Genomic DNA, 70679 nt, shown 5'->3' with positions numbered 1-70679 from the left:
CCATCGTTGTTTTTGTTCAGGGAACACTAATTTCCGAAAAAGTTTATTTCTAAGCATTTTTTTCAGTTAAACAGTTATGCAATTAAACAGTTATACAATCAACCTATTACAGTGAGGAAAACGTAAGTGTTATGTAAATTTATTAAAGCAAACAAAGGAACAAGCATAAGAGAACGCCTTCCGATGTCAGTTGAACAATCAAAAATGTCCAACAGTTTCTAGTGTACTGGCAAATCTGTATATCAACATTCGTTATATTTGAGATAATACTGTTAATTGTTAAAAAACTGACTCTTTTTCAAAAGCGTTTCAAAAGCGAAAAAGACTCAATTTCCGTATGAACAACATACTTTTTCCAGGACCCACCAAATCACCAAACATTTCCAAAAAATCTATTTGAGATACCCAATTTGTCTCCTGACATTTTATATCGAAAAGATTGCTGTTGCAAACTTCACATACACTGGACAAACTGCAAGCAACGTTTTTATTTCATTTAGAAAAATACCTCGACTAAATGAAATTTCAATTTTCAAGAGGAAACAAGCAAATAAACTTCTGAAGAAAAAAAGAGTTATTTCTCTAATTCCCGAAAATCTTGACATAGAGATAGGAAATTTTTTATACGCACAAATTTTTCTGAATGCAGAAAACACTGGACAAGAACACACGAAAATGCGTTAAACACGCAAAGTTAAGATGAACGCTCAAAATGAACGCACGAATGTCCGGTGAACGCTTGAGTTTGAACACAAACAAGTCTGCTGAACACACGAAACTCTAAAGATAAAAGAACAAAAGTCTATTGGACGCACAAGAGTTTGAACTTGAACGCACTAAAGTCTAGTGAACGCACGAAAGTTTGGTTAACGCACGAAAGTCTGATGGACGCACGAAAGTCTGGACATGAACGCACGAAAGTCTGGTGAACGCACGAAAGTCTGGATATGAACGCACGAAAGTCTGGACCTGAACGCACGAAAGTCTGGTGAACGCACGAAAGTCCGGTGAACGCACAAAAGTCTAGACAAAAAAGCATGAAAGTCTAGTGAACACACGAATGTGCGAACCTGAACGCACGAAAATCTGTTAGTACGAAATTGTGGTGAACGCACAGATGTCTTGACATGAACGTACGGAATTCTGCACAGGACCTTAGGAAAATCTGGTGAACTCGAGACATTCTGACGCAAGAAAATCTGAACATGAACGCCAGAATGACTGGTGAGGGGATAAAAATTAGGACAAGAATTCACTAATTTCCGTTACGCGCTGGACATTGTTGTGAGTACACATGACATTTTTATCGAATTAACAAAATTCGCCAAGTGAACGAAAATGTGATGAAAGCACAATTGTCTTGACATGAACGCAAGAAATTCTGGACATGACTGCACCAAAGTATGGCAAACAGTTGAAAATCCGGTGAACCCAGGAAAGTCTGAAAATGAACCCCAAAACTATGAACATTTTGTTGTTTCAGTCATCATGTACACTGGACAATCTGCATGCCAGCTGTTTAATTCAATTACAAAGGTTCCTCGAACCAATGAATTTCAAATTTTTTGAAAGAGGAAACAAGCAAAAGATTTTTCCTCTGGACAAAAGCCTCGCAAACGCACAAAGCCGTTTTAGGCGCACAATTTTTGTGAACGCACAAAACTCTGGACAGGGTTAAACTCACGAAGTTGTGGTAAACGCACGCAAATCCGTTAAACAAAAGAACTTTTTGTGAACGCACAAAGGTCTGGACATGAACGCACAAAATTCCGTTACACAAACGATATGTTGGTGAAAACAGGAAAGTCTGATCATAAACGCAAGCAAGTGTATTGAACTCAAAAAAATCCGGTGCATGCAGAAAGGTCTGAACAAGAACCCACGAAAGTTTGATGAACGCACGAGAAATCTGGACATAAGAATTTTCTGTCTGTGACGGCCTCAACTTAATTGCATCCGTCTGGGTCCTGAGCCTGGGAGTTATTGACTCTTGTCGCAGCTGCATCTAAAGCAAAATCTGAGTTCGAGTCAAAGTCGATAAAAGGGTTCATTGTCGAGCCAAACCTGAGGACAGTGCTTTCAGCTACAACTCGAAGAAAAGTAAAAACAATCGAGCCAAATTCTTATCTTGCTAAATGTCGAAACGGGCTGCTTTTTCTTAAATTGAGGCCTCAAACAGGTCTTGACATGACTGCAAAAAGAGATGGTTAACTGGAACTATCAAAACCCAGACGCATGAGCAAAGTTATATCTGTTCAATTTTTAATCACTCTGCCATGCAAAAGAGATAGTTTTGCTCATGCGTGGCTGTTTTGATGGTTCCAGGTAACCATCTCTTTTCAGTCATGTCAAGACTTAATTGAAACCTCGAGTTATATGAAGACAGTCCGTTTCGACATTGGGCATGATAAGAATTTTCAAGAGCGGCTAGCGGGGCATGACTTAACGAGATGCCCGGGTTGAATGTCCTACCTAAAATCCTCCCCTTTCGTTGTAAGTGTGTGTGTGGGGGGGGGGGTAATTTGTCCCCTCACTCTTACACCATTTTACCCCCGTTAGGAGCCTAATGCAGTCTAAAAAGACGTAAGAGTTTTGAGCTGCATTCTCCTTTAAAAAAAGTCATCCCATTGCAGCCCCACTCTTACATCATTCTGGGCGGAAAAAATCGTCCCGGGTGTCACTTTTGGTCTGCACTCCTCAACCTGGGCGACAATCTTTTTTAACTGCAATTTTGTTTCACAGGAATCATGAAAAATAACCACAGCCCTAAGAGACTTTACTGCAAGTCAAAGACGGTACTGTTACGTCCAGTTGCTATCGCTTTATCTCAGTAAGATTTCAGTCCTAATATATTGTCACTTCTTGCACTAAACTTTCTAAATGCAACCCGGGACGAGAAAACACCATTTATCCATCCCCAATTAACAGGGATCAGGGTGTGATGTTTATCCCACTCCTAATTACCTTAAACTCTTTTCTCCACTCTTTTTCACTCTTTTTCGGGATTAAGGTCAATCTTTTTCAATCTTTTTCACTCTTTTTCAGGAATTAGGGTGTGATGCGTATTCCACTCCTAACTATCTTACGCTATTTTCTCCACTCTTTTTCACTCTTTTTCGCTCTCAACCTAATTGTTGTGCTAAACTAATTAAATAGAATTGTTATGGTTTTCACGTTGTTGGTTCCCAACGCCTCATTTTCTCACCTAGACCAGAGGAGTTGAGCATCGCATGATCCAGCTCATCTTTGAAAGATTGTTTTGTTGATAATTTTCTTGAAAAACTAAATCGAATTATTCTTCCAATCAAAGTAGAAATTTGTATTTTAGGTTAAATAATTTAATTTTCTGTTTCTTTGTGCCCGTTTTCTCTGCTTAGGAGCATATGAGCCGGTTCAAAAACCGGATGCCAAGTTGGTCTGAGAAGCTCGTTCTGGGGACGTCACGAACAAGGTACTTGGACCCCAGAACCGTGTTGTCTAGTGTTCACTCCTACAGAGGTGCCACCCTGAAAGGTTATTGTCTTAGTGTTGTTATTGTTGCCGGGTTTAATGATAATCGAATTACTCCCCAACATTTCGTCAATGATTGGCAGTGTCTCTTAGATATAGTTTATGTGAATTTCAATCTCTCAACTGTAATTGTGCCAAAAAACCATTCCTTCAGTTAATCAAACACATATAAATAAGAAGTTATTTGCTCTAAATAACGCTCTGCTGTTTGTGCTTTTTTATTTTTATACTTTTGTTGTCACGCTTACTTTGAAAAATATCTATGACTTTACTTTCTTCTCTAGAGATGGTGTACATTTCTCATACTATGGCAATCAGTCATTTGCTCGAATGGTTCATTTCTTGATTTGTACTTTTGCTCCTTACTAACTTCAGTTTCCTCACCCGCAATGTCCCACGACCAGGGGTGTGACATTTCGCGTAATCGTTTTTATGATCAAAGTGGATCCGGTCATTGTAAAACTCTTCTAAGGAATGCTAGCGTTTTCTGCAATGGATGTGGCTGGATTCACCTAAAGGGCAGTGGTTTGAGATGCTCCGCTGACAGCCCTCCGGATTTCAATGTCCGAGATGTTTTTCAAAAACAGCACATTGCGATCACAACGTCCCAACTACAACCCTGCACCCGACCTCCACGCCGAAAACAAACACCATACAACCTCTTCACCGCCACGAGAAGCCCAAGTTGTTGCTGATGGTGCCAATGACGAACCCATAGTCGCAACGGCCCCCCAAAACGTAGCGGAAAAAAAACATTTATAAAACGTTCTGGTATACACTGCCAGGAAATGCCGATAAGATTGACAGAACTCATAAAAAGATCTCTCACTGACGAGCAAACTTCATAATACTGAACAAAAACAGAGCTGGGCAAAAATTCTTTGATTGCTTTGATAAAATTCTGAAACAGTTTGCAGAAAGGAGCATCTATGAAGCGTTTTCCTTTAAGATTGCTGCTATCTTTCCCACCTGGTTCTCCCTTGCGGGAACTCGACCAGCGACGGGTCAGTCACCAAGACCCATGCCCAACTTCTACAGTTATGGTTCCAAGGCCGCCTCGACGAGCTTCTTCTGGAAGCTAGAGCTCTGCAATATAAACATTGAAAGACCACTTAAAAACGGCGAAAAAGTGATTAAGCGGAACAAGTCAACAAATTCATGGAGACAAGAAAAGTTTTGAAGGCCATTAAGTGTCTCACTGGCGAATTACCATCCGAGATATTATCATCAAACGATACAATTAAGGGAAAAGCTGTATATGGGTTCCCCAAAAAGAAACAACCGACACCTTCCCAAGTCAAATTAATTTAAAGAGTTGACGAGAACACGCTTGAGTCAACCCCGTACCACCCTGCAATCTTCGAAAACATAGGCGCATCGGCAGTTGAAAAGGCAGCCCTGAAAACACATGGCAGCATCGGACCGTCCGGTTTCGACGGAAACGGTTGGAGACGAATTTTCACTTGTTTCAAAGAAAATTGCACAAACAGAGCGAAAACGGTCGCCAAAATTACTATAATGAAAAAATATCTGAAAAATCTCTCAAAGCGTACAACGCATGCAGACTAATCCCCTTAAACAAAAACCCCGGAGTTCGACCTATTGGCGTAGGAGAAGTTCTTCGTCGCATCATAGGCAAACGCATCATCAAACGACCTAGGCTTCTTAGGCGGCAATACACAACTTTGCTTAGGCCAAAAATGCTGGATCAACACGCAATTCACTCTCTGCGCTTGCAGTATAAAAAACATGAAAAAGAAGCTGTTATCCTGATAGACGCAAAAAAAAACCTTTAACTGCCTCAAACGTAACTTGACAGTTGAAAAGATCAAGAGATTTTGCCCCGCTTTGAGTTGCGTTGTTCAGAACTTATATTCAGCCCCGCTGGATTTACATGTCATAGCTAAAACCTTGCTGTCTCTAGAGGGCACAACTAAAAGTGACCCCATTGCTATGGCTATCTACGGAGTAGCCACCCTCCCCTTGCCAAGCTTGTCCAGAATAAGCTCGCGTTGCAAAAATGATTTTGGTAGTTAAGTTGGCTAGAGCGTACTTCGCAGTGTCAATTAATAGTAAAAGAAGCTTCAAAGATCAAAGATATCAGGTTATTTGAGGGGACGGTTGTTGAAATTTTTGACGGCTGCAGCGTTCTAGGATCTGCAATAGGCAATGAGAGGGCCCATGAGACCTTTAAGCTAACAACAGCTGGAAAATATGCTGTGGAAAAAATTAGGGCGAGTAGCAAAAACATCCCCTCAAAATGCTTACGAATGCTTCACAAGAGGCGTGAAACAATAAATAAATTTCGTGTCCAAGACAGCGCCAAACTCACTGAAGTCCTACCGTCGTTCTTTGACTTTTTCTCAATCCGCACGGTGATAATATTTGTTACCAATTCTGGAGACCTGATTTAACATTAAGGAGCCAGTAGATTACGAAACGGAGTGCGCCGCTTCGCTGACCGCATGCGCTCCTCTTGCAAATGAGCATAGAACAGATGCACATCTCATTCAAGAACGCAAAAAGTACAACCGACGAACCGCACGCCTCAATAATATTCAATCGCGTGAGAAGGATTTTATAGAAATCCTTCAGACCAGGCAACGCCATGTAATAGAAATGGCTTCGGAAAAAAGAAGATTTGAACTGGCTCCCAGCTCTACCGCGCAAACAATATGGATTTACACTAACGCCCGAAATTAGAGACGGGCTATGCATTAGATATAATATTGAGGCCAATACAACGCCCATTAATTGTCCATGTGGTGAAAAGTTTACCCTATCGCATGCTCTCCAAAGTGCAAAGGTCGAAGGGGGTGGACCCCCATAGGACAATCGCTTTAAATTCTAGTCGCGCGTTTTTATCAGTGCTTGTAGTTTTGTGCATAAAGGACTCGCCTTGAAGCAACTGAAGAGCCGGCTCAACTTCGACAACATAGCAAACGTCATGCATGACTTTGCAAATCTTTCTCGGATCCCGTTGTGTCTCATCTGTGTATAGGTTCAGCCGTTATTTCTTTGACGTGAAGAATTTTAACCCACTTGCCAAGTCAAACCCGAAAAACTCCCCAGAAGCGTACAAATATTATGAGTCGTTGAAGTGCCTGAATTATGAGCAACGAATACTTGACGCCAAGAAGAGTAACTTCGTTCCGCTTCTGTTTTCCTGCATGGGGGCGCAGGACCGTCCGCAACGCGCACTATAGAACAACTAGCTGGCAAAATGACTGAAAAGAAAGACGAATCATTCTTGGACGCAATAACGTACATGCAGACGAGAAGAAGTTTTGATCTTTTGTGCAGCGCTTTACTATGCCTCAGAGTGTGCCGTGGTTCTGAACGGCCGATAATTACACTATTCCACCCTTAACTATGAGGATTAATAGGGAGTAATTTTCTTTGTTTTCACACTCTTTGCACCCTTTTCCCTATTACTTTTGGGCAATACTTCATTGCACATAAAAACAGAATTTCATTGCACTCAAAAAAGTAGTCATATTAAAATAGCTTTAGCACACTTTTGAGACACTTTGCGAAAAGACAAACTTTAAAAGGCTAAATGTTTAAGATCACAGCTTCTCTCCCTCAAATTTTTCATTCACGCCGACTGTGATAACTGACAACAGCGGCTCTGTGATCGACGTTCTTAACTTCACCAGCTCTAATTGAAGTAAAGGCCCACAAATAACGGGAAGGAAAATTCTACCAAAACTTTATTACTTTAAGTAAACCAGCATCTTCATGGGAACAAGTCAGATATCGAAGCGATGAAAAGCTTGATAAGAAAACTCGGTCATGGATCCCTTCTCCAAACGACAAAATCAATTTTAAAACATTACTGGAGCAGCTCTTTGAAAAGAACCCTGAAACCTTTCAAGCCAATAACAAGCATTATATTACGGTCGAGTCTTCAACTCAGTTCAAATGAAGCCATCATAACTACATTTGACCCGTACATTTGAGCTCATAACCTCAAAAACGTCAACGTTACACTCCAGAGAAAAAAGCCAATTCTATTTTTATACAAAAAGAACTTCAAGTCAATGTTTCCAAAACTCTATTGCAACAGTTCAAGAACCAAAAAAAAACTCTTTTTGTACATTTGGCAGCATACAACTTATTTAAGTTCATACCCCTCATAAGTTCATAATAAAAATCATGGAAGTAAGACCCATTGCTGTTGATAATGGCTGTTCTATTGCGAGGAGTATCAAAAAGAGAGCGGAAATTATTGGGAGGCAATATTCTGCTGCGCCAAAAAAAATTGTGGGTTTGAATGCGTTTTTCGTCCAACCCCGTCTATTTCCGATGCATTTGACAACGGAGCCGTGCTCATAAGAGATGTGAAAAAAAAGATTTATTTGCCTCATTCGGCTACTAGTTCATTGAAATTAAACGAGTGTCTAAAAATTCATGTAGAGCACCATAAGATCTCTTCGTGGTTGGCATTTGCCTGCATTACCGAGCCAAAGAAAAAAAGCCAATTCTATTTTTTTTTTAAAAAATAACTTCAAGTGAAGGTTTCCAAAACCCTATTCGAGCAACAGTTCAACAACTAAAAAACTTCTTGTTGTACGTTTGGCGGCATACAACGTATTTAAATTCATACCCAATAAAAAAATCATGCTAGTTCATTGACGTAAAACGAGTGTCTAAAATTTCATGCAATGCACCATAAGATCTCCGTGGTTGGCATTTGCCTGTGTGATATCCCTGACCGTAGAGATACGTTTCGTGTCACAAATCCACTTTGAATTTGTAGAGTGGATTCGAGGTGCGAATCCAAGTTTCACTAAGTTGTGGGATTACCACTTTTAGATTTACTTTGCAATCGTGATGATTCGACAGACCAAATTATTGAGTGTGGAATTCCTCCTCGAATCCGATAGGATCGCTCTTAGTGTAAAACAGAGTAGATTAAAGCAACTGAATTCAATGATAAGATTCTAGAGAATGAATAAATAATCAAAAGTAGAAGATATGAACAAACTGAAAAGTTGACTTATTAGTCGGTGGTAAATTAATTATATGTGAAATATGACTTTTAGCCTGACAAGGGCAAACTTAAATTAATTTAGTACTAAGAAATCAAACATGAACTTAATATGGTACAACCGTACCATATATCCTCTGCTCGAGAGAAATTTATAAACTGCAATAGTGTAAAAATTTGGAATATTAGTAACATATGTACTTGTTAGTATAAATAGTAAAAAATGTGAGTAACTGCAAATGTAAGATGAAATGGCAATGGACATGAGGGGCTTATGCTTGAAGAATAAAATCAATGTAAACTCTCAACATTTACTTGAAATCACAAACATAACACATAAACTAAGGCACAATCGAAGTGCGAATCCCCGAAAATAATAGCATACAGAATATTGATACATAAGCAGCATCAAATTTAACTGAAGAAAATGAGACACAAACGCAAATAAATAGTGAACATTAACACAAAATGAGCGCACAAGTAGTAAGAATCCATATTTAAATTAAGAATGGACAATTAAATAATTCAGAATTAACACAAGCAACAATTTAATAAATTGAACATAATCGTTTGTTGTTTAAATTTGATTTTCGGCGTCAAAGACGCTCATGCTTATATCTCAAGTAAAATCCTCATAGTCATAGCTCTCGGGTGACCATGTTCCAACTGGAGGGGGTGCAGGAGGACTCACTACTTGTAATTCATAATATGTCGCTGGTGCAGAAGGTTGAGCTGCCTCTTCTTGGATTATTTTCGCAATTACTGGATTTTCAGACTTTTGTTTCTTAGATGCAGGGGCAGCAGAGTCATTGCTTACTGAGCACACAGAACTTTCGAAACCGAAATAGTTGGGGCGCGTCGAGTTCTTTTATTTCTGGATGTTGAAGGTGAAGCGGCGGAAGATGTTACTGAGGACGCAGCAACAGAAGAAGCATTTGATGTGTTGAGGGTTGCAGAAGTATTTCTGGAACGTTTGCCTCCTGCTTGTGGCTTTTTAGGTTTACGAGATGCCATGGCCTTAGAAATATTGCTATTAGCAGACGAGACTCCCGAGGCCGCGTCTGATTGGGTCGGGCGGTGACGAATTTTGATTTCCCCGCGGAATTTCTTTTTGAGCTTTTTGGTGTGCTGCGAAATCTTTTCCTCCGTGGTTTTCTCATAGCGGAGAGGACGTCGTTTTGCATACTCCCAAAGGTCTGCGTTGCGTTCAGCGCGAGTGCCAAATTTGGCGATGTCACTATTTCGTACGCAAACTTCGGGTACTTCAGGTTCTTTAATAACTGTAGTAATATCAGATGTTATAGTACAGTACGACTGTACTACCCGGTGCCAAAGTTTCCCATAATCCATGAAGGTCCCGTTTTGATCGCTTCGTTACTTTGCGTGCCAATTTGAGATCAAGTGATTGTTCGGTCCGAGGATTTGGGTTATTCAGTTTCGGATGCACAATGAAACGTGAAATGGACTTATTGTGATCCCCATTGTAGCGGCGTCCCGCATCCACATGTGCTTTCTGCATTGCCTCTTCTATGAGGATATCACTACGATCACTTGTTACCCAACCGTTTTGTCAAGTTAGTCTTCTACTGGGATGGTATCGGCATCTAAATAGTGGTGAAGAATATTTTCATATGAAAGATTAGATGACTTTGGTACTGTACTTATATTGCTTTGTGGTGTGTTTGGCTTTCTTCCAAAATGTGCTTGGAAAGGTGTTACATTTGTTGTCTTTTGCTTGCAAATACGTAATTGATAGACTATTGACTTTATTGCTTCTTTAATTGTAAATGATTTATTTCTATTATCTAATTTCATGCAGCTTAAGCGTCTTTTAATTGTTTGTATCAAACGCTCTACTAATCCTATAGCTCTATGATCATTAGCAGGGGCAGTGAGTATGTTAATGTTATGTTGTTTACAGAAAGTTTTTACTTTGTTACTGATTAAGCAACGTGCTTGATCTAGTCTAATTTTTCGGGGGACATCGTGTATGTGAATATAGTCATCTAAGAATTTAAAAACGTTTGGTTCATTAGCTTCTTTCAAATACTTCTACAGTGGGGAATTTTGAAAAGCGATCAATACATGCAAGAAAATAAATATCTTGATCTTTTTCTTTTGTAATGGGTCCTCCAAAATCAATTTGTATTTCTCCATTAGGCTCTGTACATGTCTGCAATGGTTTCCATTTAGACGCCGGAAGAACGGGCTTAAGATTCTTACCAATATCAGTACAAGGCTTGCACTGAGCCGCCTTGTTGAGGATTTCTCGGTGCATATACGGCCAGAACGCGTACTGCCCGAGTGTTATCATTCCCCAACTACCAGGGTGTGTTAGATGAAAGCTTTCCAAAACTGCGTCCTGAATAGGATGGGGAATTGCCACCCGTTCATCTATACAGACACAACCCGAGCGGACATGTAGATCTCTCCAATAAAAGAACATGTATGGATTCACTTCCTTAAATCTTTGGGGGTTGTTCTGGAGGATGTAATCACGCACCTCTTTAAAGACGGCATCTTTGCTTGTTAGAACAGCCAAGAAGCCTTTAGTAAATAACTGTGTTAAGTTATTTTCAAAGACTTCTTCTTTCGACAAGTCCAAGTTTGGTGAATTTTGACCCTCGTTAGATGATCTCGTCGTGTTCACTGCTGAATTTGGGGTAGATTGAAACGTGACTCGGCTGTGTGTAGGAGGAGTTTGTGGGTTGGATGTTTTGTTGCTCATTGTGTGAGTGGAAATTGTATAGATATTTGATGCGTTTGTAGAAATTTCTGAATGAGTAGGGGTTGAAGTTGAGTTTACAGTATTATTTGAACTAGATTGGAATGGTGCTGCGTTTGAAGAATTCTTAAGAAGCAACTGAGTTGTATTACGATTTAGAGCAGAAAGCAAATTGGAATAGTTTGTTAAGCGAGGATGCGAGGCACGTGTGGAATGTGTGTGAGTGACGCTGTTAAAGTGCTGTGATTGGCAGTTTTGTGGTGTGGTATTTACAAAAATTGCAGCAATAGCGTCACGAAAACGGGTAATTGTTGCTACCGCAAATTCCTCATCATATTTGTTTATAACTTTTGCTTCTTGATTTGGTTGACGGGAAATGTAATCTACCAGCCCCATTTTTGCACCCGGTATATGTTCGATGTTAAATTCAAAACGTAAAAGACGAGCTATCCATCGTGTTAATCTACTATTGTAGGATTTATTTGATCGATGTTCTTTCATAATTGAAAGTAGTGCTCGATGATCAGTAATGATTGTGAATGATTTGCCAAACAAATAATATTTAAAAAATTCTACAGACCACACAACCCCTAACAATTCAAGTTCATTAACACTATAACGTTCCTCGTTTGAGTTGAGGAAACGAGACGCGAATGCAACTGTATGCCAGCCTGTAGGTGAGCGTTGTTCTAAAGCTGCTCCTAGTCCCGCTCTAGAAGCATCGCATTTGATTCGCGTTTCCAAGTGCGGATTATAATGTGTATTTTCTGTTGCATCTGCGAGTTTATTTTTAATTGCTTGAAAGTGAGTTTCATGTTCAGCTTTCCAAACAAATTTTGTATTCTTTTTTAGTAATGGTCGAAGAGGGTGGCACAATTGTGATAGATTAGGAATGAATTTTCCTAAGTAATGAACAGAACCTAAAAATGATCGTGATTGTTTTAGGTTTTTAGGTGCTGATAGAGAAGCGGTTGCCGCTGTTTTTGACTCAAGTGGTGCAATTCCTGATTGACTAAATTTATGTCCTAGCCATTCAATTTCTGTTTTTGCGAAACGACCTTTAGGTAAGTTTATTCGTAAATTATCCTCATCTAATTTCTTTAAGCACTTATAGACTAAGATTAAGTGGTCTTCTTTAGAACCTCAGCTAACCACTATAATGTCATCCAGAAAACAATAGGTATTTTGGAGTCCGACTAAAGTATAATCCATTACTTTCTGGAATGCAGCTGGCATATCAGTTAATCCGTAGAAACCGGTAATAAAGCGATATGTTCCAGTTCTCTCACCGCTAATGATATTGAAGTTACAATGTCGAGCCGTTTCCGGGTCTAATTTGAGTTGACTGTATGCGTACTTCAAATCCAAGGTTGAAAAATATGCTGTTTCTTGTGATGCGGATGTGTTCAAATTTTGTTGAATAGTGTCAATTAATTTATCAATATTTGGCATTTGGTATTTATTTTTATGGATAGATTTACTTAAAATTTTAGAATCTAGAGCTAGTTTAACTGTTTTATCTCGTTTTACTGTAATTACTATAGGTGAAACAAAATTTTTATCTAAACAACTGTTTAATTTTATGATGTGTTTTTCGTCAAGTAGTTTTTTAAGTTCTATATTAACTAGTGGTTGTAAGTTAATTGGGACTCGTCGTCTTTTTTGATGTGTAGGTGAAAATTCTTTGTGAAATGTTGATTTTACTGAATGTTTTAAAGATTTACCGATTCGGGTGACGAGATCTGGAAAATCAAATGCAATCTGTTTCTTGATTAGGCATTGGTTTTGATCAATATTTGCAACTTATTTCAACTAACTTAGAGAAAAACCTAGCTTTGGAAAAAGATCTCGTCCAATGATGGGTCTGTGACCGTCTTCCACCACTGTTAGATCAACGCCCGTGGCTATCCAATCATTACATTTGATTGATGTATATTGATCACGCCAACAATCTTGATTATATCATTAGAGAAAATTTTCAAATCATGTATTTCTGGTGACTGTACCCAATAGCTTTCATTGCACTCGGACACTACTGTGTCTGCTATACTTTTATTTACAATAGAACACACGCTTCCCGAATCCAACAATGCCTTTGTTTTTGTATTCCCGACAAAAATTTCTAAATGTACTGGTTCCACCTCACGAACGTTATTTTGAATTGAAATCGCCGCTACACAATTATCATCGTAATTATCGTAGTCCGAGTCATAGTTCGCGTCGTAGATGCTCTGCTGCTGTAGAAGTCTATTTATATTATTGACTTGGTCGGCCGCTGTTGCTGACGTACCTACTGTAGCCGCCTCTGAAATTGAGTCATCTACATAATTTACTTTGGGTTTGGGTTTAATTGGCTCTTTGGATTTTCGACAAACTTTTGCAAAGTGGTTAGCGATTCCGCAGTTTTTACAGTTCTTGCCACGGGCAGGACATTTTTGTCTATGAGATGGGGATCAACCATAGCCACAATTTGGACAAATTGTTGGCTTGACAAACTGGTTTGTCGACGCTCGTTATCTATTCCACGATCCCTGAACATTATTTATCGTCTGACTTGTAATTTCATTTGTAGTTGTCGAAGCTGGAGATCCAGATATTTTTAGTTGATTTTGCATTCCCATTTCAATGTTCATAGCAATTTCAAGAGCTTTTTTAGCCGTTCGTGTTTCTTTTAACAGTTCCCTTTGGATTTCGCCATCTTGCATATTAGCTATGAAGACGTCACGAATGATCGACTCCTCGTGACTTCCTAAATCGCAATTCAAAGATAATTTCCAAAGGCAACCGTAAAATTTTTCCACAGGCTCTCCCTTCATTTGCTTTCTAGTGAGAAAAGTGTAACGATCAAATGTGATGTTTCGTTGTTTAGTAAAGACTCTATCAAGACTTTCCCAGAGAGCCTTTGTTGTTACTCGATCAATCTGGATATTTGGTTCTTGGGAACCAAATATTCGTCTACCCTCCATCCCCAAACTGAGATACGTTAAGAAGACGGCTTTGTTATCACAATATTTCCAGGGTTTTTCACCACATAGTATACCTATGAGTTCTTTTTTCTGACAATGGTTTAACCACGAGTTCTTCAACTGCTCATTACGGATTCGTCGATCTCGTTCGCTTTGAGCTGTGCTGTTTTCAACGTCAGCCTCATATATGGGCTCTGGAGGTAGAACAATTTTGTCTGGCGGATCTTCAAGAAGAATATCAATCGAAATGCTTTCTTTAGCCATGATAGCTAATTTCAGCATGATCTGCCATCGATCCCATCGCAATGGAGGTTCAAGTGTTGGTTTTCCCCAAAAGGGTTCGATTCCAAGGAGTGCACGTTCTTTAGTTGCTGACTGCGCCATGTATGTGATATCCCTGACCGTAGAGATACGTTTCGTGTCACAAATCCACTTAGAATTTGTAGAGTGGATTCGAGGTGCGAATCCAAGTTTTACTAAGTTGTGGGATTACCACTTTTAGATTTACTTTGCAATCGTGATGCGATTACAGACAAAACTATTGAGTGTGGAATTCCTCCTCAAATCCGATAGGATCGCTCTAAGTGTAAAACAGAGTAGATTAAAGCAACGGAATTCAATGATGAGATTCTAGAGAATAAATAAATAATCAAAAGTAGAAGATATGAACAAAACTGAAAAGTTGACTTATTAGTCGGCGGTAAATTAATTATATGTGAAATATGACTTTTAGCCTGACAAGGGCAAACCTAAACTAATTTAGTACTAAATAATCAAACATGAACTTAATATGGTCCAACCGTACCACAGCCTGCATTACCGAACAGGCAACCAATAGCGTAATTCTATTGTCGCAGCCATGTATAGTGTAGCAAAACACTCCTTAATTTACCTCGTTCGAAACCTGAAATTGGTATGCGGACTGCGATAGAGCAGTACGACGGTTGGAACTGCTGAAATTTGTAATTCTTGAACTTGCAATTCTCTGATGAGGCTAGACAAAACCATATCCAAACCGCCAACAAATTTTTTTTAAATAGGTCCAGAAAACGCAAAGAACAGCCGACAAGTTGTCCAAAGTAGGTCCCAAAAACGCTGAAAAAGAAGTTAATTAAAATTTTGTGCCCCCAACTCAGTACGTTATGCACCCCCCAGTTACAGAACGTGTCATTACACAGTAAATTATTGTGTAATAATGCGGCACGTGCGTCTGGGCTGTGTAAATAATATGCAACCACTAAGCTGAGGGCACAAACGGAAAAGATCCAAAATTTTTGCAAGGCCAATTAAAATATTTAGGAATATACTTACAGGGGATGACAAAACATGCACATGAGATACACCAAATAGGTGATTTTGATGCAAAGATGGCGGATTACTGCTATTAAGGCAGCGAAATCTCTCAAAAGGGAAGGGGCAGGAATTCCAATTCAACCGGAACCCAAACACAACATAGAGGTGTGATTCCAGTGAAGCGGGTGCCCCAAATAACACATGAAAAGGGGTCATTTGAGATTCGCTAAAAGAGTGATTTTGATGCAACGATAGCAACTGATGTACGACCGCACTGGTCATTTCCCAAGAATTTGGCTTCTACGCAGCGGGAACACTCCATTGGAAACATGGGACCAACAACATTCAACAAAAACTTCCGAAAGGAGAAACGCAGACGGGTTTTCGACTTCGAGGTTTGCTGAACCGACAACCAACCCTCGTACAACAATAGGATTCGTCAGGCTTCTGCTCATCACCAGCGGAATTGAGACCAACCCCGGGTCACCGTGGCCGTGCGTCATCTGCTTGAAGAACGCCACGATTCATGCATCCAGTGTGTACAATGCCAGAAATGGACCCATTTTGCATGTGCCAACATCGACCCAAAGAATTCCCCTAACACATGGATCTGCTGGACATGTAGTGGCAAGAACAAGTCCTGCTTGAACACGGACTCCCCGAATATCCTGCAATTCAATTGCAATGGTCTTCGAAGCAAAGTGGATGAATGCGTTGATTATATGCAGAAGAAGCCATGCAAAATTGGCCTGTTCCAAGAGACGTTCCTGAAGCCGGAGAGTAAACTCAAAGTCCCAAATTACTCCATCATCGGGAAAGATCGTATCAAGGACAAACGCAGCGGTGATGCCATTTTCGTCCACAAGGACATTGCCTACGAAGAAGTAGCAATCGACCCTGAAGATGGAAACACCGAAGTTGTGGCAATCAAAATAAAGCTGGTAAATAAGATTCTGGTTGCAAATGTATATATTCCGCCCAGCTCAAGTTTCTCTAATGGTTTCCAACCCAACCTCGAACCCCTGCTGCGACCCGACAGCATCATATGCGGGGACTTAAACTGCCATAGTAGTCTCTGGAACTGAGATTGAAGAGGACGAGCGTGGAACCCTGCTTTCAGACCAGGTTGAATCGGCCGACATGGTCATCCTCAATAATTCTGGACCCACGAGAGAACCGAAGAGAGGAAGATGCAGCTCTCCAGATGTCACCATGGCCCATGCAATCCTGGCAGTGAGCACCAGCTGGCACGGGGAATCTGCCCTCAGCTCGGACCACAACCCCATTGTTGTTAACATCTGCACTGAAACCCTGAGCGTTGCGTCGGACAAGAGAACATTTGTGAATTTCAACAAAACCGATTGGATGTCATACAGGGATTTCATTGAAGACGGGATCAAATTGCTGCCAGCAGAAAATGTTCAAAATATGGAGCAAGCATTGAAAAGATTGCTACAGAAGGCGATGAAGAAGCACATCCCGAGAGGCAGAATTCCAAGAATCCTACCGGGTTTTCCACGAGAAGCAGCATAGCTTGCCATGGAAAGGGACCAGCTGAGAAAGGGACCACAACACTCAGTTATCTGGTGAACCAACATCGGCGAGAAAGTTGGACAAAGCACCTGGACGAATGTGACCTCCGGAAAGGGTGTGAAAAGCTTTGGAACACCATTAAAGGTCTCGCCAAGAAAGAGGAAAGGCACAACAACATCGCCCTGAAGTTCAGTGCTGATAGCAAGGCCACCTTTGGTGCCAAAGTTTGTGCCAATAGGTTCAACCAGATGTAATTTCCCGCCGATCCATGCAAAATGGAGAAAGGGCATCACGCAGTCATGCGGAAGCTCTTCAATGCTAGCAGTGTGTTCCGACTGTTGAATGTAAAGTGCAGCAGGCGATAGCGCGGACAAAGAACTCAAAAGCCTTTGGTCCCGACCAAATTGCTTTCCTGATGCTGAAAGAGCTTGGCCCTTTAGCAGTCGCGTACATCAAGATGTTCAACTGCAGCTTCGCGAATGCGACCATACCCAGCATCTGGAAGAAACCAAGAGTGATTCCTCTCCTTAATGACGGAAAGTCCCCGAAAGAGGCCCAGAGCTACCGGCCAGTCTCACTACTGTCGCCAATGATCAAGCTGATGGAAACGGCACTACCTCCGACATTAATGGATGGCGCTGTCTATGCCGAACATCAGCATGGTTTCAGAAAAGGAAGATCGATGACCTCAGCTCTCTGTGAGATTGACGGGCATATCCGCGCAGGTCTCAACAAGAAGACACCGGTGGATCAAACCATAATGGTTGCTCGCGATCTCCGTGCGACTTTTGATACGGTCAATATCGACAAGCTGCTTTGCAAAGTCTATAAGCTAGAGATCGACCCCGTAGTGAAAAGATGGCTGAAGAGATACCTTCACAGAGGACAAGCAATAATAGAGTTTAGAGACACTCAGTCTAAAGCGCGTAAAGTCACAACCGGTGTGCCGCAAGGCGGTGTATTGTCGCCATCTCTTTTCAACATCTACAAGGCCACCGCACCGTTGCGCTCCGAAGACATCAAATTCGTGGACGACTGCACTGTGCTCGCATCTGGCTCAACAATAACGGATCTCAAATTCAAAATCAACCACTACCTGGTTTTAAGACAAGAAACTTGAGCTATCACCAGGCAAACCCTCGGCAACCCTATTCACGACATCAAGAAAGGAAGTCAGCCGCATCCTCAATATCCGTGTGGGAGGCTCCCAAGTCCCAAAAGAAAAGCACGCCAAAGTGCTTGGACTAACCTTCGGCCCGATGTACCGGTTTGGCAAGCATGCCAATGTGATTATAGAGAAGGTCAGGAAAAGAAACAACATGTTGTCAGCCCTAGCCGGAAGCACCTGGGGAAAGTATAAGGAAGGAGCTTCTAGTCGCTACTTACAAAGTTACTGGTCGCGCAGTCATGAATTATGCAGCACCCGTGTGGTCGCCTGGGTGGGCAGAATCTCACTGGCTATAACTTTAGCGTTGTCAGAATGCAGCCCTCAGAAATGCGACAGGATGCCTGAAGATGACTATGCAGGACGACCTACATAGAGAATCCAAAGTCATGCCAGTCAAACAGCATTGTCAACTACTATCAAAGCAGTATTTACTTATGTCTCAATCAACGCACCATCCTAACCATGGCCTTATGTTTCAACAAGGAGAAAAGAGATGAAAAGAACTTTAGCCGCGAAGCACTCGGAGGAAGTAATTGATACAACAGAACTTGACCACCCAAAGTGGATGAAACGCGGCAACCTTATTCTCCACACAGGAAGCGTACGACAGATGATCAAAGCCGAAAAACAACAAACTGCTCAATGACATCCCTCCTCCGATTGCAGAGGAAGAACGAAATCTTGCGCGCGAAAAGAGGATAAAAATAAGCACAACTCAGAGCGGGCTTCTCAAGAATGCTAAACTTGTACCAAAATCGCCTCGATCCAAATGTGAAAGATGAGTGTCCAGATTGCAAGGAAAGCCCGCACGACACTCGACATCTTTTCAATTGCAAGAAGAAGCCAACGAGTCTAGACGTAACGGCCCTGTGGACAGATCCGGTCGCTGCTGCAGCGTTCCTTGGAATCTAGAAGCCAATGCGTTCTCCCTGAGCTACAACAACAACATCCGCATTGATCCATTGTTTTGGTATCAGTAATTTAGGGCGTAACGATTTAAGCTATTTACGATTAATTTGATGTCTGTATGATCCTTTTATGAATATCAAGAAAAGATATAAATGATAAATTATGCTTATTGTTACTAAAAATCATATTTGACTTAGTATGACCACTTAAATCTTTCTACGTTGAACAAACCAGTTCAAAAACAGTTTTTTTTCTGAATCTTAAAAACACCTTTTCTCTCCTTACTAAATCGCTCTGCTTTCCCTTTCTAAATTACTTTTAAAAAAGTTTGATTCTGCCTTCGTCATAATCAACGATAAAATAGAGTGTAATGCATGGTGAAAGCAACTTTGCAAAAGCGGCGCATGATGCAACTCTTATAGTTGGCTCCAAGTACATCCTAGTAATTTGAAGCGGGTGGCCAACCGCCCTTTCAATCTTCAGTTGCCCATGATATCAGCCATTGTATCAATTGATTTAGGCTCAAGCAGAGCAGCCACTTACTCAAGATATGTCACTTTTGAAAGTCCTCGGTATAGATCATATCGAGGAACCTCGCGCTGCAAGCGACACGGCCAACCGAACGCCTTGTCGGGCTACTAACTCTTGGCAAATGATTTTGAGATTTCTTTTGTCTAAGTTCGAAGAGCAGATTAGGTACCATTTCATTAAGAGGATTGTTATTGGCGAGCAAACTTCATTGCACTCAAAAACAAAGTAGTCATATTAAAATAGCTTTAGCACACTTTTGAGACACTTTGCGAAAAGACAAACTTTAAAAGGCTAAATGTTTAAGATCACAGCTTCTCTTCCTCGAATTTTTCATTCACGTCGACTCAGAAGGACCTTGGAATCATTGTAACGGAAAATCTCTCCTGGAACGACCACGCAGAGGAGAGGTGTGAGAAAGCTACTGCTGCATTCTTCCAAATTAAGAAAAACCTAAGCTTGAAAACCAGTCAGTTCTTAAAACTAAGTGCCTACTGCGGGTATGTCATGTCCATTCTCTCATATGGAAGTGAAGTCTTTCTTCTAAACAATGCTGCTACGAAAATGATTGAATCTGTACAAAGAAGAGCAACAGCGTGGATACTTTCCGACTCTAAAAGTAGCTACAAAAAGCGATTAGAGACTCTAAAGATTCTACCGGTATCCTTATATTTCGAGATGCATGATCTACTACTCTCTTCCATTGTTACGGGAAAAGTAGATATCAACTGGCAGAAGTACATAACGTTCTCAGATTCGCGAACCAGGTCGTCTACTAAAACCCTCAAAATTAATGCAAATGAAAATCTCAAGACTCGGCAAGAGGCGGACTTTTGGTATAGGGCATCAACCCTTGCAAACCTGCTTAGTACCAGTATTGACTTATTTCACGACACAGAAACTCTGAAAACCCGATTATCGGACATCTACTGGGAATATTTTCTGGAATACTACAACGAACTGACTTCTTGCACTTGGCATATCAGATGTGGATGTCCTATTGGTACTTGTTCTGTACAGAAACGACTTAAAACTACTCAAACTGTGACTGATTGAATTGATATGGGTCTAAAGAACCCCTGAGTTTACTCTAAAGTCTATATTATTATTATTATTATAACTGACAACAGCGGCTATGTGATCGAAGTTCTTAACTTCACGAGCTCTATTTGAAGTGAAGGCCCACAAATAACGGGAAGTCAAATTCTACCAAAACATTATTACTTTAAGTAAACCAGCAACTTCTTGGGAACAAGTCAGATATCGAAGCGATGAAAAGCTTGATAAGAAAACTCGGTCATGGATCCCTTCTCCAAACGACAAAATCAATTTTAAAACATTACTCGAGCAGCTCCATGAAAAGAACCCTGAAACCTCTCAAGCCGAAAAAAAAGCATTATATTACGGTCGAGTCTTGAACTCAGTTCAAATGAAGCCCTCATAACTACATTTGACCCGTACATTTGAGCTCATAACCTCAAAAACGTCAAATTTACACGCCAGAGAAAAAGCCAATTCTATTTTTATACAAAAAGAACTTCAAGTCAATGTTTCCAAAACTCTATTGCAACAGTTCAACAACCAAAAAACTCTTTTTGTACATTTGGCGGCATGCAACGTATTTAAATTCATACCCCTCAATAAAAATCATGGAAGTAAGACCCATTGCCGTTGATAATGGCTGTTCTATTGCGAGGAGTATCAAAAAGCGAGCGGAAATTATTGGGAGGCAATATTCTGCTGCGCCAAAAAAAATTGTGGGTTTGAATGCGTTTTTCGTCCAACCCCGTCTATCTCCGATGCATTTGACAACGGAGCCGTGCTCATAAGAGATGTGAAAAAAAGGATTTATTTGCCTCATTCGGCTACTAGTTCATTGAGATTAAACGAGTGTCTAAAAATTCATGTAGAGCACCATAAGATCTCTTCGTGGTAGGCATTTGCCTGCATTACCGAGCAGGCAACACACAGCGTAATCTTATTGCTGCAGCCATGTATAGTGTAGCCATACACCCCTTGATTTACCTCATTCGAAACCTGAACGGAACCTGAAATTGGTATGCGGACTGCGACAGAACAGCACGAAGGTTGGGAACTGTGCTGAAATTCTGGCTGACTTATCAGATTTTTTAAAACATTTTGTGCACCTGGTTATTTGCCAATTCTGCAACCTATTGTAAAAGAGCGCCATGAAATTTTCTGAGAAACTGTCTGAGATTAATCTCTTGACTTGTTTCGGGAGCAGTCTCCATCAGTAAAGGTTCGCGTGAACCGTTTTTAGCAACGAATTTGACAAAATCTGATATAACTAAAACAATTGGGGAAAATTGTGTCTACAGCAAAAAGATGCGTTTTCTGGCTTTGTCAACTCCTATTATTCAGAATGATTTCTCGGTTGAGGAGAAATAAAATCAAGAGCTTTTTGCTGCCATTGTTCTTCGAATCGCGCGTCAACCCTGTCGAACGCCAATTTTGCTCGCAACCGACCAGGTAGGATGGACCTATTAGGGAGTAAATGGAAACCCGACTAAGCTGCGTTACTGGCTGCGGCCGAGCCAATTGGGAATGAGGACCTCACTGATGGATCACCAATAGCGAATGCAACGCTTGAATCAAGGTGAGGGGAACTCATAAAAAAGCTATACTACGCACATATGGCAATGTTGTGTAGTCGGATCAGAATCTAGAAGAAAATGGGAGACTTGAACTGGTTCTCTGGATGTCACGGTCGTGGTATGGTTTCAAACTGACAAGATTGATTGTTTGAAGTTGGTTGACCGTTTGTATACTCCGGACAATGTTGAAGCAGAAGACAACTATCGACTGACATTTTTGGGGAAAATGCACACCAACCAATGTTCCCCACTGTGGAAAGGGCTAACACCCAAACCGCCGCACAACAATATTACAGACATGTTCGCGTACGTCGAAGTTAGCTATCACTTAAGTTTTTAGAAGGCGAAGATTTTCAGAATGCTATTACCACTGATGACAACGTTGAACTTGACAAAACAGATGCCTTGAGGGAGTGTAGTTTCAGCAGAACTTCCCTCCACCCGAAATTTTTTATCCTGAAATGTTTCCGTTTTTGTTCTTTTTGTTTAGTTAGTGTTTTTCTGCAGTGCCGTCTGCATTATTCAGTATGAGGCACACAGCGACAAAAATCTGACAAAGACTACACATACTCAGACACATTAATATACACTAGTACAGGAGAATTTTCGACTTGTACGCAGAGCATTTATCTGTCGCGGTGACTGCCCTGGTTCTACACGTGTATTAGGTTGATAATACCTGTAGTGTTGTTGAGCGAGAAGAAAGACACATAATCAGTAATATTAATCCAACGCTTTGAAGAGGCTACTAGAGACTAGCATATTGCTGTAAAATAAGAATACGGTAATTTGGGGTAATTATATATACGCTGTGTTGTTTCATATTGTGGGCTCACTGTTCGGTCCAATATTTGGATCATACCCACTTTTTTTACTCGTCCTTCTTGATCATGAACGGAATCTTATAGCTTCCATAATTGTTTCACCTTAAATTTTTTTTTGGCATTTTCCAGTTGATGATGTACAGAATGAAAAATTCGGAGAAGGACAATCTGGTGAAGCAGTTTCAGAGCATCACACAGGTCGACTCAAAAGAAGCGCGTGAAATTCTAAGAAAAAATAATTGGAAACTAGATGAAGCTATGGATAACTTTTTTACTAACCAACACAGAAGAATATCATCCTCATCAGCTACAAGTCAGAGGGTTCGTTAGATTGTTCTCATTTGTTTAATATTAAGTTGGGTTATTTTTGCCATGTCCAAAAACATGATTAAACCATAGAGAGTGTTCAACATTCCGAAAAAACCAGGAAAAATTTTAAAGCTCTCAGTACAGCGCCTCGAGGGAAAAATTAGTTGGTCCTTGTTATATATTATTACTCCAGCTTTCTATCGAAAAGAGCATAATTCAGTTAATGGTGGGCTTTGTTTTAGTGCAACTGAAGTTTCTTTTGTTTAACTATTTTTTTCTTGTTCCGTACTGAGTACCTTTTATCTATTCTGAAGCCTACAAAAATTAGTCAGTCGTTTGATAGGTCGACAGACGTGCGATTGAAAATGTCTTCAAACACTACGCTAATCCTCAAAGTCCCGACTTCATGCTTGCAGAGGAAATCATCAGATTTTGTGGTGACCTCAGCCTAGATCCTACATCTCTCCCAGTTTTGGTGCTGGCCTGGAAATTTAAGTCAAAACGTCAGTGCGTGTTTACGAAACAGGAATTTGTAGAAGGCATGTACGAATTGAGCTGTGACAGTCTTGACAAACTGAAGTCTTACATACCTCACATGATGTCGGAGGTGGAAAGCAGTAAAAGCGAAGGCTTCAAGTAAGTGCTCTTCTAGCCATAGCAAATATTAGGTTGCAAAGGAGCGGAAATCGTATGCTTTAATTTGTTTAATTGCTCTCAAACGAAGTATGAAGCAATTATTGTTGTATGTGTCTTCTAGTTCTCGTTGTTTTTTGTGTAATTTAAACAGTTCTCTCATACACACTTTCAAGCATTTGAGCTCAGTTTACTTCTAAAATTCAAATCAAAGGTGCCCCAGACTTTTTAAAAGCTTTTCCTAATGGCCTATATAAGCATAACATCATTTTATTGAAACCTATTAATAATTAAACGTAGCCCCCCCCCCAATGAATTGAACCCGTGCAATTGAATGTCTTCCGTGCAATTGAACCCCCTAACCTGTTGGCTGAAGCAGGCTACTATAGAATCATGTCGCGAATGTCGATCGAGAAGAGCAACTCGTCCGACATTAATCGGCTATGCTTTTAGTGCTATTGGCGTGATGCAATTTTATTTAGGCAATTGTACAAATTCACGTTTGGGTACGCAAAGGAAGAGGGCAAAAAGAATCTGGATATTGACACCGCAACTGCCTACTGGAGCTTGCTTTTGGAAAAGAAGTTCATTTTTCTCAGCCTTTGGAAAGAATTTTTATCTGGTGCTGGTATGTTTACTTTATTTCTTTCCTTCTTCATTGTTCATTTTAGTTGAATGTTGCTTAGTATGCATTTGAAACGCTATGGATCAAGAGTAATAAAATGTGATTTTGCACATATTTTATATAACATTGTATAACAAAAAAAAAACTTAAATATGCACATTGTATCGTCCCGTTATTACTACAGAAAGGCTTTGCCCTGATTCATTTCTCTCAAACGTAGTTTGTAGCAATTATATTAGTTCTGCTGCCTTATTTTATGCGAATTTTTACTCGACTGATTTTCGTATGACCCTTTTGACCTCAAAAACGAGATAAACAGGTAACGCCCGGAGGGCATCAATTTCTCTTAGAGCCTTATGGCTCACTAGTCTCTAAGTGTGCGATTCAACAGAGAAGTTTAAGAAACATATGTGATATGAGGGTGGTGCTTAGAGTTTGGCCCCTCCCCTTTACCGGAAAATCTACAATGAAATATTTAACTGGAACCCAATCCTCTTTACCATTAGCAAAAATAAGGTAGGCTTCAGAATTTCCGATGTTATGGAATATGCTTTAAGATGGGCCCTTATACGTTTAATACGCTTGCTATTACGCTTGATGATGGTCCCGTAGAATGAATGCGCAATGATTTGCATAATGATACTGCCGCATTTACTCGCAAGATCCAAAATTGAAAACTACGCTTCAATAAAAAACCTTTTCTAGAAGGCTCGATCTGTGGATCAGGTGCAAATTCGACGACCTGTTCGATGAGGCAAAGGCACTTCAGGAGCGTTTAAGGAAATTAAATAGAAAACGAGAAGTGGATTTGAAGCCTTTGACAAACAAATGGAGTCTAGTAAGATATCGAATGCTTTAAGATGTCTTCCAGACGATGCAAAGGGCGGTGTGCTTTCAACATCCGATAAATTGATTATCAAAGAAAGAAATTGCACCTTGCTCGATCTTCTACAAAAATAGCAACCATGTAGTCAGAAAGCTGAGCTCAAATACGTAGTTACCGATCTGAAAAATCTGGATTTGCCGTTTCTTCCTTCTATTTTTGAAACAAATAAAGGCTCTGAAATAACAGCGCCTTAATGAAAACAAAAGGCAGCGATGGCCCCTCTGGTCTTGATGCGGGGGAATGGAGATGGCTTTGACATCATACAAATCCTACTCAATCGATCTCTGCACAGCAGTGTCCAAACTTGCTACCAGAATAGCCACCGAGTAACTAATTTCTTGAATTCTGATAACGCTTGTCGTCTGACTGCACTCGATAAATGCCCGAGGGTTCAACCAGTTGGCATTGGCGAGGGCTTCAGACGAATCATAGGCAGGGGTACAGTGAAGTGCGTTTTTAACGAGATCTCCAACTAGTTGGGGGAAACGTACAGATGTGCCCTGGACATAAGAGTGGCATCGAACATGCTATCCATGCACACCGCCGACGCTTTCATAGAAGATCGTACTGAAGCAATCGTTCTGGTTGATTCCAGAAATGCGTTTTATAGATTGAATAGAGATCTGGCTTCAAAACATCAGAAAGCTATGTGCTTCATTTGATACACTAGTCATAAACTCTTATAAGACCCCATCAGACCTTTTATTGATAAAATAGTAATCAACTCTCAAGAAGGAACCACACAAGGTGATCCAAAAGCCATGGCAATGTAGGGATTGGCTGTACTTCCTCTCATTGTTACGCTTGAAAATCAAAATCTGACTCATGAATGGTACGCAGATGAAAATAATGTGGCCGGTAGCCTTGAATCACTACAAATCGTGCTAAATAAGCTCAATGAACATAGCGGTGCATTTGGTTATAATGTGACCAAATGTCAGTTCATTACAAAACCGGAGTTTGTTCAGAAGGCAAACAAATTTTTTTGGGATTAGATGTTGATGTAATTGAACGTTAATTTTATTTACAGGAGGAGATGGTCCGTCAGCATCAAAAGCCACACAGAGATTGGCTTCCAGGATCAGCGATAAGGCAGAAGATTCATATTTGGACGTGATCACGTACATAAGGACAAAAATATTTTCGCGCTCTTGCGTAGCTCCATACTCTGCCTCTGTGGCGCTCCATGTGCGCGCTGCAGTAGAAGCGTCAATAGGAACCATTGTAGAGGAAGGAAGGCTGTTGTCCTAATCAATTCAATCTTTTCCTCATCCTGATTCAAAAGCACTACGCATTATGTTTTGATTGCTATATATCATCTATTTTGATTATACTTCTGATGCTTTAATTTCTCTATCTTTTGCATCTGATGCTTTGTTTTTTTACTCCTATCAGGATTTTGAAATATTTATAGGAGTTGAGTTGCTGCCACCGAGTTAACCGACTATCCTTTTTAGGGGAGGGACTTTCTTTTAACTGACCTCTTCTTTAGTTCTTAACTCATGTTATTTGAGAAATAGGTAAAAAAAACTGCATCAAAAATCTTTCAAATGAAAACCATTTTGGGGAAAGTTTTTAGCCGTTTTGTTAAAAAGAAAACTTGTATTTTTCGATGTAAAATATAAAACGAACGTCAATTTTGTTTCACCCATGTTAATGTCATTTTTCATTTTGAAGCGTCCTAGTTTTTACTGTAGGATAAGATACTTGATGTCAATTTTTTGTCAGTTAATGTAAAATTAAGCTTTGTGATGGGGAGGAGTATAACCTTCTCAATCCCTAACATTTGCTCAAGTCGGGTATTAGGGATTGCTTAAATAGTTACAACTGCTACTGTTATTTTGTTTAAGAAAAATTAAACTTGCTGATTAATTATCAGTTAATGTAAAATTAAGCTTTGTGATGGGGAGGAATATAACCTTCTCAATCCCTAACATTTGCTCAAGTCGGGTATTAGGGATTGCATAAATAGTTACAACTGCTACTGTTATTTTGTTTTAAGAAAAATTAAACTTGCTGATTAATTGTCAGTTAATGTAAAATTAAGCTTTGTGATGGGGAGGAGTATAACCTTCTCAATCCCTAACATTTGCTCAAATCGGGTATTAGGAATTGCATAAATAGTTACAACTGCTACTGTTATTTTGTTTTAAGAAAAATTAAACTTGCTGATTAATTGTCAGTTAATGTAAAATTAAGCTTTGTGATGGGGAGGAGTATAACCTTCTCAATCCCTAACATTTGCTCAAATCGGGTATTAGGGATTGCATAAATAGTTACAACTGCTACTGTTATTTTGTTTTAAGAAAAATTAAACTTGCTGATTAATTGTGCACCTAAATAAAAGTCGGGTATTAGGGATTGCAGGGTCGATTGAATTCACATATTACAAGATATAAATAGTTACAACTGCTACTGTTATTTTGTTTTAAGAAAAATTAAACTTGCTGATTAATTGTGCACCTAAATGAAAACTTCGTAAACATCTATCAAGAGATTGAAGTGGCTGGAATTCGAGCAAATATTTAATAATTGCAGATGATTTGATAATAAAAATAGATTGATTATAAATTACATTAAAAAATTGCCGAGGCTTCAGATGTTAGCATTCATAATCCAAGCTTGAGCTGAAATTTCAATAGCACCTAAGCTGCCTAATCGACGTGAACAAACAGCCTTTTGAACAAATTATTTTCAGAAATATGTTCGCAGTTCCATTTTGCTCAAAATTAGCCCCATATCAAGAAATACCCTCAGCCTACGTGCTTGTAGATGCCGATAGATGATTACGCTTCAAAGAAAGTCTACATATTTGGTGCAGACATTGTTAATCTTTTCCCTCGGTCTCTTAAAACAATGATGGTTCTTCAAAGTTGTCATTTCATCATTAGAACCAACCACTTTGAAGTTTTTTTCAAATAGGAATTAAAAATCTCGTAATATGCAGAAATTTTAAAATCTATTTAAGAGTTAATTAGAGCGAATATAATTTTATTTCCGGAAACCTGCTTTAGTGACGTCGCTTTTTTGATAGAATGAATTGCATGTCAATTGAGCCTGAGGAAGGCACGGTTTTAATCGTTAATTAAGAAAAATTGCTATTTAATATGTAGATAGAATATATTTCACGAATTATAATGTTTCTTGGTTAACGTTTGGTTGTGCCACCCTCAGCAGCAATCGACAGGCTATTCGATATGTCAAGAAGGCGTTGTCAATCAGGCAGGTATCAGTTGAATTCTGATAGCTCTAATTTACTCTTAAATAAATGAAAACTTTGTGCATTTTACGATGTTTTCAGTTCCTCTTTGCAAACTCTTTTAGGTGGTTGGTTCTAATGATCAAATGATAATTTGGAAGGACATCTATTCTGTTTTCAAAGAGAATGAGGGAATGGATTGATAATGTCTCTCCCAAGTATGTAGACTTTCTTTGAAACGTAATATGTCGGCATCTACATAATGGAGCAGGTAGGCTGAGAATGTTTCTTAAAAAGGGGCCAAGGTTATCGCTCATGAAAAAAAACTTATTAAGTGAAACAGACAATAATGCGTATTTTAAAGCTTATCCTATGCACACTTAAAACTAAAATATTCCGTTTGTCAAAATATTTTTTAAAAGGGACAGAATTAAATAGTTGGTAGCAGTTATTTTAGTCCTGTTCGTATTTTCTCATGCTATTTTATACAACCGATTTATCGTTAGGGAAGTTTTTTGGTACGTTTTTGCATGAAATAACGGAACAGAGCTGGTACAGCCCAGCCCGACTTCATTAAGCAACCAACTGTGAAATGTTCTCAGGGCCCTCGTAGGCTCTAAAAATGCGGTTCATCGAAACTGCTAAGGAGACATAGCTTCATGATGTAAAAGGCTACCATGATTTTTTTGTCATCCCCGCTCTTGCCCACCGTTTAATCTTCTGATGTGGCGTTTTATGGTTTAAAGTGTAAATTTGGTGTTTTTGACGCAGTAATTGTCTTCGGAGTTGCTTAGCTCAAGATAGCTATGACTATAGCTCAACCCTTCTCAGTTGCTTTAGAGTAATTTTCATCGACGTTAAGCGGCTATGATGAAATATAATTTTTTGGTCTGCGGCTCACCTTTTAATTATAGAAAACGATTGAGTGATGAGGCTCGCCTTTTAGTAATGGAAAACTTTTTAATGCGCCTTTTTAAATTAAGCCCTCGAGCTGATGTTTTAATTTTAATGACTTTGTTGGCGCTGCTAATAAAAATTATCTTCTTTTGGTACTTGAAATCTTAGAAAAGTTTTATTATCTAACCAAACATTTCAAAGTTCGACAAACAAAAGTTGTGCGAACTTCTTTACTGTTGTTATTAATAGCCGCCCTCATCTTCTCAGCCGGCTATTATTGCGCTCGTATTTTTTTTACAATTCAAAGAATTTGAATTGTATTGGGGCGCTGTCTTTTTTACGACTCGAAGAGGAGTATTGGAGAAGTCCTTTTTTTTAATCAATTTTATTGGAGTGAATTTTGAAGCGGGAAGTGAAACGCGTGAAAAAATTCGGAGTGATTTGGTTGCTGAACAAAAGTGAAGAGCGGAGCGAAAAGAGAGTGGTTTTTTGTTCATACCGCTGTTTTTGAGAGAGCGAGAAATTGATGTGAAAAAATTTTCTATGAGCGAGCGAAATTTTTTTGTTCACGTGCGGCATTTAAAAGCAGTTTTTATGCAATTTTTCTTGTTTATGAGGTCTGATTATGATATTGTATTGGATTTGGGCTTGCTCTGATAGAAATTGAAGGTTTCAAGTAGTTAATTTGAGTTTTATGCAAATTTGGAGGTTTTTGATCAGTTTTGCTGATTTTTCGACGAAATTTAATGTATTTTGGCCTTTTGTTTTGTTTTACTGCTTTAAGTGCAATTTGCATAGAAACTTGTTACTCAAAGAATATCAGGGATATAACTTGATTACAGTTTTGTTGGTATAAAACATTTTTTTCTGAAGAAAAATGACAGAAAAATAGAGAATTTTTTAACCACTTTTTTAATTTTTTGCTTTTTTTCAATCGTAGACATTTTTTTAAGCTTGTTATGACTTGCCCATTATTTCGCGAGCATTTCATTGCTCTATTTGCTCAAAGTAACTTTATTTGGCTTTATTTTTTCTTGTAAAAATTAAAAAACACCTTAATTTTTCTCGTTTTTTTTGTTCAATTTGGTTTTAAATGTCGTTTCTATTCTTCCTCAACCTTTGATAGCATTTGGGGAGTTTTCTAGTGGAATTCAGTTGTTGTAACTCTTTTGGATGTCTCTCATTTTGATTGATATTAGTTTTGAGTTATTTTTGTTAAAGAAAATTGAGTAAACCAGAGCAAATTTTGGCCAGTTTTTTGGCAAGTTTTTTTGCCTAATTCTTCAAATTTATTGTTTTTTTGTTGGTAACTTTTTCTCAATAAGGAGAATTTTTGTAGGTGTTGATTCTATGAATTTGCACTTGAAGGCTTAGCAGGGCCGTTTTCTTTTAAACAAATTATACAAAACTCTATATCGTTAAAAAGTTTTTCTTAGTCTTTCTTTAGTTTGTTGTTTAACGTTTCTCTGCAAGTACTTGGTGGGCGATTGATCTAGCCAAATATATAACTAACTGATTTCTAAGAGTTATGGATGGGAAGCTGCATGTTATCTTTTTGTAGAGAATTTTGTTTGAATTTTTAGAGAATATATTTTTTTGATTTTGTCCTTTGTCAAGTTTCCAGTTCTCCAGTCTTTTCTTTGTGAATTGGTTACAATGTCTGTCAATTGGTAATATGCTGGTGATGCATCTGATTAGTGAGAATAGTCAGATTTCTACTTCGAGTCGTTTCCGGAATTCTTCCGGCTATTTTTTTTTAAGATCTGTTCACACATTTTCATGATTTTTGAAGTCAAATTGGAGTAGTGATTTTGGTCACGCCGAACAGGAAATGGAACGAAAAAGCGAGTGGTTTTGCGGCGTGAATTTTTCTCGCTCTAATTTTAAAGTAAAGTGCGAAAATGGTGTTTGAACAAAAATTCGGTTTCTCGGTAGTGGTTTTTTGTTCACTTTCGACAATTTCACTCTGATTTTTACTGTTTTTTCGATTTTTTGGATCGGATTTTTTTCTAAATGGTTTTCCCAATCCATTCACAGCTCATTCTAGGCCTAGTTTTTTGTTTGAATTGAATTTTCATTTCTCGATAGTGGTTTTTTTTGTTCACATGCGGGATTTTGACATTGATTTTTGTTTTTTTTTCCTCTTTTTTGATCTGATTTTTTTAAAATGGTTTTCTCAATTCACTCATAGTCCATTATAGGTCTAGTTTTTCCGGTTAGTCAATGAAAATTCTTTGAATTGTACGTCAGGACTTGTCCTGCTATGTTTTTTTACTTCGTCAAACTTTTTTTCGCTTTACCATTTTGCCGCTTTTTCGACATTTTGCGTGAAATCTTTTTGACTTCTCTAGGCTAGTTTCTCTCTTCTCTCATTCTGCTAAAAGTGAATTTGAACATCAGTTGCTAAGCAAAGCAATTCAAAATGAACAGAGTCGGTATAAAAAATTGAAGTCAGAAATAGAAACGGGATAAACCCATAAAGCCCAATTTTAGATGCCCGCTATTTCAACGTCGTTCCTATAAGTCTTAGTTACCACCTCTAATGCTTATTGGTGTTGATAGTAGCCCTTGTAGCCTCTCTCTAAGAAACAGAAGTATGTTCAACTACGAAATGCCATCAAAATAAATCGGACTTAAAAAATATTTTTGTACAAAAATCTTTTTTTTTTTCAATATATTCTATTCGTTCAATCCCAATCATGCTTATTGGAATCAACGGCGGCTATTTTCCGGCAATCTGCCCGGTATGTTTACGATTGAAATCAGAAATAATCCGAACCCAAAGGGGTCCGAGATTTCTACGCTCCTAAATTTAATTGTCACCCGCTTGTTCGAAAGTAAGTGATCCGACGTTAGTAGGTTTATGTTTCAAATTCAACATGTGACGCAGTTAGGTTGCTTCTTACATAATACAATGGCTCTCCACTGTTTGTTAATAGTCATTTTATACAATTCTTTGCGTCAATCAGACGTTTATCTGTTATAATCTAACCCCTTGTTTTTAGTTTGTCTAATTTGCTTTGAATTGTGTGATTTTTTCAAGATTTTTGTGATTTAAACAAGTTTTTGAAAGTACAGAGCGTATTCTACTCCTATTGGTTGTTACACAGCTAACTATTCTTAGATGGGAAAAAGAGGAACACAATCCCGGTTGATACATGGAACGTGACCCTGGACTTTGTCAATCAGGTGACGTCATTCGACCAATACGACACTGAGGGTGCATGGCCCACTCTCCTGGATGAATTTGTTGAGTATGCCAGGTATGCTGGTATTTCACAATTGTAGACTACAGATTGATGTTATTAAGATCAAGCATTCTTTCTGAGACGCTAAATTAGCTTTATGAAACTCGTTTCGACTATTTCGTTTCAAAACAGCCCATGATCAAAATTGAAAATTGCATCGTTAGACATATCACAACTTGATCACAAGATACTTCGAAAGATAAACAAGGGTTGTTTCAGATGGAAAGAGGCACAAGAAAGACAACCACAGAAAACAACAGATGAACAAATGCAGATAGACTGAATGACTACAGTGCTAATTAAGTGATAACGAATGAACTCTCCTTGGACAAAATGAGCTGCTATAATTTGGGTCTTGGGACTTCCTTCAGTGTTCATAAAGTCCAAAAGCTCCTCTTCTTTTTGATGCTTTTCAATCTTGTCTGTTTTTCACTGCTGAGGCGACAATTCAACCAATGAAATGGCCTGTTTGTAAACGAAGCCTCCCAAAGTCTAAAATGTTGATAGCTTACAAATTTAATTTAGAGTTACTCCTTTTTTTCAAAGATTTTAGAATTTTCCTCTCAAATAATGTGATCAGATTTACGCTGAAGTGAATTGAATTCTAAGCAATCGATTGAACGAACTAGGTGTTTTCACGTGATTCATCTAAATTTAGATTTAGTGAAATACTTCAATCACGAATATTAAAGCTTAAATAAAATTTTGTATTCGAGAACAGGAGCCTATTTTGTAAGACCTTATAAGAAATCTTATAAGTTTGCAAGAATTCGCCTGATTGGTCGTGTTGCAAGATGAAAAATTGTTGCAAGTTCATTCCGGGCAGTCTAATGGGCCCAAATTTGGCTGTTATGAGTTCTGGCATAAATCTAGTTTTGCTTTTTTTTAAGATTTAGACAAATTGAATTACCATATTAACCAAACTAGGTAAAAATACAAGATTATGCAATTTGATTAGAGTTTATTCTGCTCCTGCATTAACCCCACAAGGCACAAATTTGCCCTGGACTCAATCTTCCTTGAGTCCGAAATCTTACACTACTAGAAAAATTAGTAGCTTAATCGCTTGTATCAAGCCTGAGAATATTTACTTTATTTATTGAACTAAAAAATCATTCTTAGATGACTGAATTGGGTGGAAATGAAACGCGTGTGTTTTGACTGTTGAACGAAGTTGTAGAGTGGAGTAGAGATAGTCGTTTTTCAAATAGATTTGTTTTAGAGCAGGAAATTGAGTTGTAAAAAATTTTGAACGTGCCAAATCTTGACTCGCAGCTGTTACCAGCTAATGGATATTTTGAGGAATTTCATTTTCGCAATTGTATCAGAACGTTTTTCATTTTTATACGTAATTTTTAATAACCGCCCTCAGCCAGCTATTATTGCGCTGCAACTTTTAATTGCTCTCAAATTAAGTTTGTAGCAATCATTAATTGCTCCGAAACGAAGTTTGTAGCTATTATATTAGTCGTGCGGTTTTCTCGCTTGACATGTGCTTCGTCGGAGTCTAAAATTTTTGTTCTAAATCGGGATAAACAGGTGAAGAGCGGAGGGCAATAAGCGACTGAGCATCTCTTGAGCCTTACTCCTGTCGGAGTAAGCGATTCACCAAAACTCGTATGTCGCAAAATTCATGGTGTGAAGGGTGTTCCTAATGTGAACAGTTTGAACCCCTCTATTAACCCATCCCCAACTTAATCACTCCCCCCCCCCCCCTTCATTAGTCACCATACCAATCCCCCTTGCCACTTCCCCATCCTTCACCTGACGATTAAGACCCCCTGTCTAATGCCATCACTTAACCCTAACGAGAAAGTGATATTTTTTAATTGCCGACTTCCTTTTACAGGATGCATAGGCCAGTCTGCTGAACAAAAGCGGGTAGATTTAGTTTAGAGGGATTTTGTTTATACGATTTTTTCAGCCGCCGTCAACCTCTCAAAGGCTCTTCATTCGGTGCTCTCCTTTTTGCAAGTCAAAAACTTTGAATTGAGGTGTTGTCTTTTCTAAGGTTGTTCACATATTTTGTATTTTCTGAAGTCAAATTGAAATAAAGAATTTGGTCACGGTGAAACAAGTTGGAGCAACAAAAAGAACGAGTGATCTTTGTGACATGAAATTCTTACTCTAATTTTAGATTAGTGTGAGAAAAAAGTGTTTGAGCTGAAGTTCGTTTTCTCACAAATGGATTTATTAATTCAATCTTTTAATGTGGTTTCTCAATGAAAAGTTTCTCACAAAGTGAAACTTCGAGCACAACACCCAATTCGATCCAATCCTTCCTATTGTAAAAAGAAGTAAAAATTGCAACTTTCGGCGCACGGTCAAAATACTATAAAAAATGATATATGCTTTCCAAACCCTGAATACTAAATAGCGAAAAAGTGAGAATTTCAAGTGCATGAATTTTTTCAATTAATTTTAATGTTAGCCTAATTGTTGTGATAAAATTATTAAATAGTCTCCATTTTGCACCCCGGAGGCTATTTACTGTGTTTCAGCTCGTGATTATTGTTATTTACTGAGTGATAAGAGGCTGGACATTGTTTGGTAGCCCCAATTACAGGGGATTTCAGATTCCGGCGGAAGAATTCGTATCTTGGACAAACATTTTGATTTGAGTTTTTCTAGCTTTTGGCGTGAGGTTTCTCCGCATCTGCTGGATTTATTCATTTAGCTTAGTTATTCGAAGAACTTATTCCTCTGCACGTGTTTTTCTCAGTCAACATTTGGCGCGAGAGTTCTTCATATTTGTTCGACTGATTTATTTGTCTTCTTAGTTTTTTATCTAGATAGTAGGATTTTTATTATTCGTTTAATTAGGACTTATTCAGCGCTTACTGCATTGTTAGGGCTGTGTTTGTTTGTCCCAAACAATGACGGCTTTATCCCCCATGCGATCCGCCATGCACTGTGTGCATGGGTTTATGTAAAGAACAAGAACGCGTTATCTGCTTTCGATGTAATTCTAATTGTGTTCATGGATCGTGCCTTGGAATTGCTCAGACAGCAAATTGCATTGGAATGATATTTTGGTCTTGTCCGAGTTGTTTGCCAACTTTTACAACAAAGTTATCAGCGCTTGAGCGAATATCTTCTCTTGAAGTTAAATTAGAGAAAGTAGACTCGCTGATTTCTGAAATTCAATCACTGAAGCTGGAGATAAATTCTCTGAAGAAACCGCATTACCCGTATCTTAGAGCTGCTTTCAGAATTCTGACTGACAGTACTGCTAGCGATCGTAATTCAAAGACACGGAAAGCTGAAGGCAACGAAAGCCTGCATGCCGACATGGAGTCTCAAAACAGAAAACCAAAAGTTTTCAAGACGGGCACAAATATTAATCATCCGACGACAGTAAGTGCAATTAAAAGACCACCGAAAAAACGGCTTCTCTACATTGGTTGTTTGAGCAACTGTCTCTACGAATGATTTAAGATATTATTGCAAGAACAAGGGAGTTGATCTACTTTGTATCCGTGAAATATCCAGGGAAGAATCTCGTGTGAAATTTTCCCACTGTATTCAAATTCGATAATGATCAAGTTGAATCTCCCGATTTCTGAACCGAAAATGTTTCATTTTCACGATTTTTTTTAAATCAGAAAGCGAGGGAATGGCTGGCCTCCCTTGATACATGAGTATCTAATTTCAAATCTGTCATTCACCGTGTAAAAGTTTGTTTACATAATGCAAGATCGGTTCGCAACAAGACCTCGCAAATAAGAAATCTTACTGAAGCTAATGATTTTAACCTCATAATTTTAACAGAAACTTGGATCAAATGTCGGTAAGAACCATCCTCTGAAACTTAAATATGTGAGAAACCATACGTGCCTTTTCTTTGATGATGAGCTAAGAACGATGAAAAGATTGACAAAAAAGTTTGAGAAAGTTTACCGAAAGAATGGAAATTCCCAAGCAAAAAGCCGGATTCTTTATTAAGTTTTGGTGTATTTTGAGATGTTTACCAAAAAGAAAAGTGAATACCTTGAAAAATGGGTCGCTAGTGAAAATAAGCGTGTTAAGTATTCTATGCTGCTGCGACTCTTGGGAAAAATTAATGCTGTCCTACCACAGTCACTAGGGGAGCCTGAATGTCTAGCAAAGAAGTTAATTGCTTTCTTTAAGAAAATTGAAGCCAGTTTCACTAACTCTAACGAATGTTCTAGAATTGAATGATTCACATACATCTACCCTGGACAATTTTCAAGTTTTCACACTGAGCGATTTGCATTTACTTCTACCAAAAATTTCGAACAGTACAATATTTGCGAAAAGGAGGGGTTTGCAATCGGTGGTGTTACTGTTTATTAAAAACTATCTTTCGAATCGTTCGCAACAAGTTATCATATAGGGATTTCTTTCTGGTGATGCTAAAGTTCAGACGGGTGTGCCACAAGGATCGGTTCTTGGTCCTTTACTTTTTCGTGTTACATACTGCCTTTAGAAGATTAGCTAAAAAAACTGGGAATAAACTATCATTTCTACGCTGATGATACCGTTCTTTATTTTGTATTCGGTTCAACCCTCAGTCAATGCTTGTTTGATGATATTCTGACCTCGATTCATTGTTGGTTCAGCAATGCTAAATTGAAATTGAATGCGGATAAGATTGTTTATATGATTATTCGGAAATGTAAAATTGTCAAACATGGTCTTTTACGTCTGCCAGAGGATGGTGACTACGCTGAACAGGTAAAAGTTCTAGGTTGTTATATTGATTGTCAACCTACTCTGCAACGACAGGACAACTTTGTTTGTTCGAATTCATTTTATTATCGTAAAGTGTGGTCAATTCGTGATCAAGTTAAAACATCAGTCTTAATTGAGTTAATTAGGGTTTTTGTTTTATCACGTGTTGACTACTGTAATTACCTTTAGTATAGTCTGCCTAACTTTTTGTTAGCAAAACTACAACGTATAATGAAATCTGGGGCGCGTTTGATTTTGCGATTGTCACCTTCAACACCAACCTCGTCGTCCCTGAGGCAGCTGCACTGGTTGCCAATTAGGCAGCGCATTGTGTTCAAAATCCTGTTGTATGCGCATCGCTTTATACATCAGCCTGGCAAACTCCCACTATAATTATCGGAACTAATGAAACGAAACTCAATGGTTACGAGGTCTCAATATTTTTACAATTTACTTGTTCTCAATTTTCGCTCTAACCTTGGAAGACGCTCGTTCTCGCATGCTGTCGCTGTTGAGTGGAGTAAACTTTCATTTGTTTTGAAACTGATACCATCTGAAAGTTTTTTCAGGCAAAAACTCGAAACTTATCTGTTTTAATTTTCCTGCACTGTTGAGATTTTAAATGGTGCTTAAACGAATAATATTAATTAAAATAGGTAATCAGTAACAGTAAATTAAAAAAATTTCCGTATTTTGAGTTTTTCACGAAACAATAATTTTTCATACAATGCGCAGTGCAAATTTTATTCGTCTTCTAGTGGTGCATATATGCAATTGTTTGTAACCCTCCAAGGGCAGCTAATAGTTTTCTCAAATTGCTGTTTTTATGTGTTCAGAGATCTGCTCACTCATTCCATTTTTTTTTCCAATTCCAAGCGAAATCAAAATTGGAGTAGTGGTTTTAATAGTAATAAAAGGAGAGAAAAGGAGCGTAGCTTAGGGGCTTGAAATTTCATCAAACTACTCCAAATTAGAGTGAAAGAGTTATGATTGAGCCAGTTTGCTTTTTTTCTACTTTGATCAAGATCATTTTTTCACGTCCACTTTTTGCACCTCTAAAGGGGAAAAAATTATTTCTAAAAGAATATTGATTCAATTTCACTTAAGCCGTTAGCTATAAACTGAAACCAGTGAATAGATTCCTTTAAATATCCATAGAAGCATTTAAGGTTTTTGGTTATCAAAAATATGTCGCACAAAAAACCCATAGGCAAAATCAAAACAAAAATAATGAGTTTTGTGAGCCTGGTATTGCAGCTGTTAAAACTGTAAGCTATATCCGTAAGCAGGCGTTCACTGATATCTCTTAAAATGCTTTTTATGCATACGGGCAATGCCAATTGGAATTATCTTTAATGCGAAAATTTGAAAAGGGAACAAATTACAACCTCAAATATAGGCATATATGCAAAAAATTACGAAAGTTGTATGAAGTTTAGTAGAAAAAAAGCCTAGAAACAAGTAGTTATAAGCAATACGATTAAAACCATTTTTGTTGGTTATCAAGAAAAACATTACAAAAATGTGGAAATATTTTGAGAGACTGCGCCCTAAAACAATCCCAATAGTTCGTGATTGCATGAAGCCAAGATGAGTCCAAACCTAGCCCTGATTTTGGTGGGCGTCCTTCAAAAACAATATGTTATTCCATACGTTTGCAAAAATATCAATTAGCAGATGAATTATTAGAATAAACCCAAAAAAAATGACTCACTTTGAAGTGTAATTGGGTTAATTTTTCGAGAAACCGGCAAAAAATTAAATCCAGAAGACTCCTATAGGAAACGAAAGTGCAACTATCTTTTTTCGGGGTTTTCAAAGATTGTAACAGTGGATGTTAGGTCTCTGCTTCCGGAATACTTAAGCAAAGTGTTATAAAAAAGCGTTTTTGGAGCCATTTTTGATTTAAAAATTCTGGGGTTCGAAAACTTTTGCAAAAAGTCAACAAAAAGTGTCGGATTAAATCAGTTGACAAGATTACTTTTCCCTTAAAAGTAAAACCAATAACATTTTTGTTGACATTTTTAGCAAAATTTACTCAAATTTGGTCAAAAAATACGGAAAATGTGATTAAAAACAGGAATTCTGTCTACAATTCACAAAACGTTAAACCTCGATGACTCTCTCTAAAAACGAAAAACAAGGACATTTTTAAAATTCCATATTCTATGCTGGACGGACTTTCTATTGATATCGGTCTCGAGTCTCTACGATGAATATTTTGATCGGCCAAATTGACGAAACAAAAAAAACCATTTGAGTATGTAGTTCCTCCCCCCACAAGTGGGTCGGAACAATAAACATTATAACCAATTTTTGTTATGTTAAAGTTTAACAGAACAAAATAAGGTAATTACTTGAAAATGGCCCTAATTTTTTGAAAACCCCTCCTCCTCCTCCTCCTCCTCCTCCTCCTCCTCCTCCTCCTCCTCCTCCTCCTCCTCCTCCTCCTCCTCCTCCTCCTCCTCCTCCTCCTCCTCCTCCTCCTCCTCCTCCTCCTCCTCCTCCTCCTCCTCCTCCTCCTCCTCCTCCTCCTCCTCCTCCTCCTCCTCCTCCTCCTCCTCCTCCTCCTCCTCCTCCTCCTCCTCCTCCTCCTCCTCCTCCTCCTCCTCCTCCTCCTCCTCCTCCTCCTCCTCCTCCTCCTCCTCCTCCTCCTCCTCCTCCTCCTCCTCCTCCTCCTCCTCCTCCTCCTCCTCCTCCTCCTCCTCCTCCTCCTCCTCCTCCTCCTCCTCCTCCTCCTCCCCCTCCTCCTCCCCCTCCTCCTCCTCCTCCTCCTCCTCCTCCTCCTCCTCCTCCTCCTCCTCCTCCTCCTCCTCCTCCTCCTCCTCCTCCTCCTTTAAATATCCATAGAAGCATTTAAGGTTTTTGGTTATCAAAAATATGTTAAGGTTTTTGGTTATCAAAAATATGTCGCACAAAAAAACCCATAGGCAAAATCAAAACGAAAATAATGAGTTTTGTGAGACTGGTATTGCAGCTGTTAAAACTGTAAGCTATATCCGTAAGCAGGCGTTCACTGATATCTCTTAAAATGCTTTTTATGCATACGGGCAATGCCAATTGGAATTATCTTTAATGAGCAAATTCGAAAAGGGAACAAATTACAACCTCAAATATAGGCATATATGCAAAAATTACGAAAGTTGTATGAAGTTTAGTAGAAAAAAAGCCTAGAAACAAGTAGTTATAAGCAATACGATTAAAACCATTTTTGTTGGTTATCAAGAAAAACATTACAAAAATGTGGAAATAATTTGAGAGACTGCGCCCTAAAATAATCCCAATAGTTCGTGATTGCATGAAGCCAAGATGAGTCCAATCTTAGCCCTGATTTTGGTGGGCGTCCTTCAAGAACAATAAGTTATTCCATACGTTTGCAAAAATATCAATTAGCAGATGAATTATTAGAATAAACCCGAAAAAAATGACTCACCTTGAAGTGTAATTGGGTTAATTTTTCGAGAAACCGGCAAAAAATTAAATCCAGAAGACTCCTATAGGAAACGAAAGTGCAACTATTTTTTTTCGGGGTTTTCAAAGATTGTAACAGTGGATGTTAGGTCTCCGCTTCCGGAATAATTAAGCAAAGTGTTATAAAAAAAAGTTTTTGGAGCCATTTATGATTTAAAACTTCTGGGGTTCGAAAAATTTTTCAAAAAGTCAACAAAAAGTGTCGCATTAAATCAGTTGACAAGATTACTTTTTCCTTAAAAGTAAAACCAATAACATTTTTGTTGACATTTTTAGCAAAATTTACTCAAATGTGGTCAAAAAATACGGAAAATGTGATTAAAAACAGGAATTCTTTCTACAATTCACAAAACGTTAAACCTCGATGACTCTCTCTAAAAACGAAAAACAAGGACATTTTTAAAATTCCATATTATATGCTGGACGGACTTTACGGACTTTCTATTGATATCGGTCTCGACTCTCTACGATGAATATTTTGATCGGCCAAAATTGACGAAACAAAAAAAAAACATTTGATTATGTAGCTCCTCCCCCCACAAGTGGGTCGGAACAATAAACATTATGACCAATTTTTGTTATGTTGAAGTTTAACAGAACAAAATAAGGTAATTACTTGAAAATGGCCCTAATTTTTTGAAAACCCCTCCTCCTCCTCCTCCTCCTCCTCCTCCTCCTCCTCCTCCTCCTCCTCCTCCTCCTCCTCCTCCTCCTCCTCCTCCTCCTCCTCCTCCTCCTCCTCCTCCTCCTCCTCCTCCTCCTCCTCCTCCTCCTCCTCCTCCTCCTCCTCCTCCTCCTCCTCCTCCTCCTCCTCCTCCTCCTCCTCCTCCTCCTCCTCCTCCTCCTCCTCCTCCTCCTCCTCCTCCTCCTCCGCCTCCGCCTCCGCCTCCGCCTCCGCCTCCGACTCCGCCTCCGCCTCCTCCTCCTCCTCCTCCTTTAAATATCCATAGAAGCATTTAAGGTTTTTGGTTATCAAAAATATGTCGCACAAAAAACCCATAGGCAAAATCAAAACGAAAATAATGAGTTTTGTGAGACTGGTATTGCAGCTGTTAAAACTGTAAGCTATATCCGTAAGCAGGCGTTCACTGATATCTCTTAAAATGCTTTTTATGCATACGGGCAATGCCAATTGGAATTATCTTTATTGAGCAAATTCGAAAAGGGAACAAATTACAACCTCAAATATAGGCATATATGCAAAAATTTCGAAAGTTGTATGAAGTTTAGTAGAAAAAAAGCCTAGAAACAAGTAGTTATAAGCAATACGATTAAAACCATTTTTGTTGGTTATCAAGAAAAACATTACAAAAATGTGGAAATATTTTGAGAGACTGCGCCCTAAAACAATCCTAATAGTTCGTGATTGCATGAAGCCAAGATCAGTCCAAACCTAGCCCTGATTTTGATGGGCGTCCTTCAAAAACAATAAGTTATTCCATACGTTTGCAAAAATATCAATTAGCAGATGAATTATTAGAATAAACCCGAAAAAATGACTTACCTTGAAGTGTAATTGGGTTAATTTTTCGAGAAACCGGCAAAAAATTAAATCCAGAAGACTCCTATAGGAAACGAAAGTGCAACTATCTTTTTTCGGGGTTCTCAAAGATTGTAACAGTGGATGTTAGGTCTCTGCTTCCGGAATAATTAAGCAAAGTGTTATAAAAAAGCGTTTTTGGAGCCATTTTTGATTTAAAAATTCTGGGGTTCAAAAAATTTTGCAAAAAGTCAACAAAAAGTGTCGGATTAAATCAGTTGACAAGATTACTTTATCCTTAAAAGTAAAACCAATAACATTTTTGTTGACATTTTTAGCAAAATTTAATCAAATTTGGTCAAAAAATACGGAAAATGTGATTAAAAACAGGAATTCTGTCTACAATTCACAAAACGTTAAACCTCGATGACTCTCTCTAAAAACGAAAAACAAGGACATTTTTAAAATTCCATATTCTATGCTGGACGGACTTTCTATTGATATCGGTCTCGACTCTCTACGATGAATATTTTGATCGGCCAAAATTGACGAAACAAAGAAAACCATTTGATTATGTAGTTCCTCCCCCCACAAGTGGGTCGGAACAATAAACATTATAACCAATTTTTGTTATGTTGAAGTTTAACAGAACAAAATAAGGTAATTACTTGAAAATGGCCCTAATTTTTTGAAAACCCCTCCTCCTCCTCCTCCTCCTCCTCCTCCTCCTCCTCCTCCTCCTCCTCCTCCTCCTCCTCCTCCTCCTCCTCCTCCTCCTCCTCCTCCTCCTCCTCCTCCTCCTCCTCCTCCTCCTCCTCCTCCTCCTCCTCCTCCTCCTCCTCCTCCTCCTCCTCCTCCTCCTCCTCCTCCTCCTCCTCCTCCTCCTCCTCCTCCTCCTCCTCCTCCTCCTCCTCCTCCTCCTCCTCCTCCTCCTCCTCCTCCTCCTCCTCCTCCTCCTCCTCCTCCTCCTCCTCCTCCTCCTCCTCCTCGTCCTCCTCCTCCTCCTCCTCTTCTTCTTCTTCTTCTTCTTCTTCCTCCTCCTCCTCCTCATCCTCATCAACATCCTCATCCTCATCCTCCTCATCCTCATCCTCCTCCTCCTCCTACTCCTCCTTTAAATATCCATAGAAGCATTTAAGGTTTTTGGTTATCAAAAATATGTCGCACAAAAAAACCCCTAGGCAAAATCAAAACGAAAATAATGAGTTTTGTGAGACTGGTATTGCAGCTGTTAAAACTGTAAGCTATATCCGTAAGCAGGCGTTCACTGATATCTCTTAAAATGCTTTTTATGCATACGGGCAATGCCAATTGGAATTATCTTTAATGAGCAAATTCGAAAAGGGAACAAATTACAACCTCAAATATAGGCATATATGCAAAAATTACGAAAAATGTATGAAGTTTAGTAGAAAAAAAGCCTAGAAACAAGTAGTTATAAGCAATACGATTAAAACCATTTTTGTTGGTTATCAAGAAAAACATTACAAAAATGTGGAAATATTTTGAGAGACTGCGGCCTAAAACAATCCCAATAGTTCGTGATTGCATGAAGCCAAGATCAGTCCAAACCTAGCCCTGATTTTGGTGGGCGTCCTTCAAAAACAATAAGTTATTCAATACGTTTGCAAAAATATCAATTAGCAGATGAATTATTAGAATAAACCCGAAAAAAAATGACTTACCTTGAAGTGTAATTGGGTTAATTTTTCGAGAAACCGGCAAAAAATTAAATCCAGAAGACTCCTATAGGAAACGCAAGTGCAACTATCTTTTTTCGGGGTTTTCAAAGATTGTAACAGTGGATGTTAGGTCTCCGCTTCCGGAATAATTAAGCAAAGTGTTATAAAAAAATTTTTCGGAGCCATTTTTGATTTAAAAATTCTGGGGTTCAAAAAATTTTGCAAAAAGTCAACAAAAAGTGTCGGATTAAATCAGTTGACAAGATTACTTTTTCCTTAAAAGTAAAACCAATAACATTTTTGTTGACATTTTTAGCAAAATTTACTCAAATTTGGTCAAAAAATACGGAAAATGTGATTAAAAACAGGAATTCTGTCTACAATTCACAAAACGTTAAACCTCGATGACTCTCTCTAAAAACGAAAAACAAGGACATTTTTAAAATTCCATATTCTATGCTGGACGGACTTTCTATTGATATCGGTCTCGAGTCTCTACGATGAATATTTTGATCGGCCAAAATTGACGAAACAAAAAAAAACCATTTGAGTATGTAGTTCCTCCCCCCACAAGTGGGTCGGAACAATAAACATTATAACCAATTTTTGTTATGTTAAAGTTTAACAGAACAAAATAAGGTAATTACTTGAAAATGGCCGTAATTTTTGGAAAACCCATCCTCCTCCTCCTCCTCCTCCTCCTCCTCCTCCTCCTCCTCCTCCTCCTCCTCCTCCTCCTCCTCCTCCTCCTCCTCCTCCTCCTCCTCCTCCTCCTCCTCCTCCTCCTCCTCCTCCTCCTCCTCCTCCTCCTCCTCCTCCTCCTCCTCCTCCTCCTCCTCCTCTTCCTCCTCCTCCTCCTCCTCCTCCTCCCCCTCCCCCTCCTCCTCTTCCTCCTCCTCCTCCTCCTCCCCCTCCCCCTCCTCCTCCTCCTCCTCCTCCTCCTCCTCCTCCTCCTCCTCCTCCTCCTCCTCCTCCTCCTCCTCCTCCTCCTCCTCCTCCTCCTCCTCCTCCTCCTCCTCCTCCTCCTCCTCCTCCTCCTCCTCCTCCTCCTCCTCCTCCTCCTCCTCCTCCTCCTCCTCCTCCTCATCCTCCTCATCCTCCTCATCCTCCTCCTCCTCCTCCTCCTTTTTCACATGTACGTTAGTTTCCGCTGCTTTGCTACACAATCTTGATCTTGTCTGCATTTGACGTTGTTTTAAATTTTATTAGCATCTGTTCTCATGTGCGGCCTACTTTAGAGCTGATAGATAAATTTGTTTATTTGTCATAAGTTTAGAGCCATTGATGCAATTTTTGATTAGTTATTTTTGGTGAGAAGGAAATTGCAGTGTATGGAAAAATGGAGAAGAGCTTGAAAAATCGAGAAACAAAATAGTTTAAAAGATCGAGAAACAGAATCATGTGAATACCACAGTATCAAAACTCAATTCTATTAAATACATTCAACACTTTACAGTTTATGTTGATGTTTTGACAAGCTCATTAGCTCTTCGTGAACCTCATCGAAATGCGGGTTCACAAAATCGCGCGTCTTTTGAAGCCAGAAGTCCATCTTATGTGAAAGTTTTGTCAAATTAAAATCGAAAGTTTTCAGTTGCATTAGTTCACATGCTCCGTGTATGTCAGCTATGGATGGCCGCTGTTCTGATGTAATAAAAATTGTGTCTTTCAGGAAGTGGCCACTCAAGTCCTTGACAGCTTTCTTCAGACCTAAAATCAAACAAAGTAAGTGAGAAAAACTATATATACACTTGCATATTCCTTGCGTTCTTCTAAGTAGTTAAAGCATTATAGCTCTTTTAGAGAACCTCGTGTATAATATTTTGATTCAAAAAAGAATCATTTTTCATTCTGAGGCGTTTCGACTTTTTTTGCGCAAACCTGTAAAAATCTTATCTGGATTCCTGGATACTTTATCAGAAAAAGATGGTTTTGTTAATAACTAATAGTGTATACACAATTCTAACATGCTTTTTTATCTGCTAAAATGAGTTCTTTTTCACATCTGATTCCTGAAATTCCCAAAATTAAAAAGGAACTGAAACAGGGAACCCTCAGGAATGTCTGAAACAGGGAATGCTCAGGAATGTCTTAAGACGAAGAAAAAACCATTTGTTAGTTTCACGGGTTTTTCTCTTCCCCTGTTACTCCTTTGGTTTTTCTTTAACTTTAAAAGTTTCTTCAGAAAAAACCTTAAGTATTGTCAGTTTCTGCGACTACTTGCGTTAAATTCAAATCGCATTAATTTTTGAATTGATATAATTGAAAACTCACATAGTTCACCAAAAACTGAATAATTGATATCATAACCACAAAAGATCTGGATTAGCAATTTTGGAAAGATCACACAAGTCTAAAGTTTATTTAAGCTTTCTTAAAAAATGAGAACAAAACTTGAAGTCTAATATTGCACGTAATTTTATAGTTCAGATGCATAGATGCATGAAAAAAGTGCAGTTTTACTTAATATGAGGATGACTAAAATCCAGACAAAAGAAGATACCTTTCCGGGATCCACGTGAAAGTTCCAGACACAAAAAGGTAGCCAAAGTCACCAGAAAAGATCAATGGTGCTAATGGAAATAAGAGTCTGAAATTTGAGGAATAATAAGAGAAAGCGCAGCTGAATAAGTCTTGTATTCCACAACCCTCAACCGACTGCATTTGTTGTTCTGACAATTCTCGCCATGAATGCCTCTCTTTGATTCCAGATTATGGTAGGCCGGTTAATAGGGGACCCTCGATATAAATTGATTGAAGAATTAACAAACGTCGTATCTCCAGTCAAAAACAAGGCTATCTAAATGCTGATGATCTGCTTACTTATTTCTTTAACGATGACTGCTAAGTATTTTTTAATGCAAGAGCCGGCATCATTTTAAGATCCAGGGTGGCTTTATGATTTTTTGTACAAGCTTTTCCAATCCTATTTTTCCGATTTTCAGTACAAAATTCTGGGTTTAGGTGGAAAGAGCAGCCTGATAACAATAATCCAGAATGTTTTGTGAATTCACTTTTCAAATAAGTTTAGTTTCCTTATGATCCAATGAGGTAACTAATTCTCTAGTGGTTTTAAGCTAGTCTTTAGCTCCCCCAATATCCTTATAATTAGTTTACAGATTAAAATCATCGTGAAATGACAGACTTGTGAAAATGATTTCTTCGGCCATTATTTTTTTTCACCCCCAGTTTAATCTTCATTAAGGAGACTAATAAGATTTGATTTAGTGCTAATTATCTTCAATTGAATGAAATTGGTGTGAAACAATTCAGGTGTTAGTTTATAGCAAGTTTAAGTAATATAGGGGTTTTAAAATTTGGATTAATTTAAATGAGTCTACAAAGGAGGAGTTAAAAGAAACATGAGACAATTTCCCGATATTTCTAACGGAATAGATCTTTAGATGAAAACTCCTGCACTTTTTTTCGTACTTCCTCCTTAACTCGTTCATTTCCCAGGAGCTTATTGCTTTTTGAACTTCTTCTTTAAATTCTTAAGATGTCTTTGAATTCTCTCACGAACTGATATATGACAAACGTGTTGATCAGCAATTTTTCTTTTTTTCTTTAGTCGGCCAGTTTCCCTTTATTTGTGCATAATTGGCATACGAAAAATCGCAGAAAAAATTGCCTAAAAAACTTTTAGTTTAGTAACGGACACATGGTTGACATATTTTTCGAGCTTTTGGTTTTGATTTTATAAAGGTGAAGGACTCTCGATAACCTTGTGTCGAGTTTTGGATGACCTCAATGTGTTGAAGACTTTTCACAAAGTTAAGGTGAACTACAGAAATATATTTTTTTCTTTATATCATCCCTGATATCTGCTCTTACCCTAAAAATGTTTTTACTTTTTTCATTCTACTCTCTATAAATAGTTCACGGATGGCTATGGATTCAACTTATACTGTCTGATAATCTTTTCCACGCCTTTAACACGATTAAAATTTGAAAAAGCGGAGGGAGGTCTTAGCAAAAGAACAGAACCAGAAGTTTTTACTCAAGTACCTTTTTCAAAACGGGCTACTCTTTCGGGATTCGGATGCTGTCCTGTGAACCTAGGCTTCACAAATGATTCTTGGAACAACATGGCGGCGTTCAATCTTAGGTTGTTGTGATGCCAATGTAAATATTCGTTCATGCGCGCCCGTCTCTCCAGATCTTTAGGATAAAGCCAATCAGGACAGAGGTGAGGAAATTTGTAAGACAGGTAGTCGTAAATAGCTGCACTTTCGCTCAATACAAATGTGCCGCATCTTATCGCGGGAACTTTGCCCAGACTGTTTACTTTCTGGAACGAATTTTTCCTGCATTACGTTAAATACAACAATAGAACAAAATTAAACGCAACCAATTTATTGAGACTTGACCCATTCACAAATTTGAAAACCAAAGTCATTTTCTGAAATGAGACTGCAGGCAAATTAGCATAGAAGTTGGTGTAAAATTTTGTAACTTCAAAATTTTGCGTTCATTTTCAAAGTTGGTCAAAACACCAAGCTTGTTATACGTATTCCTCACAAAATGCCAATTTTTGTCATATGGTTTCCAAAAAACCTATTTTGTAGTAGGGAGACCGTAGTTAGAGGGGATTAGCAGAGCGTTTTGACTCAAATATGGTTTCTCCGATTTGAGCGATTTTGAGCTACTAGCTCAATATTATTAGCGGTAGTGAGAAACTGCATGACGAAATTCGCACTAAATTTAACGTTGCGCTATGGCAGCACTGAAATTTGCATGACAAATTCAAAACTGACCATCGGGGAACCATATTTTGATTTTAAAAGTGAGAGCATTGCATACTAATTTGACACATATCTGCGAACATGAGACCAGTACAGATAAGATCAAAAATTTTTGTTGTTGAGACTTTAGAGTTTTTGACAGCAAAAAAAAACTAAATTTGCTGTGAATGCTGTGAAAATGAGAAAAAACACCAATGATAACCAAATTTTTACAAAATTTTACGTAATTCGTACGAAAGTTCAACGTAATTCGTACGAAATTTAACCATTAGTTAGATTACAATAGCACAATTCTATAATACAAATGAAAAGTTAAAAGATGCGGGAAACCTGATAGGGATAATTACTTTTCACCGAAAATCATCAAGTTTGACCCTGAATCAAATTTTTGAAGAACATTTGCGTAGCTTTCTCTTGACCACAATTTTGGCTTCTCAGTGACTAGAATGTAAACCACATAAGTCGGATAATTCAAATTTTATTGAGGAGCTATCTCTTAAAAATATTTTTGATCTTTTTTGTCCTTGAACCAATTACAGTCAGGTCAGTTAACATATAGAAGCTCCAAAAATGAGAGCTTCAATGAAAAAGTCCGCATGAGATCCAATTAACAAATAATATGTTTTCAGAGCTCGTGTTTTTTGTGGCGTTGACAAAGTTGTTTGAAAGTCTTAATTAATTGTCGAATTGTGCTGCATATGTTCTTCCCGTTGAATTATTATTGATTAGGTTCCTTGAGAACAGGATCAGCTGGCTATCTGAAAGGCTTTATTAAATGCTTCTAATGCTTTCAATTAAATAATGATTGCTCTAATGACCTTGAATAGATTTTTAGTGAATTCTCGCTTTTGTGAATTTTTTTGAGATCTTTTTTCACTCTACTTGCTTCTTAGTCTCATTAGAGGCAGTTCCAATACTTTTCGAGTGAAACAAAATTTCATCTTTCGCAGTTTGATACTAGAAAATTTCTTAAAAATTTTTGATTTGTAAACTAACAGTTTTAATAAATTTAACTTTATTTGTGGTTTTTTCGGTCACTTGCCACATTATGACATTAAAAAAGTCTATTTGGCGCTGTATGGAGGAGCTATTGAACTAATTTAATTTTTTGGTAAATAGCAGATTTTTTCTCGCAAAGTCTAACTTCTTTTTCCTTTTTGCCTGTTTTAGTTTTCTTTCCGTATAATTATGACATATTCCAAAAAACACAGATCTCTATGACTTCCTATGAAAGTTTTGTTGAGAGTGTTCAAAAGCATCAATGTTATTTGAAACTTTTTTGTCAACACATAACTTAGTCTCAATATTGACAAGGTCCATTCCACTTTCTTGATAAAGAAACATCAGTTTCTAGTGGTTTTGTATTTCAATTGATGTGTTTATTATGACTTTGTCAGTATGAGTTTTCGTTTGAAAAACTTATAGTTTTTCGATACTGTTTATTATTTATGACAGTTTTTTTGTGCTTTCGCATAGCCTCTTTAGTGGTTTTGATTTATAACGGTTTTTAAAACTAATACACAATGGTTTCGAAGAGTATGTGAATTTTTGAAAATTTCCTATCTCTTCCCATTTAGTAGACATTTAAGTAAAGAGTGGGTAATCGGGGTCGGAATGTAATGTGAGAACGCACATTGTCGAGCCTCCTTGTTGAGTTTATATTCGCGTGGGATCACTTTGCATTCACATTGTTCGTTTCGTGGTTTAAGGTATTAGAAATCTAGTATTACAGGTAGGTCGATCAAAATAATTTTAGAAACTTCACATTCTGTTTCAAGGTTTCAATGTTGCAAAGCGTGAATCGCTCTGGCTCGCCATCGAAAAACGAGAAATAATTCTGCCAAACATTTTTAATTCTTGTGTTTTCTTTTGGCAACAAATTTTTGGTATTAAAGATGTATAAGTTAGAGGGTAGACTGAAACATTTTGCAAGAGTTATTTTGCAAACATTTGATTCCCTGGCCAAGGTTTCACCCTTAATCCACACCTAATTACCGCGGATTAGGGTGTAATACGTATTCCAATCCTATTTATCGGGGAAAAGAATGTAAGATTGTAATTTTTTAAAAAAAAATTTACATTGTATTTACGCCCTTTTCTCCGCCCTTTTACACTATTTGCAAAGAGTGTAATTTAGGGTGGACTGATAAAACAATTACACTCTTACACAATTACGATAATAACCGAATTGGAACGTGAAAATCCGGTATCAGTTGGGGCAATGGTTAATGCAGAAAGTGACAGTAACGTGTTCGAAATAGGGAAGATGGGGGATCAATCCGAAACACCTCCTTCCACTTTTGAAATTACACTCTTGTAATTACACTCCAGATTCCACCCTTAATTAAGCGGAGAAATTGGAGGTGTATTTTTTGTAATATTTACACTCTTTTCCCCTTTATTGATGGGGAAAAACCGCGGCTCGGGTTAGAATTAAACTTGGTTTAAGTTTGAACTTACCTTGAATTCTGATTCCAACTGTTCTCCGTATTTAATATGTATAATGTGATCTGTGTGAGGTATTGCACAGAGTAGTAAGAAGAGCTTCACTGATCTGGAGGGCTGTGACAGAGGATCCCAGAACAGATCCACCAACGAATCTGGATCTAAAATAAATATATTTTGGTTTTCCCTATGTTTCAGCAAGAAAGTTACGAATTTTCTGATTTAACTTGAATATCACTAATGTTCAAAGAGAAGTTCAGTAACTCACGATTAAAGAAATTAGAACAGATGGAAACAATTGTGGAAGGAGTTTTTACTCGATGTTTTATCAGATTTCATATGATGCGTTTTTTTGGAAATAGAAACTTTACAAATTGTGATCCTCAAAGGTGCAAGCTGCCCGGATGCCCATCTTAGACGAAATTTTGGAAACTTATTAAGACTTATATGGTGCCGTAGAAAATTTACAAATCTTTGTACGGCGCCATATACGGTCGTAACAAGTTTTCTACGGCACCGTAGTCAAAATTTGTAATTATCAATTGCAAATGTCTGACCTCCAAAAAACGAATTAAAATAACATTTGTATCATTCACTTTATTTTTTCATTTTTTAGCACTGGGTATAACTTTTCACAAATCTAGTCAAAATTTAACTAGGCAGATAATTATTCTGATGTAATCAATTTGGACCAAAAAAAATTCAAGTTATTTACAGAAAATAATTATGATTATGACATTAATAAGTCTTGAATTTTTTTTTAACTTTCGACATCAGTTACGCCATATTCTTACAAGAACTTCAAAAGCTCGACTGGTTCTCCTGTAATTTCTCCAATTAATTTTTGCCGGATCATATCAAAGCCATGTTCAACCTTCCATCTCTAAACGCTTAAACTGAATGATTTTTTACCCAATCCCGTGGTTTCTGAACACTTACTTGGTGGCTAGCTGTATTTTTTAAGACCGTACTTGAGTGTAATGTAGAATAATTTACTCGATTCTTATTTTTTCGAATCTCACTGCAAAAAAAAACTTGCATTGAAACAAAAAAAAACGTTTTATTCAAAAAGGAAATAACGTATCAACTGTGTGAACTTCATGAGCATGACTTAAATTTCATAACAAGTCTCATATCAGAACAACGAACAATTATTTTAACGTGGTTTCGTTGAGGACAAAAATTGCACACCTCTTAACGTAAACTGTTTTTGTTCCAGTGAGGCGGAGCAGTCCGTAGTGGAGCAGTAGATATACTCAGGTAAATAAAATGACTATATTTAGAGCTCATATAGGCTATAGGCCCTAAGTATTATTGTTCCGACCCACTGTGTGGATAGTCTGACTGCCTTTTTTCAGCCTTTTTCCAATTTTTCAATAAATAAGGGAATCAAATATGCCTATTTGTTCCACTTTGTCCAGTTTCAGCGGCGATGCAGACATAAACAACGCTAACCCACTTCTGTTTATTCAGATAAGGACTAATTGTACCTCTCTTTCCCAAGAAAGTTTCCAGGAAATAAATTTTTACGGTTTTTTTGCAAACTTGAATCGATAATCATTTTATCATTTTTAAAATGAATAGTTTTTTTGATATATATATATATATATATATATATATATATATTACTGTTTTCATTTGACAAAAAGCTATTAAGCATTTGTTTAAGAAAAGATTGAGTTTTTGACATCGTTTTGAAACATTTTTTGCATTTTTTTGGTCCAATCAAAAGGAAGTCTTTTTTCATTTAATGGCTCAAGTACTGAGAGACGCCTCTATGCTCCAATAGGGTCCTTTGAAACAATTTTGTGCTTTATGTGTAAGCTCATCGTTTCTATGGACTATCTAATGCTTTCAACTGGTGCGTAGTTGTTTTTTTTTTGGTAATATAACTCAATAAGTATCTAAAATTCATCATTCATTTTTGATATAGTGGCTTTTTGATCAAATTGGCTACATCAGTAAAGTGTAAAACATTTTTGATGTATTCGAGAGGCGGAAAGAGAAGCAGAAAGCGCTGGGATAAGGTGCAATTGATTTGATTCAATTTTTTAGTGAATTGGTTTTGATATTATAGGTTTTGACACCGTGACATCGCAAAATTGAAGTGACTTTTTGATTTTTGCCTCTATCTCCTCATTTTGCATAGTATGACATTCTGAATAATTAGAGTCCTCAATTGTTTCGTATGACGGTATAAACGACGCCAATGATGGCTAATTGTTTTCATGACCTGAATTTCAATTAATTTCAAAAAGTGTAAACTTATTTCGCTCCTTTTTGTTTTCTCTCTACTAGTTAATTAATCTTAACAATGATTGGTGCCATATTTTTGATGTGAAATAGAAATCTTTTTTTATTTTACTTTTTATCTGATGCTGTTGTGACGTTTTATTAAGTTTTTAAGAGAAAGTAAATAGGCATTGAGTTTCGGTCGTAAGTAAGCTTGTCGTTTTTATTTGATTGTGTTGTTTGTCTTGTCTCTTCCTCTCCTTTATGGCAGGTATCTTTGACCCTCTAATGAGTTATTGTTTCTTTCGAACAGTTATTAGAATTTGAAGTGATTTTTTAATTGGTTACACTAATTATTTTCGAAATTTAGGTGATTTTTTTAAAATTTTCTATCTCTTCATCATTTGGTGGACAATTGAGTTAAAAACTTGGTTGAGCGGGGTGGGAAAATTATGCGTGATTGCACATTAGCGATCCTGTTTTTTATATTGAGAGAAAGACAGCTGACTTTTCGAGAAAAATTTCTGTGGATTGAGTTGAACTGTTAAAATTCTGACCCAGAGAAATTAGATGACGCAAGTTGCAAGTCACTCAAAAATTTAATTGAAGGGAAACTTTCCATTTAAAAAAGGCACTCACGACAACATTAACTTCTTCAAACTTCATTTGAAAACAGAAGAAAAACAACAGCTACGACAACAATTCTCATTTTACTTTTACTCCATTGCAACCATGCAGTCATTTATTAAAAACCCAATTACATCAATTTTTCACTCAGTTGGAATTTTTGCAACCTGGAAGGTTTGCATTTGATTAGGCCAATTGCATGAAAGGAGTGCTATTGTCTATGATATGAATTCAAGATAGCTAAAAAGAACACAAGTTCTAGAGAGATATTCGCAGAAAAAACGAACGAAATGCGGTCAGTATTGATTCCAAGATGCACAGCTCCTCGCGATAGAAGAAATAATCTAGGTTAGAAGAAATAAAGCAGAGTATGAATTACCCGACGATCTGTTGGATGATCGTGCAGTCTTTAGCTCCTCCAGCTCAACTGAGTTGCACAGTTCACAATCAACGTTTGCCTCATTCATGTCTGCTTAATATATCGCAAAGTTGTAGTACGTATAGTTAGTAATTTTCTAATTTAATGTTGGCTGAAACTTAAAGAGTATTACTTGAGGTAATTTCTGTCAGATTGTCAAATCAAGAGTTGGTCTAAGCTATTTTCTGCATGCGATTAGAAGTGAGCAGTTTTAAACCACAATTTAACAGCACCGCATTAATAAGTATGTGTATTTATACATTTTGTCGATCGCAGTTTGATAGTTATCTGTGCTGTAAATAATTCAAGGCTTTCTGACAATGTTTGATAATTGTATTTATAGAATGCGTTCAAATTTATATGAAAAACTTTTTCATCGTAGAGAGACACCTTTGTTGAGAAAAACGGCAACAAGTACTGAGATCGGTATCGTTTTCTGTGGGTTTTGTCATAAGATTTGTTCATAGATATTGCTCTCTATGTTGCTTGCCCTCATTGTTCCAAAAAAATTTTAAAATGGGGGAATATATATCCGAGGCCGGTTTTGTTTTCTTCAGTCAAATTTTCACTTTTTGTTTACGCATCGTTTAAGATATCTTAATATAGCTCTTAGAGGCTAGTTTTAACTTTTTTCGAAAGTCAAATTTAATCCAGGGTGAAAAACTGGAACAGTTTTTTAAAAAATGGACACGAAAAAAGAAAACGGGAAAATTTATTCATTATTGGAGGGGAGGGGGTAGTGGTAGATAGAGATAGAGTAAGGGTTAACAGTTAGTTTTTTTTCAAAACTTTTCATTAAAAGTTTTCATGAATTACACCAGATTGGTAACTTAAAAAAATTAAAAAAACATTTTGAAAAATTTTTATTATAGATAGAAGCTTTCACAAGAAAAGAAAAAATCATAATGGGTTCTTTTCCGGGTTTTTTCTAATTGTTTAGTAATTAAAATAGAAAATTACTTTTTTTCGTTATATATGGTTAATGTTGGTTGTGTTTAATGGGATTATGTTTCAGATAAAATAGAAATTATGATTAAATATTGGAATGGAAATTTTTAGAACAGAATATTTTTTAGATATTATTGAGAAAAAACGTGACTTCTTCCTTTTTGAAACCTAGATATAAAATTTTGAACGCTTTTTAAACTATGTCAAACTTTCCAGATCTTTTTACCAGTTTTATTTGGCAGAAACTTCAACCAGAAATAGCGAAAACGAAAACAAGACGCCTTTAACTCTGTTAATAAATAAAAATTGTATTCATTTAGCCTCCTAAAAAGTTTGCGCGAATGGAAAACTACAAAAGTGTTAGTTTTTTTCCTATTGAATTAGAATGTAGAGATTGATTCTTAGTGGAAGATAAAGAAACTTTTCTTCAGATTTCAATGAATATTTACGTTGATCATGAAAATCACTTCCTTTTTTAACTTAGGAAATGATTTGACTAAAAATGCTACGGAACAGATCAAAACTAGGATTCCTGAGATGAGAAAGTCAGGAAACCCAATGTATCTAGAAGAAACCCATGAAAAATTTAGTTACTTTGTTCAAAAGAATAGGAAATTTCCTGAACTTGACAGAACTGGTCCAGAATATGATAATGAAAATCAGAACAACAGAATATTAGATTAAGTTTTATTTTCATCTTTTTACTTCGTCTTTAATTCTGTGAATAACTAAATTGACTTGCAAACGTATGTTTTGGTCGTGTCAGGCAATTGATGAGCTGTTTAAATCATTGCAGGACACTTATGAACCATTTCTAGGTTAAATGTCCAAATATCAAAATCTGATCAATTTTCTTTTTGTAATGAAAAGCGATTTTTGTGAAACCATTCTTGGGCTGAAAGTTAATTCCGTTAATTTATTGGCCATTTTAAATTGACTCAAAATTGACCAAGTAGATCATATATGGGATATTTGTAAAAAGGAGAACTAAAAAGGCAAAACAATGAGAGAAAGACCGGAAACATTCAATTTTTCCCAACTACACTTCGTCTTGTTCTTTCTTGATTATTGCTTGACCTGTAATGTTATTTTCTGCAAATCGATTTTGAGGATGATTTATAACACACAAAATTCACCAAAATGATGCACAATGTTGACTTCGAATTTTTAGATTTTTGGAAAACGTCAAAAATAATGTCTTTTAAACTTATAATTATTACTCTGATAGAATTTTCGAGCGACTAACGTTAGCGTACAACTCTGAAAAAGAATTATTTCAAAATCAAAGTTTTAAATTAAAAACTTAACCGAGTAACGTCGGGCGAATTGCTCTGAAACGACCGGCTAGCGGTTGGCTTCGTCAGTAGCTAGCCACGGGGGGATGGACCGGGCGGCTGATGGGGGGTGGGGAAACAGTGGGTGGGTTGGGAGGCAACAGTGGGGGCAACAATGAGGGGGATTTCTTCAACTTCTAAGAACCGCCCTTCACACCATAACTATAAGTCTCCAAAACAGTTTCTGTGAAGAGCATAATTGATGACTAGTGAGCTGAAAGGCTTTATTAGCACTTAGTGCCTTTTGGGCGCTACTTGTTCTGCCCCTTTTTGAGGATGAATAGTCAAATGGGCCAGACGAAAAATCGGTCAAGCGAAAAATCGCATAAAAAGACCGACAGGACTAATATAGATGCTACGCACTCTGTTTGAGAGCAATCAAAAATGTCATTATCTATCTTTTGTTTTAAATGAGCTTTCTTTTTTAGAGGTTTCTTTTATAAAAATTTTCTGTTGTTGTTGACTATTGAGTAATAGAAATCACGGTTTATCAACCTTGAAAAGGACTCTTTTTCTGAGAGAAATTTTGCTCTCGTCCTGGCAAACATGAGGCGTATGTTAGAACATTCTGTGCTAAGCAACGACTGGCATGAGCCGTCATGTTTCAATTATGAGAAACATATTTGTTCATTTTTTGTCATTTATTATATAAAAAGTGCTTTGAGTTAATTTTGTATGGTCATATGAGCTAGGACCAAATATATTCAATGTGCCCATATGAAAACCATGGCGAACAAATGTAGAGTTTGTCATGCGCAAGTCAACTTTCTCTTAGATAAAATTGTGAAGTAATCAATTTGGTCAGGCAAATTGGGAGGGGTTAGTGGTGGATAGAGATAGAGTAAGGGTTAACCGCTAGTTTTTTTCAAAACTTTTCATTAAAAGTTTCCACGAATTACACCAGATTGGTAACTAAAAAAAATAAAAAAACATTTTGAAAATTTTTTTTTATAGATAGAAGCTTTGACAAGAAAAGAAAAAATCATAATGGATTCTTTTCCGGGTTTTTTCTCATTGTTTAGTAATTAAAATAGAAAATTACGTTTTTTCGTTATATATGGTTAATGTTGGTTGTGTTTAATGGGATTATGTTTCAGATAAAATAGAAATTATGATTAAATATAGGAATGGAAATTTTTAGAACAGAATATTTTTTAGATATTATTGAGAAAAACAAGACTTCTTCTTTTTTGAAATCTAGATTTAAAATTTTGAACGCTTTTAAAACTATGTCAAACTTTTCAGATCTTTTTACCAGTTTTATTTGGCAGAAACTTCAACTAGAAATAGCGAAAAGGAAAACAAGACGCCTTTAACTCTGTTAATAAAAAAAATTGTATTCATTTAGGCTCCTTAAAAGTTTGCGCAAATGGAAAACGACAAAAGTGTTAGTTTTTTCCAATTGAATTAGATTGTAGAGATTAATTCTTTGTGGCCATTCGTTTAATTTTAATGGCCATTTTAAATTGACTCAAACTTGACCAAGTAGATCATATATGAGATATTTGTAACAAGGAGAACTAAAAAGGCAAAATAATGAGAGAAAGACCGGAAACATGCAATATTTCTCAACTACACTTCGTCTTGTTCTTTCTTGAGTATTGCTTGACCTGTAATGTTATTTTCTGCAAATCGATTTTGAGGATGATTTATAACACACAAAATTCACCAAAATGATGCACAATGTTGACTTCGAATTTTTAGATTTTTGGAAAACGTCAAAAATAATGTCTTTTAAACTTATAATTATTACTCTGATAGAATTTTAGAGCGGCTAACGTTAGCGTACAACTCTGAAAAAGAATTATTTCAAAATCAAAGTTTTTAAATTAAAAACTTAACCGAGTAACATCGGGCGAATTGCTCTCAAACGACCGGCTAGCGGTTGGCTTTGTCAGTAGCTAGCCACGGGGGATGGACCGGGCGGCTGATGGGGGGTGGGGCAACAGTGGGTGGGTTGGGAGGCAACAGTGAGTGAGGGCAACAATGAGAGGAGTTCTTCAACTTCTAAGAACCGCCCTTCACACCATAACTATAAGTCTCCAAAACAGTTTCTGTGAAGAGCATAATTGATGACTAGTGAGCTGAAAGGCTGTAGTTAGTGCCCACTGGGCGCTACTTTTTCAGCCCCTTTTTGTGTATGAAAAGTCAAATGGGCCAGACGAAAAATCGGTCCAGCAAAAAATCGCATAAAAAGACCGACAGGACTAATATAGATGCTACAAACTTTGTTTGAGAGCAATCAAAAATGTCATTATCTATCTTTTATTTTTAATGAGCTTTCTTTTTTAGAGGTTTCTTATAAAAAAAAATTTTGTTTTGACTATTGAGTAATAGAAATCACGGTGTATTGACCATGAAAAGGAGTCTTTTTCTGAGAGAAATTTTGCTCTCGTCCTGGCAAACATGAGGCGTATGTTAGAACATTCTGTGCTAAGCAACGACTGGCATGAGCCGTCATGTTTCAATTATGAGAGACATATTTGTTCATTTTTTGTTATTTATTATATAAAAAGTGCTTCGAGTTAATTTTGTATGGTCATATGAGCTAGGACCAAATATATTCAATGTGCCCATATGAAAACCATGGCGAACAAATGTAGAGTTTGTCATGCGCAAGTCAACTTTCTTACAGATAAAATTGTGAAGTAATCAATTTGATCAGGCAAAATGTCGAGTCAATTACAGACAATAATCAAGACTATGACCTTAATAAATCTGGACCATTTTTAAAGTTTGATGTCGGTTACGTTATAATCTTGTGAGCAATTCAAAAATTCAACTTGTTCCGCTGAATTTTCAACTACTTTGATAGTGTTCTAAATTTAGCGATATTCTCTCAACTCAGAAAATCTCAAGTTTTCGTTTTGTAATCTTGAATTATAACAAACTAACCAAATACAAACCATAAACTCTAAGACCAATTCAGATATGCAACCAACAGCATAATTCCTTGGCTATGAAAACTGGTTTTGAAAGAAAAAGGTTTATTGTTGAAAATTATGAGCTCAGTTCCGATGCCATTAGTCCCACAAAGTTCATGTAGTCAATCTTTCCATCATAATTCATGTCGGCTGCTTTGATCAACTCGTCTGCTTCCTTCTCTGTCATTTTGTCCCCGATCGTCATTAGGATATTCCTGAAAAGAGGTTGGTCAACAATGTTGAACTGAAAATTATGCGCTTATGCAGATCTTGTTGCTCGCAATTTGCATTTCTAATTAGCTTAGATGAACTGCATATTTTGCGTCAAACTGCTAAATGCAATTCAATATAGTGATTTTGAGTACTGTATTATATCTTCGGAAGATTAGAGGAAATGCTGAAACTGATGACGCAATTAGTAAGGAAGGCGTTTTAAATTTAAAACAAAACAATGAATATTATTCTTATAAACTTGACAAGATATACCGTATGAATAATTGGGAGAAAACAGCGCGACTTTTGGTCAAAAGTTCTGACAATTAAATAGGAGCTCCATATGCCACTCAGACATAATTAGTCATTTTTTTCTAATGTCCCACTTGCGCAGGGTAGGAATTTCAACTTGTTTTTATTACTATAGTGTCTGCTGCGGTGGCCAGAATTGTATGAAAAAAGTGAACCATGAAAATTAGAAGTTTCACAAAATTAGAAGATTGAAATTGAATTTTGGAAAATGGCCGTTTTCCTGATCAACATTCTCCAAGAGCACAGTCAAACGGTTCTTGCGCTTGATAGACCTTCCCATGCCAAGCAACATATCAATTATTATAAAATTTAATATAAAATCTTGCCAAGTTTCTAATAAATTTAAGTAATAATAAAATAAGTTTCCAACAATTCTGGCAAAACAAATATTTTTCAAAAACACATAAAATTGGCTCTGAGTGAGGACACAATTAATCAAAATTATTGCGCAAGTGAACAATCAATCAATAATTTGAATTTGTGAAAAAGTGCGTTTCAAAGAAAAACTCGCAACCGCGTGATGTTTTACCATCTCTGAGCATTCCTTATGCACTTCCTTTAAACAAAGTATAAGCCTTATCAACCTAAAAAAAATTAGTAGCCTATCTGGATTTGATTCCATGTTTGGTTCCAAGTCTTTGTAATTATTAGAGATCAGTTTTCTTAAAAGAATTTTGAAATTACTGTTCGAGGTATTTAGTTGTCAGAAAACGTTTTTAAATTAAAGTCCTTATATCTAATGAATGACAAAATGAATTTATATCACCATTTTATGGTTCAGTGTTCTGTTAGTGATTACAGTTACAAGATTGATTGACCTGTTTGCGATAGATGTCTCTTTAAAGTGGGAGAATAATTTGAATTTTTTGTAAGAAAAGTACGTTTCAAGAAAAACTCTGTCTGTGTCCGTGTGTTGCGTGTGTGTGTGTGTGTGTCTGTGTGCGTGTATTGTGTGTGTGTGTATGTGTGTGTAAATGTGTGTGTCTCTGTGTGTGTTTGTGAGTGTGTTTGTGTGCGTATGGAAAATTCCTTTTTGTCAGAGAAATCATCAACACATATTCAACCCAACTGCAGCCCAAGCATTCGGTCTTTAACCCAATTTAACCCAAGAGTTCGGTCAAGAAATCAGAAAATCAAGAAAAAGAATATTGAAAAAAAATTTAAAAAAAAAAACGAAATTTTATTTAAAAATAATGAAGATCAGCGAAGATAGAGGGACTGTTTTCTTGATGCTCAGATGAATTCTTTTCTGATGATCTTTAATTGTTCTGTCTTTCGCTTTTTTGTCGATGCCTAAATTATGTGTACATTCAAATACTGCGACCGCTTTAGCGTTTTCCTTCTAAATGTAAGGTCTTTCTAAGTATAAGGACGTTTTTTTACGAACGGTTATCTTGCAAGAATTTGCGAAACGAATGGTTTGTTACAAGATTCCTGCAAAATGATTGGTTATCTTGGAAGATCTGGCAAGAATCTGGCAGAAATTTTTGCAAGACGATGTATCGTCTTGTAAGATTCTGCCAGTTTCTTGCAAGATCTTGCAAGATAACCTTCGTTTCGGACAAAAGATATTACCAAAAACATCATTGCATGAAAATAACTAAGCAGTAATTGAAACTCTAATCAATAGAAACACAAAGAAGGTTAAGAGTTTTGCTACCAATTTTCCTCATGTTTATTCCCCTTTTTCAATGAGTTGAAAGTCATTCAGAATTCTGAAACAAAAAAAAATCAATCTTACTTCCAAAGCTAAACCTTTTAAAAGTACTGTGCTTCATAATTTTCAATACTTTCAAGTTTGTTTTTAAGTAACATTTTAACTTCATTCGATCTATTGCTTAAGGTACAAAAAAGTTAAAAATTTGATCTGATTGTTGCCGAAATAACTCTTGACTTCTTCCAAGAGCTACAATAGTGGTTTTCAGCTTCGTGAGATAACGTTCAACTGGCGACATTTCTTTTTTCAGGTACTTTTTTGTCCATGAATAGCTTTTATCTATAAACTTCCTTAAAGCAGGCTATTTCAGCACACAATTTGAAACGAAAATCGTTCCTTTATCTGTTAAAAAAGAACATAACATAACCGACCAACGTCGTGCGATTTGCCTCAAACGACTGGCAAGCGGTTGGCGTCGTTAGTACGTAGCCACTGTTCAGTGAGGCTAGCTTAATCTCGACTGAAGGGCGTGAGGTAACAGACAATGGCATCAAGCCACATAACAGCGGCTGATCTGCTGTATCAACAGAAAAGTTAAGCAGAGAGATTGTGTGTGCGTGCGAGAGATAAAACGTGAACAAGAAAGATAAGGAAAGAAAACCCAACCAACACACAGAGAGAGAGCTAGGAATATAAGAGTTTTCTACATTTCTCAGTGACGAAAATGTTTAAAAACATTTTTGTCCATGGATATCTGTCATATAACCCTTCTGAAAGACTTAAAAAGCTTCGTTGGCCAGTAAAGATTGTTAAACTCTGCTTAAATTTGCAATAATAATATCTTCAGAATAATACAGTGTCTCAAGAGATTATCCAGTATCGTAATGTCAAGCTTTAAACAGTTTAACTGGCTCATAAATATATAAACTTGGAATATGATAATAATTTCTCGAAAAATTTATATTAAATTTTATCAAAAAGTTGCTAAAACTCGTGTCATTTAAAGATTGATAACCATTCCATTAACTCTAGACATTATGCAGCAGCTTACTATCAAATCTCGGAGCAGATTACTGCGCCCCCTGGTGCACAGAAAAAATTTAAAAAAGTCAAAAGATATTTGAAAACCTTGGTAAAATTGCAAAAGGTTTTTTAAAAAATTGCTTAAAATCGTGATATTAAAATCTTGAAAAATATTCTATTACATCTGGAATCTATACATTAATATATTATCAAACCCTAGAGGAGTCTCCTTGGCTCTTGAGGCTGGAGAAACCTAAAAAAAAGTGACAAACAATTTCAAAAAACTTGGAAATTGCAAAAAAAAACTTTTTAAAAAAATCTAATTTTGTGATGTTAAAAACTTGAAAGACATTCGATTACTTTTAAAAACTAAACAGTAAACTTTTATCAAAACCTAGAGGAGGCTCCATTGCTCTTAAGGCTAAAAAACTTTTAAAAAATTTTTTTAAAAAAAACTTATCAAAAGTAGGTTCCTCGATACCTAGGGCTGATATAACTCAAAAAATGACAAAAAGCTTGAAAAAATTGTGCAAAATAGTATAAATTTGCGTGTTTTTAGCGAGCGGTTGTTCGTCAGTAGCTAGAAAAGGGGGGGGGTTGGGGGTGTTCACCGAGGGCTGATAGGGGCGTGGGGTAACAGTGGGGGGGGGTAGCAGCGCGCTGGGGCAGGGTCGGTTGGCGCAATAGTAGGGGGTCAACAGTGGAGGGGTCTTCAACCTCTAAGAACCGCCAATCACACCATAAGTATAAGTCTCCACAACTGTTTGAGCTGAAACAAATCTTGGGCTGATATAACTCTAGGGCTGATACCTAGGGCTGATATAACTCAAAAAATGACAAAAAGCTTGAAAAAATTGTGCAAAATAGTATAAATTTGCGTGTTTTTAGCGAGCGGTTGTTCGTCAGTAGCTAGAAAAGGGGGGGGTTGGGGGTGTTCACCGAGGGCTGATAGGGGCGTGGGGTAACAGTGGGGGGGGGGGTAGCAGCGCGCTGGGGCAGGGTCGGTTGGCGCAATAGTAGGGGGTCAACAGTGGAAGGGTCTTCAACCTCTAAGAACCGCCAATCACACCATAAGTATAAGTCTCCACAACTGTTTGAGCTGAAACAAATCTGTAAAGCTCTAAAACCACTCAATGCCACTGGGCTCTTCCTGTTTACCCCATTTTTAAGGACGAAAAGTCAAAAGCGTCAGACGAAAAATCGGTCAAGCGAAAAATTGCATTAAAAAGACCGACAGGACTAATATAATTGCTACAAACGTCGTTTGAGAGCAATTAATCAAATGAATTTTAAAATTTTGGACCAAATATTTGTCCAGTCATAGCATTTTACCTCTAAATTTTTATTCAGCCAAGTTCTCGACCAAACAATTATTGAAAAAAGATTCCGTTATCTCACGTAAACCACAAAACAAGTGTTCGATTAAAAATTTGGTTGTTTATAGTTTTTACTCTATGATGAAAAAAATTAAAGATGAGAATCTTCAAAACTTTGAGTTGAAGAAGCGTACGACAAATAATGTCGAAATTCAAACATTCAAATCAATTTGCCACAACAGTTTTAAAGCCATGGAAAGTATAAAAACAGTTAACAAAAAAACATAAGGCCAACTGGGCCTCCAATGAGGACCACTGGTACTTTTCATTGTTGCAAAAATGTGACAGTTTACCCAAACATGATCTCAAAAATGGGTGCAAGTATTCAAAAATCACAAAACATTTTGTGAAAACTCGTAGTTTTGAAGTCAAAACCAAAAATTAAAGAGCGGAACCGCTATCCAGAGTAATTTTGTTTCCCTGCAAAAAGGCATACTGATTTTTAATGAGACGCAGGTACAAATCGACCAAAATAAGATTAAATATTTTGGATAATTTCAAAAATTACCTGAGATTTTCTTCAAACAAGTTTATTCGAAACCATAAGAGCCATAATGTATCAATGAAAGCATGGGATAGGTTGATCTATGCCTCATTACTACAATTAAGTCGTAGGAATGTAAAAAGAGTAGCAAATGAGGTTAAAAGTCGAGAGTTCGTGAAAACGTTACAAAAAACACTTTGTCAAAGTTATAAAATTCGTGAGCTTTTCACTGAAAGCATACTATAGAATTAATGGGCCTCTTTTGAACGCCAATGAGACCCCTCTTCAATTCAATCTCGATATGAAGTTTTATTTTTCTGGAATTTGAATTCGAAAGTTGCAAAAATATTATAAAAAGACAGCACCCCAATACAATTTGAGTCCTTTTCTATTCAAAAAATCTACGTTAAGAACAAAACTCGATTTTGCTAACCGTGATCATTACCGAAATTACGTGAATGTTCCAAATCTTAGAACAATATGTTTTATGAAAAAGATCAATTTCTATGAACAAAATGATGCAATTTGAGTAAATATCGACTTCATTTTGCGAAGAACCGGCAGAATTTTAATTCTAGAACACTCTTTTAAGGAGAGGAATTAAAATAGGCAATCTTTCGAGATTAGAAGTTTAAGTCGGCAATTTCAGGTCTGTACTTCCAGTAGAGTTACCTAAATAGGCTTAAGAAGTATTTTTGTTGCGGTTTTCAAAATGGAAAAAATACTAAAAAGTCTGATCACAAAGTTCAGCAACCCTTTATGTTTAAAGGAGAACTCAATGTCACTATGATTAAAATTAGGTTCAAGGCGTATCGCTATTTTCATGGATTAAAGAGCGAGATGATTCAAAAAGGAGCAGTCTATTTTGCTTAATTCAAAAGGGTACTTGTTTTTGTGCCCTATCTCATTTTTGATATGTAATTTTACCGTTGAATTATACTAAGGAATTATTGGTATTGTTGGGGAGAAATCCAAAACGTCTTTCAATTAGTTAACAAAAGATTGCAAAGATGACACTATTTACTTGAGGTCCTCGGCCCAGATGAATCCGAGTTTTTCCTTGTCGAAGAACTTGAATGCTTGCAGCACATCGTCTTCTGTCTGTGGTTTGGTGACTTTCACGTAGATAGCTTCGAACTCTGCGTAGTCGAACACTCCCTCTGCTTTAAAAAACAATAACATTGTTAGATGTTCACTGGGAAATAAGTGTTTCGACACAGCCGTGATCTGGTATTTAAACTATAAATCTATATAATACAAGGAGGCTCACGCATCTGCGCTTTCAAATAGACTTCCCATCTTGCGCTTATTAAGTGACTTGTCCGAGGGTAAAAATATCTTTCACCAACCTCATGAAAACAAAAGTCTCTTCATCTGTGAAATAGCGAAGTAAAAAAAGACTTATCAGGAAATTTATTGCAATCAGTTGCTGCAAAGACTTTAAGCAATAGCTTTGCTTGGTACAGTTAAGCGCCTGAAACTGTGAACCATGAAAAATCCTTTCCAATGATAGCATGAGCTAATAAAGCAAACTATCAAGAAAAACCTGGCGCATCTTAAAAGTTCACTCTTTTTTAAACGTTGTCAGAGTAAAATAATCAACTCAAAATTTCACAGCTAATTTATAGTACAATCAATCTCGCTGAAAAGTAGAAAAATGTATTCCTTACACTTTTACTGTTCTATTCACTGAATCTCAACTGAATCCTATGAAGCTTTAGCCGTAATTTCAAACTTGAACTCTTCAAATTATATTTAAAAAAGATAACGAAAATTAGAGCGGTGATTAAAATTTGACAAAGAGTTTTTCCTACTCTTGTTTCAGTAGATGGACACAATGTCAAATTTATTGGACTGAAACTGGACAAAGCGATGCAACATCACCTCAATGTTCACAAAGAGTTACCGTACGAGTTTACCGGAAAAAAACGAAAATCGATAAACCTTGTATTGATATAAAAAAATCGATAGGCCAACTCTCAATTTATACCACTTAGTTTTTCTACGGTAATGATAATCATATACTTCACATTTTATTCATGTTTTAAGATGATATAGAGTACCTATAAATGAGTACCCATATATATAGTACCTTTTATGTCTCTGCTATTGTTATTTGTCGGTTATTTAAGTTGATTGTTCAACGTTCATTCATGATTTAGCTGTGCGGTCCACGCTCCAATTTTCTTTGAATTCGTGAAATACAAAATTTATCATCAACTGCAGTATTCTGTTGTATTCATTCTCTTGATTTTGGCAACCATGTTCGGTTGCCTTAATTCACCTCTCAACGTTGCCAAACTTGTTTTTATCCCAAGTTTTGAAGATGAGCAGATCGCGCACCGCAACTCACATTAATAAAAATTGAACAAGCGTAATCATTGAGCGAAACGGTCAGCCAAACAAATTTTTGTATGACACGGTAAAATTTTCAATTACATGAAATTGTCTAAACAAACAAAATCGAAAAACACAGGTGAGATTTTATTTCTGTCCCTTAAGTGGGGTTCGAACATTTTTTTTAAAATCAAAAACAGAACTTGCTCGACCAAATTTGGTCAGGCTACAGAACCAAAATTCTAAAACGTCGGGAACTATCAAATATTGAAATCATTGTTTTTCACTAAAAATCATTGCTTGAGAGGGGGAGAAAAGGAATAGGAAACAAGTGAATAGGGCACAAGTGAATAGGGCAGCTGTGACGGTCAGCCAAAGAAACTGACTCATGCTGTTGCGCTGCGATCAGACAGAAACTGCCATTAATATTGGTGCCATTGGCACAATTATTGGGACAATATACCCAATGACAAAATACCCAATGTGATGAAATACCCCTGTATGCTCTGTTTTTAATTGATATGAACGAGGATTATACCGAAAAATTGTTTCAAAAGACATAATTTGGCTAAAACTAAGTTGCAATCAGCTTAATATTTGCTCAACGAAATACAATTATATGAATAATTTAAGTGGTTCCTTTGTTAATTGGAGTGCATATGTTTAGCTCTATCTTTAGTTGGGACTATTTTGTCTGGGAATGTTTTGTCTGCTTTCTTGGGACTATTTTGTCTGGGACTGTTTTGTCTGGGAATATTTTGCTATTTGGGACTGTTTTGTTCGGGACTGTTTTGTCTGGGACTGTTTTGTCTGTTCACCACCCAAAATATAACCAATGTTTTACCCTATAGTTAGATTTAACAGTAGGACTATATTTAGCATAATAATATCTAAGTGAGATAATTTAACATTTAATAAAGTATATTTACCAAGTTTTAGATGTAAGACTAAGTTCGTTGGGCAATGCCTCAACCTCCAGTGGGATTTGATATGAAACTATCATAACCGAACGGTTACATAACAATTTACCCAATGCCAAAATACCCAATGCCAAAATACCCAATGCCATTATACCCAATTCACATTGGTATTTTTGTTCCATAATCCTAGTACTAACTAGCAGAAATTAGCTCTTACACGTATGATTTAACAAGCGGATAATATAATTCCATGTTCGGTTGTGATAGTTTCATATCAAGTCCCACGGGCCGCTGAGGCACGGCCATGGCCATTAAGCATAATAATTGAATCGCTCTTTCGGTTGTGATAGTTTCATATCAAGTCCCACGGGCCGCTGAGGCATGGCCATGGACATTAAGCATAATAATTTAATAGTTTGTTCGGTTGTGATAGTTTCATATCAAGTCCCACGGGCCGCTGAGGCATGGCCATGGCCATTAAGCATAATAATTTAATTACTTGTTCGGTTGTGATAGTTTCATATCAAGTCCCACGGGCCGCTGAAGCATGGCCATGGCCATTAAGCATAATAATTTAATCGCTTGTTCGGTTGTGATAGTTTCATATCAAGTCCCACGGGCCGCTGAGGCATAGCCATGGCCATTAAGCATAATAATTTAATCGCTTGTTTGGTTGTGATAGTTTCATATCAAGTCCCACGGGCCGCTGAGGCATGGCCATGGCCATTAGGCATAATAATTTAATCGCTTGTTCGGTTGTAATAGTTTCATATCAAGTCCCATGGGCCGTTGAGGCATGGCCATGGCCACTAAGCATAATAATTTAATCGCTTGTTCGGTTGTGATAGTTTCATATCAAATCCCACGGGCCGCTGAGGCATGGCCATGGCCATTAAGCATAATAATTTAATCGCTTGTTCGTTTGTAATAGTTTCATATCAAGTCCCATGGGCCGTTGAGGCATGGCCATGGCCATTAAGCATAATAATTTAATCGCTTGTTCGGTTGTGATAGTTTCATATCAAGTCCCACGGGCCACTGAGGCATGGCCATGGCCATTAAGCATAATAATCTAATCGCTTGTTCGGTTGTGATAGTTTTATATCAAGTCCCACGGGCCGCTGAGGCTTGGCCATAGCCATTAAGCATAATAATTTAATCGCTTGTTCGGTTGTGATAGTTTTATATCAAGTCCCATGGGCCGCTGAGGCATGGCCATGGCCATTAAGCATAATAATTTAATCGCTTGTTCAGTTGTGATAGTTTCATGTCAAGTCCCACGGGCCGCTGAGGCATGGCCATGGCCATTAAATATGGTAAAACATAGGGTAATAACGACTGCTAATTTGTTGTCGGACTATTGAACGGTAGTATCAAAGTGCATTGGGTATGATGGCATTGGGTCTATTGGCATTGGGTATTTTGGCATTGGGTATAATGGCATTGGGTAAATTGTCCTGACACCTAACCGAACATGGGATTATTTTTATCGCTTAATTATGATTTAAAAAATGCTTGTAATACCAACTGCTAATTCGTGGTCGGATTATTGAACAAAGTTATCAAAGGGAACAAATTGCTTATAATGGCATTGAGTATATGGGCACATTAGGTATTTTGGAATTTTGATATATTGTAATCAAACTTTACTATTATATTTAACGAAACCGCTTATAAGATTACATCTTATAAATGCTCTCATCAGAACTCACCATTTTTGTCGATGTCGAATGTGATGTCCTCGACCTCCTCCGGAAACAGTTCCAGGCCCAACTTCTGCAACATCTCCCCCAATTCACCGGACTTGACCATTCCCTGTCCCTCCGGATCGTGCATGGCAAACACCTCCTTCAGTTCTGCTATCTTCTCATCATCTAACTCATCCGGCATCCCCGACATTGTGTTTACTTTAGTGTTATTTGTTTACAGATCGCAACCAACGTAGAATAGCCGAATAAAATATTGTCACTGGGCAAACCTCAAAGTTCGAATCAATTAATGAGTGGAAATTTAGATAGTTTTCAATGTTGAGTCAAAGTTAATTACTTGGGTAGATGTCGCTATCGATTATATTAAGTAATTTTCAACTTCAAAGCGTGGAAAATTGATTTAGTTTGAAATGCTTAAAATAGTTCCTGGTATGATTGTTTAAAATGACTCTTGTATGACTGTTTATAGTACGAAAAAGAACAGGCAAGTTTTTTATATTTAATGATATCATCTATAAGTTGGGGCTATTCCTTCATAATAGGGCAAATTCATATAGGCTTTAGTCCTCCGCCTTCGAACTTATTTAAGTAATTGAAAAAAAACTGAACAAACAACGAAAACTCTTCAATACAGATTAAAATATTCTGCTCTAAAGGACGACTCCGAATACAGACTTATTGTTGAATGAATCGATTTTAGGAATGGTATAGTTCAAAATATAATCCGATTACGAGATCAATTTGACAGGAAATTAATTTTCCACTGTTATTGAGGGGAAACTAAAT

General features: G+C 37.4%; 3 protein-coding genes across 4 annotated transcripts in view; 1 reads left to right on the top strand and 2 right to left on the bottom strand.

The window, feature by feature from the left end:
* Window positions 1-23196: 23196 nt before the first annotated feature.
* On the top strand, window positions 23197-33391 carry LOC142348505 (DCN1-like protein 1). Its single transcript, XM_075399883.1, has 5 exons — window positions 23197-23385; window positions 23717-24009; window positions 24489-24634; window positions 32738-32876; window positions 33081-33391. The coding sequence occupies exons 1-5, from the start codon at window positions 23197-23199 to the stop codon at window positions 33142-33144; spliced, it is 831 nt and encodes a 276-aa protein (XP_075255998.1). The 3' UTR covers window positions 33145-33391.
* A 12155-nt stretch (window positions 33392-45546) lies between these two features.
* On the bottom strand, window positions 45547-54844 carry LOC142348494 (uncharacterized). Its single transcript, XM_075399874.1, has 4 exons — window positions 54618-54844; window positions 51395-51540; window positions 48198-48480; window positions 45547-45899 (listed from the first exon to the last, which is right to left on the bottom strand). Exons 1-4 carry the CDS (start codon window positions 54703-54705, stop codon window positions 45640-45642), a joined length of 777 nt encoding a protein of 258 aa, XP_075255989.1. The 5' UTR covers window positions 54706-54844; the 3' UTR covers window positions 45547-45639.
* Window positions 54845-59797: 4953 nt separating this feature from the next.
* LOC142348479 (uncharacterized) overlaps window positions 59798-70679 on the bottom strand; it is an 11050-nt gene continuing 168 nt past the window's right edge. Inside the window, exons 1-4 of one of the 2 annotated variants that reach the window (XM_075399863.1) lie at window positions 70658-70679; window positions 69897-70271; window positions 65952-66090; window positions 59798-60077 (exon numbers count right to left, since the gene is read on the bottom strand). The exon at window positions 70658-70679 is cut by the window's right edge and continues 168 nt beyond it. In XM_075399863.1, the coding sequence (XP_075255978.1) occupies window positions 59939-60077; window positions 65952-66090; window positions 69897-70083 (465 nt within the window). In that variant the 5' untranslated portion in view covers window positions 70084-70271; window positions 70658-70679 and the 3' untranslated portion in view covers window positions 59798-59938. Of the gene's footprint in view, window positions 60078-65951; window positions 66091-69896 lie in introns of both variants that reach the window. The other variant, XM_075399855.1, reaches the window with a different exon arrangement.

Source organism: Convolutriloba macropyga, chromosome 1 (genome assembly GCF_964194025.1).
Source record: "Convolutriloba macropyga chromosome 1, txConMacr16.3, whole genome shotgun sequence".
Lineage (NCBI taxonomy): Eukaryota > Metazoa > Xenacoelomorpha > Acoela > Convolutidae > Convolutriloba > Convolutriloba macropyga.
The sequence above is the reverse complement of the archived record's forward strand: the minus strand, read 5'-3'. Positions and strand labels throughout refer to the sequence as shown.

Bases quoted from the DNA above. Each gene is read 5' to 3' on its own strand.
- LOC142348505 (XM_075399883.1), top strand. From the start codon at position 23,197: ATGATGTACAGAATGAAAAATTCGGAGAAGGACAATCTGGTGAAGCAG. The intron at 23,386-23,716 runs GTTCGTTAGATT...GTCGTTTGATAG, and splicing joins CATCAGCTACAAGTCAGAGG to GTCGACAGACGTGCGATTGA. The intron at 32,877-33,080 runs GTATGCTGGTAT...GGGTTGTTTCAG, and splicing joins GAATTTGTTGAGTATGCCAG to ATGGAAAGAGGCACAAGAAA.
- LOC142348494 (XM_075399874.1), bottom strand. From the start codon at position 54,705: ATGAATGAGGCAAACGTTGATTGTGAACTGTGCAACTCAGTTGAGCTG. The intron at 48,481-51,394 runs GTAAGTTCAAAC...AATTCGTTCCAG, and splicing joins AGTTGGAATCAGAATTCAAG to AAAGTAAACAGTCTGGGCAA. The intron at 45,900-48,197 runs GTACTTGAGTAA...GTTTGATTTTAG, and splicing joins AGTAGCCCGTTTTGAAAAAG to GTCTGAAGAAAGCTGTCAAG.